The sequence below is a fragment of the Nicotiana attenuata genome, unplaced genomic scaffold (assembly GCF_001879085.1).
Source record: "Nicotiana attenuata strain UT unplaced genomic scaffold, NIATTr2, whole genome shotgun sequence".
NCBI classification, from domain to species: domain Eukaryota; kingdom Viridiplantae; phylum Streptophyta; class Magnoliopsida; order Solanales; family Solanaceae; genus Nicotiana; species Nicotiana attenuata.
In genome coordinates this window covers 291,081-363,169 of record NW_017670760.1, presented here as the reverse complement: position 1 = coordinate 363,169, position 72,089 = coordinate 291,081, and the positions used below count along the sequence as shown (strand labels likewise).

At 41.2% G+C, this 72,089-nt stretch overlaps 1 protein-coding gene and 1 long non-coding RNA gene across 2 annotated transcripts; one reads left to right on the top strand and one right to left on the bottom strand.

The window, feature by feature from the left end:
- The first annotated feature begins 16,602 nt into the window (after nt 1-16,602).
- LOC109243073 lies at nt 16,603-17,780 on the top strand. Its single transcript, XM_019409967.1, has 3 exons — nt 16,603-16,902; nt 17,587-17,673; nt 17,715-17,780. Exons 1-3 carry the CDS (start codon nt 16,603-16,605, stop codon nt 17,778-17,780), a joined length of 453 nt encoding a protein of 150 aa, XP_019265512.1.
- A 13,059-nt stretch (nt 17,781-30,839) lies between these two features.
- Nucleotides 30,840-35,363, bottom strand: LOC109243075. The gene is made up of 8 exons (XR_002070488.1): nt 35,338-35,363; nt 34,740-35,108; nt 34,428-34,669; nt 34,134-34,346; nt 33,480-33,572; nt 33,302-33,400; nt 32,074-32,390; nt 30,840-31,175 (listed from the first exon to the last, which is right to left on the bottom strand). It is a non-coding gene; the product is annotated as an uncharacterized LOC109243075 (long non-coding RNA).
- Nucleotides 35,364-72,089: the final 36,726 nt, after the last annotated feature.

Genomic DNA, 72,089 nt, shown 5'->3' with positions numbered 1-72,089 from the left:
ACAACCCTGATCTTTGACCTCCACAAATTCCTATCAAGGGTCATGTCCTCGGAGATTTGAAGCCTCGCCATGTCCTGCCTGATCACCTCTCCCCAATACTTCTTAGGCCACCCTCTACCTCTCCTCATGCCCTCCACAAGCAGCCGCTCACACCTCCTTATCGGAGTATTCGACTTCTCCTCTGTACATTCCCGAACCATCCGAGCCTCGCTTCCCGCATCTTGTCATCAATGGGCGCCAAAAAATAAAATATGAGATGAGTTATTGTATTGTACTAAAATATTCAATAATAAAGATAATTGAATCACATAAACAGATATTGTTAACTAATAAATCATAATAAAAATAATCATAATCTCGTATTAAGTCATGCTAAAATAAGTATGGGTAATAAGCACTCCATTAATTACTTGACTAAATAGTAAAGAAACAAAATTAAATAAATTATGTATTTCTACTGTCTGAACCATTGGAAAATGAAAAAATAGATATTCAACACCCTTATCATTCCAAGTGTTGAATTGAATTTCTTTAGTTAATATTAATATTGATTTGATTTTGATTTAAGCTTTATTTGAGTTACTAACATCTATGGGCGGTATAACATGTTGGACCATTCAAAAATTCTAAGTCCAAACTTGAAATAATATTTTAAAAGATAAAAACTATTATTTAAAAGGTTAAGAATTATTTATAAATTATATTATAATAAATAATTTTATGTAATTTTAAAAATCATATACATATAATATCAGATTGATTTGGTTTTGATTTGACATTTTTTAGTTAAATCAAACCAAACCAATTATGATCAGTTTTTTTAAATACCAAACTAAATAAAGTTGGACCGCTAATTGGTGTTTTTTTCCTTCCAGTTTGACTTGAATTATTGATTAGGTTTATCGATTTTTTGGTACATCCTTAGGGTCAAGCATATAATGACTTTCTTTCAAACGAACAATCTAATTTATGATAAATTTATTTAGTAAGTCGATCAACATTTAAACGAATTCTCAAATGGAAATTCAAGATTAAAATCCTAGGAATCCATCACTGTACACAGGTAAAGTCGAGGATGGAGTTACCCTCAATTTTTCGTTGTGAAACGAGGAACGACATTACTTGTTACTGGCTCGAGTGAGACCGAAGATACCCACTGATCAGGACCAAGAACGGATGAATAATATAACGGGTCTCGAGCACGACCGAACTCTGAGGGAATCAAGCTCAAGTGAGATGAAGAATCGAGGGTAAAGGAAAGACAGTTAAAGGAGACAAACATGGAGCTGAAATATTTGCCATCAGCTGGGTGTTGCGGCGCGAATCACGCTCGGTATTGGCTGTGGATCTTATTTTCGTGGGAGAGAAGGAAGGAATGAAAGGATTTTTACCTAATTTAAATTTGTACATAGGGCTAAATCTCATCTACTATATAAAGAGGATGACCCCTTCATTTTTTAGATTGTTTTCACGCATAACAAGGCAATTGTAATGACTCGACCGGTCATTTTGAGTATTACAGTCCCGTTTCCCCAGGTATTGCTTATTCTGTGTTCAGTTACAATTATGTGACTTGTGGGGAAGGTTTCGGAATGAATTAGAACACTTAGTTCCAATTCTTAAAACTTAAGTTGAAAAGGTTGACCGAATATTAATTTATGTGTAAACGACCCCGCAGAATGGTTGCAGAGTGAGGAAGGACTGGGGCAGGTTTGGATGCTATTTTGCTGGCGATTCTGCGACCGCAGAACAGTACTACGGTTCAGTATGCGACCGTAGAATAGGTCTACGGGCCGCATAGTGACCGGACACCAGGGCAGAAGATGTCTAGTTCCGAGGAGCCATTTTGCGGCCATTTCGTGGGCCGTAGAAGCATTATGTGGTCGCATATGCGACCGTAGAGTGTGTTTTGGTGTTTCATTTTTTTGATTTTATAACCCGGCCCAACTTCGATATATAGCCCTTGAAGCTCATTTTGGAACAAAAATCTGACATTTTTAGAGAGAAGGGAGAGTGTTCTAGAGAGAGGAAGAAGCTCAAGTACTTTGTTCATCAAGATCTTGTTCAAGCTTTGAAATCCAACAAGGAAATATCACAAGATCTTCACTCAAGAGGTAAGGTTCTAACCCTAGTCTTCAATTTCGAGTTTGGGTAAAGATGGGTGATTTGGAGTATGATTCTTGGGTGTGAGAGTATTATTTATACATGCTTGTACCAATAAGGTTTGTGCGAAGATTGTTGAGTTCAAATGGGTAAAGATTGGTAAATTTGGTAAATTTTGTATGGTTGGACTCGCGGTTGAATGAGCGTTCATATTTTTCGTAACTTTTGTCGGGTTCGGAGACGTGGGCCCCACGGGAGAGTTTTGAGTGCAATTTCGAATTTTGTTGGAAAATTAGTATTTTCATATGAAATTAATTCCCATAATTTGTATTGACTGAATCAAATTAATTATGACTAGATTCAAGGAGTTCGGAGGCCGATTCGCAAGGCAAAGGCATAGCAGAATAAAGAATTACACGGCTTAAGGTAAGTAACAGTTCTAAATTTGGTCCTGAGGGTATAAAACCCTGGATTTTGTAATATGACATTGGTTTTGAGGTGACACACATGCTAGGCGACAGGCGCGTTGGCGTGCACCGAAGGAATTGTGACTTCGTCGATTCCATGGAAACTATATGAATAACTTGTTGTTAGCTATATGTTCTCCATGTGTTATAAAAATCTGACTGTAAATCATGTTAGAAATCATTTTTAGGTTATGTGTTTGTACTATTGGGACCCACATAGGTCGTGTTACATGTTGAATTACCTGATAATTGCCATTTGTACTCATTCTCAATTATACTCGCATATCATATCTCAGTCTCTATTGTTCATTATTGATGTATCATGTCATTGCTGTTTGGGCTACCTATCTTGATATCTGAGAGCCCGAGAGACTGGAGAGGTTGATGATTGAGTGAGTTCGAGGGCCTGATTGTGAGGATATTTATGGGATCGGGCTGCATGCCGTAATATGTTTTCAATGATTTATGCCATGATTGTCTTGTTATAGTGCTTGGGATGAAGGAGCCCCTCCGGAGTGTGTACACACCCCTAGTGAGCACAGGTATCTACTGAGTGCGAGTGCTGAGTGCTGAGTGCTGAGTGATTTAGAGGAATGAGTGATTGTGAGATTGGAGTGAATCGGAGGACTGAGGGACTGTTGCTCTGAGAGAACGCATTGATTTAATTATTGCTGCACTTCAGCTGTCATATATCACTGTTTTGGAAACTTCTGAAAGATGTTATCTTCTGTTTCAATCGAACTTGATATGAAATTGTTGTTTGAGTTTTACATGTTGAACTTGAAAGCATGCCTACCTTCTTATGTTGGAAATTACTGGAATTGAACTGTAACTGTGTAGCTCGTCACTATATCTTTATTTAGTATTGTTAATTGCTGAGTTGGTTATACTCATACTACACCCTGCGCCTCGTGTGCAGACCCAAGTACTTCCGAACACGGTGGTTACTAGTTTTTTGGGGCTTTACCTATCGGAGACTATCGAGGTAGCTGCATGGCGTCTGCAGACCTTGACTCTCTTTCCTGTCAATTATTTTATTGTTCTGTATTTCCAGACAGTGTTCTATTAGTGAGACTATGTTGTCATTTAGATGATCAGTACTCAGTGACACTGGTTTTGGGAGTGTTTTATATCGATATTAATGAGATTTTTGTATTGACTTTAAATATTATATTTTCAAACTTAAAAGAAATAGTTGTTTATTGAGGTTGTCGGCTTGCCTAGTATCGATATAGGCGCCATCACGACGGATGAGATTTTGGGTCGTGACAGCAATAAAATTTACTTTGGCTTTCAACAATAGTTTAAGTGCTCTTTAGTTATTCTTTCGTTTAATCGAATTCGAGTTCTGTCTCGAGGAATCAATCGAGACCAACCGTTGGCATTTAAGCTAAACACACAGCTTAATTACTACGTCACTTTGGTTTGATCGTTTTATCTAATTTCAATTCAACTATTTACTGTTCCTTGGTCATTTGTGTTAAATTAAACCATATATCCTTTAAACCGTATACAAATTTAATCGGACAACGAGATGCTCAGGAAATTCGTGTCAAGGTTCCAAATGGAACAAATGGACCTGCCACCGGTTGCAGACGATTAGGCCGTTCAGGCATTTACTCAGGGGCTCAACGCCCAAAGTTCGGTTATGTCTCAACAACTGAATAAAATCTTGTAGAATATCCAGTGATTACCTGGACTGATGTCCACAACAGGTATCAGTCAAAAATCAGGATAGAGGACGACTAATTAGGAACCCCCTCAGGCTCGATTTATCCTACTAAAGTGAATGAAAAGTCTAAAACAGTGGTGGACCAGGGGTCGAGGCCGCCCCGAGACCGATACCAGCTTTACATCTCAGATTGTCACGACCCAAGTTCGCCCTCCGTGAACTGTCGTGACGGCACCTAGTCTCTACGACTAGGTAAGACTAACCATTACGGAAAAAGAAACAAAATGCGGAAAAACTAATAAAAACTGAAAATAAACAAATATAGAAGCGTTTAAGATGCCGCTTGGCATATACCAATACAAGATCCCAAAAATCAAACAACTTCCCAAAACCCGGAATATCATGAATCACAAGCTATGGACAGTACATAGTGTTCTAACTCCGGAATGTCTAAATCGAAAGAAATACAGAAGGGTTATAACTACAAGAGAGAATGGAGAGGGACTCCTCGGTCTGCGGATGCGGCAGATATACCTCGAAGCATCTGAAGAATCGCCTTGCCTCAAGGATAGTAGGGCTGAGTCGAAGAACCTGCATCTGCATACGTAAAACATGTGCAGGAAAGAGCATGAGTACACCACAACAGTACCCAGTAAGTGCCAAGCCTAACCTCGATCGAGTAGTGACGAGGAAGGTCAGGGCCCTACCGGTCATATACATATATAAAAGAAAACGAAATAGTATGAACTAACACAGTATAATAATAAGAATAACAACAATTACAACAGAGAAAAACATCACAGAACGAATACAACTCAACACAGAGATAGCAACCGGGGATCTACTAGGATATCGTGTTGTAGCCCACAAATGTAAATACCCAGTGGATCTCCCGGGTGTCGTCCTGTAATCTAACTCATAGTACGCAGGGATCTACCGAAATCCCGATCCATAGTCTCAAATGTAAATACTCAGTACTAGGGGAATCTAGCGGGTGCAGTCGCGTAGTTCCATATAACTGTGCAGGGGGATCTACCAGAATATAAATCCGTAGTCCCAAATAAACAGGCAAAGGGGATCTACCGGGAAATCGCCCGTAGTCCTAAAGTAAACACACAGCAACACCACGAATAATATCCAATTCAATCCAATTTCATACCAAAGTAAATAGGTAATTCTAACCTAGCATGCTGCACAGAATTCAGATAAAGCAGTTTGAGCAAGTAAAACAATCGATCATTTAGAAATGCTTTCCTAGCTAACAGTAGGTTTAACTTACAAGTAGTGTAAAAAGGGAAGAAATACACAATTATAGTTACTTAAAGAAAAATTGGATTTCAAACAATTAGCACATGTACGCACTCGTCACCTCACGTACAAGGCATTTCATATAACAACAATACCAATCCTAAGGGGAGTTCCCCCACACAAGGTTAGGCAAGCCACTTACCTCGAACTAGCTCAATCAACTTGATATCAGTTCTTGACATGAGTACCCGACTTCAAATGGCCCAAATCTATTCAAAGTAATTGCATAATGTAAATATAACTTCAAGCAACTATTAAACTAATTAATTCGAAGCTAATACGCGAAATTAGGAAAATCACCCAAAAAGTCCCCTAGGCCCATGTCTCGGAATCAGGTAAAATTTACAAATTCAGAATCCTCACTCTCCCAATTTCATACATACCAAAAACACGAGAATCGGACCACAAACAACCCCTCAAATCGCCAATTCCATGTCTCCAATTTCAAACACTAAACCCCCAAATTTCACCCTTATTTCCCCTATATTCCTTGCCCAAATGAGTAGAAAATACAATAATAACACGTTTGGGTTCCAAAAATCATACCTCCTCGAAGCTCTCTTGAATCCTCTCTCAAAAACCTCCCAAAAGCTCAAAAATTCTGATGAAAATGGTGAAGAAAATGGGCGAAATCGCGACTGAACCTTTATATAGGTTCTGGCCCAAGATTTCCGCACCTGCGGACATTTCCTTGCACCTGCGGACCCGGACCTGTGGTCCCAGGTGCGCATCTGTGGGATTTCATTGATTGCCCCGGGCCGCACCTGTGCTTCTTCCACCGCACCTGCGGTCTCGCAGGTGTGCTCAAACTACCGCACCTGCGGAATCTGGCTTCCAAGCACATAGCCGCATCTGCGGCTCCTCAATCGTTTCTGCGATCACGCACCTGTGGTCCCCTAACCGCAGGTGCGGTTATGACCGAACTTCAGCAACCTTCAGATTTCTCCTTAGTCCAATTCTACTTCCGTTAAGCACCCGAAACTCACCTGAGGCCCCCGAGACCTCAACCAAATATGCCAACCAATCCTAAAACATCATACAAACTTATTCCAACCCTCGAATCACATCAAACAACGCCAAAACCAAAAATCACTCTCCAATCCAAGCCTAAGGATTCCCAAAACGTCCAATTTCCGAATTCGATCAAAAAGTCTATCAAACCTCGTCCGAATTACCTGAAATTTTGCACACACGTTCCAAATGACACAACGGACCTACTCCAACTTCCGGAATTCCATTCCGACCCTGATATCAAAATCTCACTATCGAACCGGAACTTCAAAAAATTCGACTTTCGGCATTTCAAGCCTTATTAAGCTACGAACCTCGAAAACACAATCCGAACACGCCCCTAAGCCCGAAATCACGCAACGAAGCTAATGGAACCAACAGAGTTCCATTCCGTGGCTGACTTCACACTGCTCCGACTACAGTCCAAATTCTAAAGCTTAACCTTTCATTTAGGGACTAAGTGTCCCAAAACACTCCGAAACTCAAAACAAATCCTCCCGGCAACGTACAATAACAGAAAATAAGCACGAGGGAAGCAGTTATTAGGGGATCAACGCGTTAATTCTAAAAACGACCGGCCGGGTCATTACATCCTCCCCCTCTTAAAACATTCGTTAGTCCTCGAACGAGCATAGATACATACTTGAAGTAGTGAAAATATGAGGGTAACGGCTACGCATATCCTGCTCGGTCTCCCAAGTCGCCTCCTCGACTGGTTGACCCCGCCACTGAACCTTCACTGATGCAATGTTCTTTGACATCAGCTTCCGAACCTGCCTGTCCAATATCGCCACTGGGCTCCTCAATGTAAGATAGATCCTTGTCCAGCTGGACTGAACTGAAATCCAACACATGCGACGGATCACCGTGATACCCCTGGAGCATCGAAACATGAAGTACCGGGTGAACTCCTGCCAAGCTGGGAGGTAAGGCAAGCTCATAAGCAACCTCCCCAACACGTCGCAATATCTCAATAGGAACAATAAACCTCGGACTAAATTTCCCTTTCTTCCCAAATCTCATAACGCCCTTCATAGGCGAAACCCGAAGCAAGACCCGCTCTCTAACCATGTAGGAAACATCACCAACCTTCCGGTCCGCATAAGTCTTCTGTCTGGACTGGGTTGTACGGAGTCTATCATGAATCACCTTAACCTTCTCCAAAGCATCATGTACCAAGTCTGTGCCCAGTAATCTAGCCTCGCCCCACTCGAACCAACCCACCAGGGACCTACACCGCCTACCATACAAGGCCTCATCCGGTGCCATCTGAAAGCTGGACTGATAGCTGTTGTTGTAAGCAAACTCAGCCAGTGGCAACAACTGATCCCAATAACCTCCAAACTCCATCACACACGCACGGAGCATATCCTTAAGAATCTGAATAGTGCACTCGAAATGTCCGTCCGTCTGGAGGTGAAATGTTGTGCTCAACTCCACCCGCGTGCCCAAATCATGGTGTACGGCCCTCTAGAACCGTGATATGAACTGAGTACCTCTATCTGAAATGATAAAAACTGGAATACCATGCAGACATCCAATCTCCCGGATATAAATCTCCACCAACCGTTCCGAAGGATAGGTGGTACACATAGGAATGAAATGCGCGGACATGGTCAGCCGATCTACAATCAGCCAAATGGCATCGAACTTCCTCAAAGTCCGTGGGAGCCTAACTACGAAGTCCATGGTGATCCGCTCCCACTTCCACTCCGGAATCTCTATCTGCTGATGGATGGAATACCGCAAACTATGGGCCTCATCTAGAATCAAGTCCCGAAGCCCATCAACATTGGGTACACAAACCCAACTCTGCATCCTCAATACCCCATCATCACCAATGGTCACATTTCTGGCATCACCATGAAGGACCTTGTCCTTGAGGACACGTAAATGAGGGTCATCAAACTGATGCTCCAGGATACGATCAAACAAGGCAGACCGAGAAACCACACAAGCAAGGACCCGACTAGGCTCCGAAAGATCCAATCTCACAAATTGGCTGGCTAAGGCCTAAACATCAATCGCTATGGGCCTCTACGCTGCTGGTGGATAAGCCAAACTTCCCAAGCTCTCCGCCCTGCGACTCAAAACATCGGTCACCATATTGGCCTTGCCCGGGTGATACAAGATAGTGATATCATAGTCCTTCAGCAACTCTAACCACCTCCTCTGGCACAAATTAAGGTCCTTCTGCTTGAACAGATGTTGCAAACTCCGGTGATCAGTATAAATCTCACAAGGCACACCGTACAAATAATGACGCCAGATCTTCAAGGCATGAACAATAGCAGCTAACTCGAGATCATGGACAGGATAATTCTTCTCATGTACCTTCAACTGTCTGGACGTGTAGGCAATCACCCTACCGTCCTGCATTAATACAGCTCCAAGGCCAATCCTCGAGGCATCAAAATAGACAGTGTAAGACCCCGAACCTGTAGGCAATATCAAAACTGGGGCTGTAGTCAAAGCTGTCTTGAGCCTCTGAAAGCTCTCCTCACACTCTTCCGTCCACTGGAACGGAGCACCCTTCTAGGCTAGTCTGGTCATAGGTGCTGCAATGGATGAAAATCCCTTAACAAATCGAAGGCAATAACCTGCCAAGCCAAGAAAACTACGGATCTCTGTAGCTGAGGATGGTCTGGGCCAACTTTGCATTGCTTCCACTTTCTTCAGATACACCTTTATCCCCTCACTCGACACCACGTGACCCAAGAATGTCACGGAATCCAACCAAAACTCACATTTCGAGAACTTTCATATAACTTCTTTTCTCTCAAAGTCTAGAGCACTGTCCTGGGGTGCTGCTCATGATCTTCCTGACTCCGGTAGTATACCAGAATGTCATCAATGAAGACGATGATGAATGAGTCAAGATATGGCCGGAACACACTGTGCATCAAATGCATGAAGGCTGATGGGGCATTGGTCAGCCTAAATGACATAACAAGGAACTCGTAATGACCATACTGAGTCCTGAAGGCGGTCCTTAGGATATCTGGCTCCCGAATCTTCAACTGGTGATAGCCTGAACGCAACTCAATCTTTGAAAACAGACGAGCACCGTGTAACTGATCAAACAGGTCATCAATACAAGGCAGAGGATAACGGTTCTTTACTGTAACCTTGTTCAACTGGCGATAATCAATTCACATACGCATAGAACCATCCTTTTTCTTCACAAACAAGACAGGAGCACCCCAAGGTGATACACTGAGCCGAATGAAACCCTTATCAAGCAATTCTTGTAACTACTCCTTCAACTCAGGAGGAGCCATATGGTACGGAGGAATAGAAATAGGCTGAGTGCCCGGCAACATATCAATGCCAAAATCAATATCTCTATCAGGAGGCATGCCCGGAAGATCAGTTGGAAACACATCAGAGAAATCCCGTACTATTGGGACTGAATCAACTCTAGGGGTATCGATACCGACATCTCTCACATAAGCTAGATACGCGTCACACCCCTTCTCAACCATTCGCTAAGCCTTAAGGAAAGAAATAACTCTACTAGGAGTGTGATCTAAAGTACCCATCCACTCAACTCGCGGTACACCTACCATAGCCAGCGTTATAGTTTTGGCGTGACAATCAAGAATCTCATAATGGGGCATCAACCAGACCATGCCCAAGATAACATCAAAATCTACCATGCCGAGCAACAATAAATCAGCTTTGGTCTCAAAACCACTAAGAGCAATCAAACACGACCAATAAACGCCGTCCACAACAAGAGAATCTCAAACCCGCTGGATCCTGATATACCCATGGTACGAGGATACGGTAGCACTCCTCTAGAAATCCCAGAGCATTATCTGATGGTAGTCCACTGAATATAGGAGGCTGATACTTCTTGAACCTCTCAAGCCTCTTCTGCTCCTCCTCTGAAGCTACTGTCCTCTCCTCGGGCTGAGCTGGGGCTACAGGCTGTGCCGGTATAATCTCTGGGACCTGCTCAACATGCACTGGCTGCTCAGGAGTGCGGGCGGCGGGAGTCTGTGCTCCTCGCCCGGCCTGGGATGTGGCCGCAGCAAGGGGAAGCAACCCTACCTGAGCTAGAGTAGTGTACATACTCATGAACTGTGCAAGAGTCTCCTGGAGTGCTGGAGTAGTAGTAGCAGTAGGCGTATTAGGCGCCTGGGCTCCAACTGGAACTGCTGTGGCTCCTCGGTAGCAGCTCGCGCGGGTGCTCTGGCTGCACCGCTGGTGCGTTCTCGGCCTCTATCTCGGCCCTGACCTCTGACGGCTTTCGCAGGGTGCGCGGGTGTCTAGTCACCTCCAGTAGCATGTGTCCTCACCATCTGTGAGAGAATAGAAGGCAAAATTTTAGAATTTCCATATCAAAAATCTCGCATGACAAGGAATTCAAGTGAAATGGAATTTTCTTAACAGTTACATAGCCTCTCGTGGGTAAGTACAAACGTCTTCGTACCGATCCGTGAGACTCTACTAAACTAGCTTGTGATTCATGACTCCTGTGAACCTAGAGCTCTGATACCAACTTGTCACGACCCAAGTCCGCCCTCCGTTAACTATCGTCACGGCACCTAGTCTCTACGACTAAGTAAGCCTAACAATTGCCGAAAAAGAAAAAAAATGTTGAAAAATTAATAAAAACTGAAAATAAACAAATATAGAAGCGTGTAAGATGCCGCTTGGCATATACCAATACAAGATCCCAAAAACTGAACAACTTCCCAAAACCCGAAATCTCATGAATCATAAGCTATGGATACTACATAGTGTTCTAACTCCGGAATGTCTAAATCAAAAGAAATACAGAAGGGCTATAACTACAAGAAAGAATGGAGAGGGACTCCTCGATCTGCGGACGCGGCAGATATACCTCGAAGTCTTTGAAGAATCACCTCGCCTCAATGATAGTAGGGCTGAGTTGAATAACCTGGATCTGCACACGAAAAACATGTGCATGAAAGGGCATGAGTACACCATAGCGGTACCTAGTAAGTGCCAAGCCTAATCTCGGTCGAGTAGTGACGAGGAAGGTCAGGGCCCTACCGGTCATATACATATATATAAAAAAACGAAACAGTATGAAGTAACACAGTATAATAATAAGAATAACAACAATTACAATAGAAAAAAACATCACAGAACGAATACAGCTCAACACAGAGATAGCAACCGGGGATCTACCAGGATATCGTCCTGTAGCCTCCAAATGTATATATCCAGTGGATCTCTAGGGTGTCGTCCCGTAGTCCAATTTATAGTGGGCGGGGATCTACCAAAATCCCAATCTGTAGTCCCAAATGTAAATACTCAGTACTGGGGGAATCTACCGGGTGTAGTCTTGTAGTTCCATATAACTGCGCAGGGGGATCTGTCAGAATATCAACCCCTAGTCCCAAATGAACAGGCAAGGGGGATCTACCGGGAAATCGTGCGTAGTCCCAAAGTAAACACACAACAACAACACGAATAAAATCCAATTCAATCCAATGTCATACCAAAGTAAACAGGTAATTCTAACCTAGCATGCTGCACAGAATTGAGATGAAGCAGTTTGAGCAAGTAAAACAATCGAGTCATTTAGACATGCTTTCCTAGCTAACAGTAGGTTTAACTTTCAAGTAGTGTAAACAGGGAAGAAATACACAATTATAGTTATTTAATGAAAAACCGAATTTCCTACAATTAGCACATGTACGCACTCTTCACCTCACGTAGGATTTTCATTCCTCCCGCCAAAGCTAGAAAAGAAAGGAGCTCTCTCTTTTTTCCAGCCTTCTTTTTATTTTAAAGGCATATAGTGCGTTCTCGCTTTCAGGGGGAATTCAAGTCAAAATCTAGTACAAAGAGGAAGCGAAAGGCTAGCTACCAGGTACGGACGACGAATTCTTACGTGGTCCAAGGAAATCAAAGGTCCGCTCCCACGAATTAAATCTATATTAAATCTCTTAATATCAGAATAGCCGTGCAAGGCATTTCATATAACAACAATACCAATCCTAAAGGGAGTTCCCCCACACAAGGTTAGGCAAGCCACTTTCCTCGAAGCAGCTCAATCAACTCGATATCATATTCTTGCCACGAGTACTCGACTCCAAATGGCCCAAATCTATTCAAAGTAATTGCATAATGTAAATTTGACTTCAAGCAACTAATTCAACTAATTAATTCGAAGCTAATACGCGAAATTAGGAAAATCGCCCAAAAGGTCCCCCGGGCCCACGTCTCGGAATCGGGTAACTTTTACAAATTCAGATTCCTCGCATTCTCACGAGTTCATACATACCAAAAACATGAGAATCAGACTACAAACAACCCCTCAAATCCCCAATTCCATGTCTCAAATTTCAAACCCTAAACCCCCAAATTTAACCCTTATTTCCTATATATTCCTTGCCCAAATCAGTAGAAAATACAATAATAACGAGTTTGAGTTCCAAAAATCTTACCTCCTCGAAGCTCTCTTGAATCCTCTCTCAAAAACCTCCCAAAAGCTCAAAAATCTGGATGAAAATGGTGAAGAAAATGGGCAAAATCGCGACTGAACCTTTATATAGGTTCTGTCCCAGGATTTCTGCACCTGCGGACATTTCCTTGCACCTGCGGACCCGCACATGCGGTCGTAGGTGCACATCTGCGGGATTTCATTAATTTCCCTGGGCCGCACCTGCGCTTCTTCTACCGCACATGCGGTCTCACAGGTGAGCTCAAACTACCGCACCTGCGGAATCTGGCTTCCAAGCACATAGCCACATCTGTGGCTCCTTAAGCTTCTGTGATCACGTACCTGCGGTCCCCTAACCGCAGGTGTGGTTATGAGAGAACTTTAGCAACCTTCAGATTTCTCCAAAGTCAAATTCTACTTCCGTTAAGCATCCGAAACTCATCCGAGGCCCCCGGGACCTCAACCAAACATGCCAACCAATCCTAATACATCATACAAACTTATTCCAACCATCTAATCACATCAAACAACGCTAAAACCACAAATCACTCTCCAGTCCAAGCCTAAGGATTTCCAGAACTTCCAATTTGCGCTTTTGATCAAAAAGTCTATCAAACCTCGTCCAAATTACCTGAAATTTCGCACACTCACCCCAAATGACACAACGGACCTACTCCAACTTCCGGAATTCCATTCCGACCCCGATATCAAAATCTCACTATCGAACCGGAAACTTCAAAAATTCGACTTTCGGCATTTCAAGCCTAATTAAGCTACGTACCTCCAAAACACAATCCGAATACATTCCTAAGCCCGAAATCACCCAATGGAGCTAACGGAACCAACGGAATTCCATTCCGAGGCTGTCTTCACTCTGCTCCGACTACGGTCCAAATTCTAAAGCTTGAACTCTTATTTAGGGACTAAGAGCCCCAAAACACTCCGAAACTCAAAACGAATCTTCCCGGCAACTTACAATAGCAAAAAATAAGCACGGGGGAAGCATTTATTAGGGGATCGTGGCATTAATTGTAAAAATGACCGGCCAAGTCATTACACAGATAGAAGGGGAAATGTATGCAGTCACAATTCAAACAGGAATGACAGAAGAAATGATCAGGGTCCAAGAAATCGAGGGTTGGTGAATAGAAACGAGCTCGATATATTGGCCAGAGTCTGGGATGCCCCGAGGCTATTGAAGTATAGCTTCAACGTAGATGAAACAAATATAGTGTCAGCCATCATCGCATCAAGGAGACCAAATGACTGAGGCCGCTTCAGTCTGATCCGGCATAAAGGGATCACAATTTGATATGAAAATATCACTGTACTCACGGCCATAGAACCGAGGATTTTTGACAATTAAGGGAAGAATTGGCTCGTTTGTTTAATAATGGGAACTTTTGGGAAATCCTAAGCAAGCGGGCCAAAAGTCATTTCAATTACAGGGATGCCAACAATCTGATCGAGCAGGAATAAGCCCAACATGTGATTAATATGATATCGGAGGGGTAGATGTTCCTAAATGGCCGATGATAAAATGCACCAAAGTCTCCATCACAAGAGAAAAACAAACTCGAGATTATGTTCCGGAAGGATCGACAAACGGATGAAGATATGAAAAGCTCGAAGGTAACTTATGAAAATTTAAAGTCAGAAAGTAAAAAAGTGAAAGTGAGAAAACAGACCTTTTATAGGGAAAAAGTAATGATAGCGAGACGTTTCGAATTTGGTAACTACCGAGGGTGTTCAATCGACAACTGAGCATGTCCAAAGTCAAAGTGACGTGACTGATGGGACATTTTAGTTCGTCAGCTTGTGCATGATTTATGAGAGAAGGAACCAGGGTCAATTAGTCACTTATCATTGCTCCTACAATTTAGTCTCCGAGAAGTGAGGACACTATATGTATAATGGTAATATCGAGGATAAAGTTACCCTAATTTTATATTGTGAAACGAGGAACGGCGTTACTTGTTACTAGCTCGAGTGAGATTGAAGACAAACATAGATCGGAACCAAGAATGTATGAATAATATAATAGGTATCGAGCATGGCGAAACTCAGCGGGAATCAAGCTCTAGTGAGATGAAGATTCGAGGGTAAAGGAAAGGCGGTTAAAGGAGACAAACGGGGAGCCGAAATATCTGCCACCGGGTATTGCTGCGTGGATCACATTCGATATTTGCCGCGGATCTTATTTTCGTGGGAGAGAAGGAAGGATTTTTTTAACCTTATTTAGACTTGTACTAGGGTTAAATCTCCTTTACTATATAGAGAGGAGGACCCCTTCATTTTTTGTGGACTATTTTTCATGCATAACAAGGCAATAAAATTTACTTTGGCTCTCAACAATAGTTTTAAGTGCTCTGTAGTTGTTCACTCGTTTATTCGGATCCGAGTTCTGTCTCGAGGCTCGGATGAAAGAGGCTCAGATTAGACGAAGATGGCAGGACATATTTCCAAAAACTCCTGAACGTAGAGGGTGATAGGGACCTTGTGCTGGGCGACTTGGAGCACTCCGAGATGTGCCAAGATTTTGGGTATTGTAGGCGCATAAGAGTAGAGGAGGTCGAGGGGGATATGCGTAAGATGCACAGGGGCCAGAGCTACTGGGCCAGATCAAATACTTGTGGAATTTTGGAAGAATGCGGGTAGGGAAGGTTTGGAGTGGTTCACCAGGCTATTCAACGTCATTTTTAGGATGAAGAAGATGCCAGATGAATGGAGGTGGAGTACAATGATTTCTCTGTATAAAAACAAGGGCGATATCCAAAATTGCAATAATTATAAGGGGATTAAGATTCTAAGCCATACTATGAAAGATTGGGAGAGGGTGGTTGAAGTGAGGGTGAGGACCAGTCCATTTCTGAGAAATAGTTCGATTTCATGCAGGGGAGTTCGACTATGGAAGCCATTCACATTGTGAGGAGATTGGTGGAGCGGTATAGGGTGATGAAGAAGGACTTGCACATGGTGTTCATTGATGTAGAGAAATCATATGACAAAGTCCCAAGAAAAGTGCTCTGGCGATGCTTGGAGGCTTAAGGGGTCCCAGTAGCATACATTAGGGTGATTAATGACATGTATGATGAAGCTAAGACTCGGGTTAGGGCAGCGGGAGGAGACTCAAAACACTTTCTGGTTATGATGGGGTTGCACCAGGGATCAACTCTTAGTCCATTCCTATTTTCCTTGGCGATGGACGCATTGATGAGACACATTCAAGGTGAGGTGCCATGGTGTATGTTATTTGCTGATGACATAATTTTAATTGACAAGACGCGGGGTGGTGTTAACGAGAGGCTGGAGGTTTGAAGGCAGACCCTAGAGTCTAAGGGTTTCAAGTTGAGCAGGACTAAGACAGAATACATGGAGTGCAAGTTCAGCAACCCTACCCAGGAAAAGGATATATGTGGAGGTGATGCTTGATACGCAAGAGTCATCCTCAAGAGAGGTAGTTTCAAGTATCTTGGATCTATAATACAAGTTGACGGGGAGATTGATGAAGATGTCACGCATCGTATCAGTGGAGGCTCGCTTCCAGTGTCTTGTGTGATAAGAATGTGCCGCTGAGACTTAAAGGTAAGTTCTATAAGGTTGTAGTTAGACCGACTATGTTGAATGGAGCAGAGTTTTGGCCGGTCAAGAACTCTCATACCCATAAGCTAAAAACAGCTGAGATGAGGATGTTGAGGTGGATGTATGGGCATACCCGGTTGGATAAGATTAGGAATGAAGTTATTCGGGAAAAGTTGGGAGTTGCCCTAGTGGATGATAAGATTCGGGAGGCGAGGTTGAGATGGTTCGGGCATGTTAAGAGGAGAAGTATAGAAGCCCTAGTTAGAAGGTGCGAGCGGTTAGCTTCGATGGGTAGCAGGAGGGGTAGAGGTAGACTTAAGAAGTCTTGGGGAGAGGTAATTAGACGGGACATGGCTCAGCTGGAGCTGGCTGAGGACATGGCCCTAGACAAGAGGGTGTGGAGGTCAAAGATTAGGGTAGAAGGTTCGTAGATAGACAAGCGTTTCTCTTTGTATTACTTAATTCACTAGCATTAGTGTTAGTATGATATCTTTTATCCATAGATGGCTATTACTACCTAGAGTTTGACTGCATTCTTGGATTCAATCTTATTTTACCTTGCTATTATTCCTACTTGTTGCAATTACCTTTTCTTTTTCAATCGTTCTCTAGCCGAGGGTCTCGGAAACAGCCTCTCTGCCCTTCCACAGGTAGGGGTAAGGCTACGACATATTACCCTCCCCAAACCCCACTTATGGGAAACTACTGGGTTTGTTGTTGTTGTTGAGTTCTGTCTCGAGGGCTCAATCGATACCAACCGTTGGCATTTAAGATAAATACAAGGCTTAATTACTACGTCACTTTGGTTTGTTCGTTTTATCTCATTTCAATTCAACTATTTACTGTTTCTTGATCATTTGTGTTAAATTAAACCAAATATTCTTTAAATCACGTACAAATTTAATTGTTATCCATTTTAAGGGATAAACAATCACAAGATTGATATACCACTTGGATTGGTATGGTCAAACATGTAACCTACTCTTATTCACTAAAAAAAACTGGGGTAACTGCGGCAGTCAGATGTGCTTATAGCGGCGGTTATGAACCGCCGTAATTGTCATGAATGGGGCCCACATACCCGCCATAATCGCTTCCGCCAAAAGGTGTAATATGGCAGTTTTCATCTAACTGCCGCAATATGCAGATAAAAGCGCCGCAATATGCATATTTAAGTACGACTGTTTACTTTGCTTATTGTGGCGGTTTGTAACCACCGTAATTGCGGTCTTTTTCAAATTATAGCCATTTTATACTGCTATAATTGTAATATTTTTAATTTTAACTTTCAATTCCACATTTAGATCCTTTATCCTTCCTACTGCACAAAATCCATCATAATATATTATCAAGCACCCATCGTAATAATTAACATAAATTATAGTAGAGAATTAGATAAGCAAAATATTCATCATATTAAAACATACCCAAAATCCACATCATCCAAGATTCAAGTTTAAGGTGCAGAGAGTTAAGAGAGTTACTCAATAGTTACAACACAAAAAAATATAGTTCATCCTAACAATGATTACTAATTGTTGTTTTCTCCCTTTTCATAGTTACTGTCACAATCCGGATTTTCCACCCCCGGGAGTCATGATGGCGCCTACTGGTGAATGCTAGTCAAGCCGAGTATTGTGGATTCATTTCCCTTTTTACCTATCCTTTTTAATAGTTCAATATAATAGGTAATCAAACATCGGAAATATTAAAATAACCAGAAATGTGGAAGACAAAAACTTAATAGTTTAACCAAACATTGATACATGAATCCGAAATACAACTCTACCCAGAATCTGGTGTCACAAAGTCACGGACTATCTACGAATACTACAAACAGAGGTCTGAAAGATATATACAACGTTGTCTCTGAAATACATAAAAGAAACAGAATGAAAAGGTAGAAGGAGACGCCAAGGCCTGCGGATGCCTGAAGGACTACCTCGAGTCGCTAATGGACTAAAGGCAGCAACCTCACTGCGGTCCGAAAGCTGCAGCACCGGGATCTGCACACAGTGCAAAGTGTAGTATCAGCACAACCGACCCCATGTGTTGGTAAGTGCCTAGCCTAACCTCGGCGAAGTAGTGACGAGGCAAGGACCAGGCTACCAAATACACCTGTGCAGTTAAATCATATACAGCAGAAAAATAAAGGCAGATATTTACAGTTAAGGATGGGAGGGGGAAAGCATGCTGCCGGGAATATCAGATAACAACAGAATACCAATAGAGAAATGTAAGGAAACCACAATTCAATTGCAAACAAGAATAAGGAAAATCCGAAAAACCGTTGCGGCGTGCAACCCGATCCTATTTCATATCAAATCGTTGCGGCATGCAACCCGATCCCATTTCACATAATACTGTTGCGGCGTGCAACCCGATCCCATTTCACATAATACCATTGTGGTGTGCAACCCGATCCCATTTCACATAATACCGTTGCGGCGTGCAACCCGATCCCGTTTCACATAATACCGTTGCGGCGTTCAACCCAATCCTATTTCACATAATACTATTACGGCGTGCAACCCGATCCCATTTCATATAATACCGTTGCAGCGTGCAACCCGATCCCATTTCATATAATACCGTTACGGCGTGCGACCCGGTCTCATTTCAATTCAACATCAATCATAAAAGAATCCCAACAATGGAACAAGAGCATAACAAAAACATCCCGACAAGGGAGACAATATCATAAATAATAACATCCCGGCAAGGGAGACAATATCATAAATAATAACATCCCGGCAAGGGAAATCAACAATGATAATCATCATATTAGGCATGAATAAATCACAACGGAGTTACAACAATTCCAATACGAGACTCACGGGCATGCTTGACACTGACGTATAGATACTCGTCACCATGCCTATACGCCGTACTCCACAATTAACACATAGCAAGTAAGACACAACTCCTGAACCCTCAAGCTAAGGTTAGACCAAACACTTACCTCGATGCCACGAATCCAATTCAAGCCTTAACTACCGCTTTACCTCTTGTTTCCACCACAAATTTGCTTGTATCAAGCCACAATTTACTTAACGGTATCAACAAATGCTAAATGAATCAATTCTAATGCATGAAAATAAGTTTTCCAATGATTTCCCCAGAAAGTCAAAAATCGACTCCGGGCCCACATGGTCAAAACACGAGGTTCGAACCAAAACCCGATTACCCATTCACCCACGAACTCAAATATATAATTTGTTTTTAAATCGGACCTCAAATCGAGGTCGAAATCCCCAAAATTCGAAAATCCTAAGTTCTACCAAAAACACCCAATTTCCCCCATGAAAACCCTTGGTTTTAAGTAGAAATCATGTAAAAAGATGGTTTACATTGAAAGAAATGACTTAGAAATGACTTACTAATGATTTGGAAGAGTAGTTGCCTTTGAAAAATCGCCTAAAGATGTTTTAGGTTTGAGAGAGTTTGAAAAATGAGCAATTTTTGGCTAAGTTATGATTTACCAGGTTGCAGATGTCGCAATTGCGACCAGGGTTCGCAATTGCGAACCCTTATGGAACCTGCTGACTTCGCAAATACAAAGAATTTGTCGCATTTGCAACCATGGGGAAGTACTGTCACCTTCGCATTTGCGAGGGACATGTCGCATTTGCGACATCGCAATTGCGAGGAAAGGTCGCTTTTGCGACCAAGGCCTGCCCAGCCCAGTCTTCGCAAATGTGAATGGGTGTTCGCAAATACGAGCTCGCAATTGCGAGCCAGGCCTACAGACCTGCAACACACAACAGTTTTTCCTAAGTTCAAAACACTGAAGCCTATCCAAAACTCACCCGAGCCCTCGGGGCTCCAAACCAAACATGCACGCAAGTCCAAAAACATCATACGGACTTGCTCGTGTGGTCGAATCTTCAAAATAACATCAATAACTATGAATTTAGCATCAAAATCAAAGAAAAATCTCATGAACTCTTAAGTTCCATTTTTAACAACCGATCATCCGATTCACGTCATATCAAGTCCGTTTCTTACCAAAATTTTACAGGCTCAACTTAAACATCATATAAGACCTGTATCGGGCTCCGGAACAAAACTACGGGCCCAATACCATCATATTCAAACTCATTTAGATTTCTGAAAACTCTTATAATTTCAGTTAAACAATTTTCTTCAAAAATTCATTTCTCGGGCTTGGGATCTCGGAATTCAATTCAGGGCATAAGCCCAAGTCCCATATTTTCCTACGGACCCTCCGGGACCGTCAAATCACGGGTCCGGGTCCGTTTACCCAAAATATTGACCGATGTCAACTTAAATTCATTTTAAAAGAAAAATTTATCATTTTCCATAGATTTTCACATAATGACTTTCCGGATACACGCCCGGACTACGCACGCCAATCGAGATGAGACAAAAAGGAGGTTTTAAGGCCTCAGAACACAAAATTTACTTTTAAAGCAAGTGATGACCTTTTGGGTAAAGGTCATCACATTCTCCACCTCTAAAACAACCTTTCGTCCTCGAACAGATATAAGAAGGAAGTACCTGAGTCGGAGAAAAGATGGGGATAACGGCTCCACATATCGGACTCGGACTCCCAGGTCGATGCCTCGACAGGCTGACCTCTCCACTGAACACGAACAGAAGGGAAACTATTCGATCTCAACTGACGAAACTGCCGGTCTAGAATAGCTACCGGCTCCTCCTCATTGGACAAATCCTTGTCCAACTGGACAGTGTTGAAGTCCAACACGTGGATGGATCGCTGTGATACTTCCGAAGAATGGACACATGAAACACTAGATGCACGACTGATAAACTCGGCGGCAACGCAAGTCTGTAAGCCACCTCTCCCACTCGATCAAGAATTTCAAATGGGCCAATGAATCTAGGGCTAAGCTTGCCCTTCTTTCCAAATCTCATCACGCCTTTCATAGGCGACACCCGAAGCAACACTCGCTCACCAACCATGAATGCCACATCATGAACCATACGGTTGGCATAACTCTTTTGCCTGGAATAAGCTGTACGAAGCCTATCCTAAATGATCACGACCTTGTCCAAGGCATCCTGTACTAGATCCGTACCCAACAACCGAGCCTCTCTCGGCTGAAACCACCCAACCGGTGACCGACACCGCCTACCATATAAAGCCTCATAAGGAGCCATCTGGATGCTCGACTGGTAACTGTTGTTGTAGGCAAACTCCGCTAAAGGCAAAAACTGATCCCACGAGCCTCCAAAGTCAATAACACAAGCTCGGACCATATCCTCCAAAATTTGAATAGTACGCTCGGACTGCCCGTCCGGCTGAGGATGAAATGTTGTGCTTAACTCGACCCGTGTTCCCAACTCATGCTGAACTGCCCTCCAGAAATACGAGGTAAACTGCGTACCTCGATCAGAAATGATAGACACAGGCACACCATGAAGACGAATAATCTCCCATATATAGATCTCTTCTAACCTGTCAGAAGAATATGAGACTGCCACAGGAATGAAATGTGCTGACTTGGTTAGCCTATCAACAATAACCCATGCTGCATCGAACTTCCTCTAAGTGTGTGGAAGTCTAACAACGAAGTCCATAGTGATACGCTCCCACTTCCACTCGGGAAGCTCAATCCTCTGAAACAAACCACTAGGTCTCTGATGCTCGTACTTTACCTGCTGACAATTCATACACCGAGCCACATATGCAACAATATCCTTCTTCATCCTCCTCCACCAATGATGCTGCCGCAAATCCTGATACATCTTAGCGGCGCCCGGATGAATAGAGTACCAGGAACTGTGGGCCTCATTTAGAATCAACTCTCGAAGTCCATCCATGTTAGGCATACAAATACGACCCTGCATCCTCAAAACTCCATCATCCCCATCTGTGACCTGCTTGGCACCACCGTGCAGCACTATGTCCTTTAGGACACACAAATGAGGATCATCATACTGCCGATCTCGAATACGCTCCAATAATGAAGAATGAGCGACTGTGCAAGATAACACACGGCTGGGCTCAGAGACATCTAACCTCATGAACTGATTGGCCAAAGCCTTAACATCCAAAGCAAGCGGTCTCTCACCGAGCGAAATATACGCAAGACTGCCCATACTGGCTAACTTCCTACTCAAAGCATCGGCCACTACATTGGCCTTCCCCGAATGGTATAAGATTGTGATATCATAGTCTTTCAATAGCTCCAACCACCTTCTCTGCCTCAAATTTAGCTCCTTCTACTTGAACAAGTATTGCAAACTCTTGTGATCCGTGAACACCTCACATGACACGCCGTATAAATAGTGCCTCCAAATCTTCAGCGCGTGAACAATGGCTGCTAACTCCAAATCATGAACTGGATAGTTCTTCTCATGAATCTTCAACTACCGCGAAGCATAAGCAATGACCTTGCTATCCTGCATCAACACCGCACCAAGTCCAATACGAGATGCGTCACAATAAACTGTATATGGCCCTGAACTTATGGGCAAAACCAACATCGGCGCTGTAGTCAAAGCTATCTTGAACTTCTGAAAGCTCGCCTCACACTCGTCCGACCACTTGAACTAGGCACCTTTCTGGGTCAACTTGGTCATCGGGGCTGCAATAGATGAAAACCCCTCTACAAACCGACGGTAATAACCCAAGAAACTCCAGATCTCCATAGCTGATGCGGGCCTAGGCCAGTCCTTGACTACCTCTATCTTCTTCGGATCTACTTGAATACCCTCTGCTGATACAACATGACCCAACAAAGCAACTGATCCCAACCTAAACTCGCACTTTGAAAACTTAGCATACAACTGATTATCTCTCAATGTCTGAAGAACAACTCTCAGATGCTGCTCATGCTCCTCCCGGCTGCGGGAATAGATGAAAATGTCATCAATGAAGACTATCACGAACGAATCCAAGTAAGGCCTGAACACTCGGTTCCTCAAATCCATAAAAGCTGCTAGGGCATTTGTCAACCCAAATGAATCACCAAGAACTCATAATGCTCGTACCGAGTGCGGAAAGCTATATTAGGGACATCGGATGCCCTAATCCTCAACTGATGGTAGCCAGATCTCAAGTCAATCTTCGAAAATACCTTGGCACCCTGAAGCTGACCAAACAAATCATCAATCCTCGACAATGGATACTTATTCTTGATTGTAACCTTGTTCAACTGCCCGTAATCTATACACATTCTCATAGATCCTTCCTTTTTCTTAACAAACAACACCGGCGCAACCCAAGGCGAGACACTAGATCTAATAAAGCCTTTATCAAGCAAGTCTTGCAACTATTCCTTCAATTTTTTCAACTCAGGCGGGGCCATACAGTATGGCGGAATAGAAATAGGCTGAATGCCCGGAGCCAAATCAATACAGAAGTCAATATCCCTGTCGGGTGGTATGCCCGGTAGGTCTGAAGGAAATACCTCAGGAAACTCACGAACAACATGAACAGAATTCATAGAAGGAACCTCAGCACTAGAATCGCGAACATACACCAAAACCCCTTCTCGACCATACGCCGAGTCTTCATATATGAGATAACACTACGGGTAGAATGACCAGGAGTCCCTCTCCACTCTAAATGAGGGAACCCCGGCAAGGCTAAGGTCACAGTCTTGGTATGTGATACTCTCAAATTACACTTTAATTAAATAGTGTAAGGCGTTCGGTGTCAAACATAATAACCCAACAAGGTTGGGGTCAAATCCCACAGGGAATTGGTGTGAAAGAGTTACTTGATTAGCATGTCACTTGACTTAAGTCGTAATTCTATCCGGTTAATTATAACAAGAGTATGGTGTGATTATGATTTGAAGAAATAACTAATTCTGATATTGAGAATGTAATTAATTTGATTAAAGAAACCAATGTTGTGTCCCCTTCAATGAAGTGTAATTCTATCGGTGTTAATATGATATATTTCTAATGGAAGGTTCTTTTGATATGCAAATGATTTCTAAATGACTACCCAATATTTTCCAATAAGTGGGTAGTATTTCCTCTTTATGATTTTTCCAAATATAAAAGAGTTGCAATTAAGAACAATCAATATATGCCAAATAAAACCCACTTATTCCTAAGCGATTCTATTAAACAAGTTTTAAAGCCTTGAGTCTTTGATATTTACTTCTACCAAATTCTAACCCACCTTCCCAAGCAAAGTAAGAATTTAGTGGCACTTGTTGATGTTTGCAACCACCAACAATAAATGAAGAATGAGAAGTAAATAAACATCAACCAACCATTATACATATATTCAATGTTAAACACCCATTAACATAACACCCATTTAGGGTCCACAACCTTAGTAGTTAAAGTTAGCTACAGATACTAAAATACAAAAGGATGAGAATATTTAATGCCATAAAACTTACAAAGTGCAAGATTCTTCCTTCAAAAGCTTCCAAAAGAGAGGAATAATAATGCCTTGGATTGTAGCCCAAAAATCAGACAAGATGCCCCCACAAAACCCCAATAAATCTATTTATAGTGGGTCAAAACTCAGGACAAAATCGGACAAAAATACCCTTTCAAGTTCATTATGCGACCGCATATCTATCGCATAACAGACATGCGGTCCGCATTCTTCACATAGCCATCGCATCTTCAAACCCTAGTTCCCAGGCCTTCATTGTATTCACGTTTTGCGATCCGCATTATAGATATGCGGTCACATTTCGCGTCGTATTTTCTACCTTCAGCAACTTTCCTAACAAGTTTGCGGTCCATTATGCGGCCCGCAAACCCGTTATGTGATCGCAAATTGGACCACATTTCTTGAACTGGACTTTGGCCATCAGACTATTGTGGTTTATGATTTCCTTGTGCATTATGTGGCCCGCATGTTTGATTTGCGGTCCGCATTTACACAGTTGCCATGCATTTTTCTCTTTTCTTGTCTTTTTGTGGCTTTTTCATTTCATTTCCATGCTCATAAGTCCTTAAACCATGTACACTGCAAAAACACTAAAATTACATAAGTATAAAAGATAATTGCATTTAAAACAAGCTAAAATCTAAGCAATTTGTATTAAATGTGCCGAAATTCTTCGGTACATCAGCATAACAGTCCAAGATAGCATGGTAAGGTGATAACCAGCCCATCCCCAATATGATATCAAAATCAACCATGTCCAACAGTAACGAGTCTACTCGGGTCTCAAGACCCCCAATCACAACTACACAAGAACGATGAACACGATCTACCACAATAGAATCACCTACCGGTGTAGACACATATACATGAGCACTCAAAGAATCACTAGGCATGATCAAATATGGTGCAAAATAAGATGACACATAGGAGTATGTAGACCCTGGATCAAATAGTACTGAAGCATCCTTACTACAAACCAGAACAGTACCTGTGATAACTGCATCGGAAGCCTCAGCCTCAGGCCTGGCTAGAAGAGCATAACATCGGGGCTGGGCCCCACCACTCTGAACTACATCTCTGGGACGGCCTCCTGCTGGCTGGCCTCGACCTCTAGCGGCCTGAGCTCCACATCTAATACCTCTACCTCCACCTCTAGCACCCCTACCTCCACCTCTAGCTGGCTGAGCAGGCGGTGGAACACTCGGTACCTGAACCATGGCACGGAAACCTGGTGCTGAGAACTGCTCGGTGCTCGAGGGCAAAATCTAGCAATATGCCCCGTGTCGCAACAAGTAAAACAAGCCCTCGGCTGCTAGGACTGACGACCCTGAAAACTCTGAAGCGGAGATGCATTGATAGGAGCTGGCGATGCACTATTAAACTGCTGATCAGAATACTGCATGTGAGAACCACGGCGACCTAGGGCACTATGAGAAGCCTGTAGTGCTGAATGAAACGGCCTGGAAGGATGGCCTCTACAAAAAGAATCCCTGCCTCCAGACGAGGCACTACTGAACCTACCAGAATGGTGAGGTCTCTTGTCAGACCCCTGACAAACCCCCTGTGATAGAACCATCTCAACTCTCCTGGCCACATTGGTCGCATCCTGAAAGGAAATCTCGCTCCCCGTCTCCTTAGCCATTTGAAGTCGAATAGGCTAAACGAGTACCTCAATGAACGTCCTCACTCCCTCTCTCTCTCAGTGGGAAGTATAAGAAGAGCATGACGGGCCAAATCAATAAACCCGGTCTCGTGTTGAGTAACAGTCATAGAACCCTGCTAGAGACGCTCAAACTACCTCCGATAGTTCTCCCTAAGAGTGATAGGAAGAAACTTCTCCAGAAATAGTTGAGAAAACTGATCCCAAGTCAAAGCTGGTGACCTAGCTGGTCTAGCCAAACAATAATCTCTCCACCAAGTCTTGACGGATCAAGATAAATGAAAAGCAGCGAAATCGACCCCATTGGTCTCCACTATCCCCATGATCCTGAGAACCTCATGACAGTTGTCTAAATAATCCTGGGAGTCCTCAAAAGATGCACCGCTCTAAGTGGTAGTGAAGAGCTTGGTGAACCTGTCTAATCTCCACAAGGCATCAGCAGACATAGCTGGCCCCTCTCCGGTCTGTGCAACAATACCAGGCTGAAGTACCCCAACTGGCTGAGCTGCTGGATTCTGAAACTGGGGAGCCATCTGCTCCGGAGTGCGAGTAGCATGAGTCTGGGCTCCTCCTCCAGCCTGAGAGACGGCTAGTGCCACAAGAAGTAAGCCTGCCTGGGCGACACTCTCCATCGCATTTTCTACCTTCAGCAACTTTCCTAACAAGTTTGCGGTCCATTATGTGGCTCGCAAACCCGTTATGTGATCGCAGATTGGACCGCATTTCTTGCACTGGACTTTCGCCATCAGACTGTTGTGGTTTGCTATTCCTTGTGCATTATGCGGCCCGGATGTTGGATTTGCGGTCCACATTTCCACATTTGCGATGCATTTTGCTCTTTTCTTGTCTTTTTGTGGCCTTTTCATTTCATTTCCATGCTCTTAAGTCCTTAAACCTTATGCACTGCAAAAACACTAAAATTACATAAGTATAAAAGATAATTGCATTTAAAACAAGCTAAAATCTAAGCAATTTGTATTAAATGTGCCGAAATTCTCCGGCACATCAACACCCCCAACTTAAACTCTTGCTTGTCCTCAAGCAACTAAAACGACACTATCCTATTCTAGATTCAATATAAAAGATATGAAACAATAGTGACCGTGAACAGTGTAAGTTGTCAGTACTGCAAGCATGCATTTTCGATTGTTTACCCTTCCTGAACCATCAATATTTACAAAGAAACTAATCAACTTGTGAAAATTTGAGCCTCGACCAATTTGACAAAATGTTACCCTTAGCTGAGTGCACTTGCATTTGACTCAAAACTCAACTTCTGTCCAACCTCACAATTCATGTGCCCTCACTAGAAAGAAAGTCCCAAACTCACAATATTTACAATGACAACAAAAAGGGACGAATTCAAAAATACACTCACCATCTGCGAGAGAACTAAGTAGAAGTTCAATTAGCATTGAGAAATCAAGTCGCACGACATGAATGAATAGATGTGAAGTTTTTAGTAACTCTGTAGCCTCTGGGGGGATAAATACAGACGTCTCCGTATCGATCCATCAGACTCTACTAAGCTTGTCCGTGAATTGTGAGACCTAAGTAACCTAGAGCAGTGATACCAACTTGTCACGACCCGGATTTTCCATCCTCGGGAGTCATGATGGTGGCTACTGGTGAAAGCTAGGCAAGCCGAGTGTTGTAGATTCATTTTCCTTTTTACTTAGCCTTTTTAACAGTTCAATATAATAGGTGATCAAACAGCAAAAATATTAAAATAACTAGAAATGCGGAAGACAAAAACTTAATAGTTTAACCAAACATTGATACATGAATCCGAAATACAACTCTACCTAGAATCTGGTGTCACAAAGTCACGGACTATCTACGAATACTACAAACAGAGGTCTGAAAGATTTATACAACGTTGTCTCTGAAATACATAAAAGAAATAGAATGAAAAGGTAGAAGGAGACGCCAAGGCCTGCGGACGCCTGCAGGACTACCTCGGGTCGCCTGATGTACTGAAGGCAGCAACCTCACTGCGGTCCAAAAGCTGCGGCACCGAGTGTAGTATCAGCACAACTAACCCCATGTGCTGGTAAGTGTGTAGCCTAACCTCGGCAAAGTAGTGACGAGGCTAGGACCTGACTACCAAATAAACATGTGCAGTTAAATCATATACAGTTGAAAAATAAAGGCAGGTATTTACAGTTAAGGATGGGAGGGGGAAAGCATGTTGCGGGGAGTATCAGATAACAACAGAATACCAATAGAGAAATGTAAGGAAACCACAATTCAATTGCCAACAAGAATAAGGAAAATCAGAAAAACCGTTGCCGCGTGCAAACCGATCCCATTTCATATCAAACCATTGCAGCGTGCAACCCGATCCTATTTCACATAATACCGTTGCGGCGTGCAACCCGATCCCATTTCACATAATACCGTTGCGGCGTGCAACCCGATCCCATTTCACATAATATCGTTGCGCCGTGCAACCCGATCCCATTTCACATAATACCGTTGCGCCGTGCAACCCAGTCCCATTTCACATAATACCGTTGCGGCGTGCAACCCGATCCCATTTCAAATAATACCGTTACGGCGTGCAAACCGATCCTATTTCACATAATACCGATGCGGCGTGCAACCCAATCCAATTGCACATAATACCATTGCGGTGTGTAACCCGATCCTATTTTATATAATACCGTTGCGGCGTGCAACCCGATCCCATTTCATATAATACCGTTGTGGCATGCAATTCGATGCCATTTCAATTCAACATCAATCATAAAAGAATCCCGGCAAGGGAACAAGAGCATAACAACAACATCTCGACAAGGGAGACAATGTCATAAATAATAACATCCCGGCAAGGGAAATCAACAATGATAATCATCATATTAGGCATGAATAAATCATAACGGTGTCACAACAATTACAATACGAGACTCACGGGCATGCTTGACACCAACGTATAGATACTCGTCATCATGCCTATACGTCGTACTCCACAATTAACACATAGCAAGTAAGACACAATTCCTAATCCCTCAAGCTAAGGTTAGACCAAATACTTACCTCGAAGCCACGAACCCAATTCAAGCCTCAACTACCACTTTACCTCTTATTTCCACCACTAATTCGCTCGTATCTAGCCACAATTTACTTAACGGTATCAATAAATGCTAAATGAATTAATTCTAATGCATGAAAATAAGTTTTCCAATGATTTCCCCAAAAAGTCAAAAATCGACCCCAGACCCACATGGTAAAAACCCGAGGTTCGAACCAAAACCCGATTACCCATTCACCCACAAACTCAAATATATAATTTATTTTGAAATCGGACCTCAAATCGAGGTCCAAGTCCCCAATATTCGAAAATCCTAAGTTCTACCCAAAACACCCAATTTCCCCCATGAAAACCCTTGATTTTAAGTTGAAATCATGTAAAAGATGGATTAGATTGAAAGAAATGAGTTAGAAATGACTTACTAATGATTTGGAAGAGTAGTTGCCTTTGAAAAATAGCACAAAGATGTTTTAGGTTTGAGAGAGTTTGAAAAATAAGAAATTTTCGGCTAAGTTATGATTTATCAGGTTGAAGATGTCGCAATTGCGACCAGGGTTCGCAATTGCTAACCCTTAAGGAACCTGCTGACTTCACAAATGCGAAGAATTTGTCGCATTTGCGACCATGGGGAAGTATTGTCACCTTCGCATTTGCGAGGGACATGTCGCATTTGCGACATCACAATTGCGAGGAAATGTCACATTTGCGACCAAGGCCTGCCCAACCCATTCTTCGCAAATGCAAATGGGTGTTCGCAAATGCGAGCTCGTAATTGCGAGCCCGGCTTCACAATTGCGAAGCCTGCAGACCTGCAACACACAACAGTTTTTCCTAAGTTCAAAACACTCCGAGACCTATCCAAAACTCACCCCGAGCCCTCGGGGCTCCAAACCAAACATGCACTCCAAAAATATCATACGGACTTGCTCGTGTGATCAAATCATCAAAATAACATCAATAACTATGAATATAGCATCAAAATCAAAGAAAAATCTCATGAACTCTTAAGTTCCATTTTTAACAACCGATGGTCCGATTCACGTCATATCAAGTCCGTTTCTTACCAAATTTTACAGGCTCAACTTAAACATCATATAAGACCTGTATCGTGCTCGGGAACAAAATTACAGGCCCGATACCATCAAATTCAATCTCATTTAGATTTCTAAAAACTCTTATAATTTCAGTTAAACAATTTTCTTCAAAAATTCATTTCTCGGGCTTGGGACCTCGGAATTCAATTCTGGGCATACGCCCAAGTCCCATATTTTCCTACGGACCCTCCGGGACTGTCAAATCATGGGTCTGGGTCCATTTACCCCAAATGTTGACCGAAGTCTACTAATTCATTTTAAAAGCATAATTTATTATTTTTCACAGATTTTCACATAATGACTTTTCGGATACACGTCCGGACTGCGCACGCGAATCGAGGTGAGATAAAAGGAAGGTTTTAAGGCCTCAGGACAGAGAATTTACATTCAAAACAAGTGATGACCTTTTGGGTCATCACAGTTACTTCCGTCAAAGGATCTTCTAGGCCATCTCCTAGATTGGGTGCCTGCATAAACATAACATTATATACCAAGTTAACATATATTGATATCTAAATAAGCAGCACATATAAGCAGGAACGAAAAACACAGCATGGAACTTATTCAAAATTGTCAGAACTATTCAGTCAGTATATAATGGAACAAATGCCTAAGAAAAAGGAAAAAACAAAATACATTGGACAAGTCTTTGCGATAAGGAAATCTGTAGTACTCTTTTTTCCATTAAAAAAATAAAATAAAAATAGTGAATGTAATAAGGAGCGAAACTTGGACAAGAAACGACTGAACTAGATCAAATACATTTAAATACTCCAAGAATCACATATGCAACAAGATTATTGTGCATTTATGAACAAGAAGAGTATGAAAGTGAGCAAACTCCTCAGAGCACTCACTGAAGAAGGATAGGGCTCTTCTTCTATAAATTCATATTCCACGCCCTTAATCTTCAGAGCCCACTCAAATCTGCGACTAAAAGGACTGAGTGAAACACCAAGCAACTTCACTTCTTCCATCTCAATAATTAAGTTGTCTGGATTATTACTTTACTATGTTTAAGGAAAGGAAATTTATGTGGGAACCACAAGTGTCTTAACAACCAAGAAAATGCAATGTTTCTTGATCAACAATTCAGTTGTTGCATCTTTTTTTATGCTTCCAAGTTGACTGGCAAAAGAATTGTGACAGTTTTTATTTTTTAATTTTTTGACTAGTTAAATATATGCATACTACAAAGTTTTTCAATGTGGTAAACATGTTTCTGAGGGACTCAAGTCAATCCATAGTGTAACACTATGGTCAAATAATCCATAGTGTAACAAGGAAAACCCCAATAATAAGATCAGTGCATCAAAAATATATGTTTAGGACAGCATATGTCAACAAAATAAAGAGAAGACTTACCTGTGAAGGAGTCGGAAATAAGTGAGCAAACTCCTTGGGGATATTTCCTATTTTCATTTGAAATAAGCTTGTTGTGATCTCATATTTGCCATCGCTTGCACCCATTGTGGAGGTGGAGCACTAGTGCTAGTTGCACCCATATAAGAACAACCACCTAGTCTTGATGTGTGCTTGAATACTACAGTTGGAATTGCCGCCATGCCCAAGCCTCGAACACGGCCAGAGTGCTTGGGATCGAAAACTACACCAAGCGCGTCATTTGGTGAAATTTATGCCAGAGTTTCTGGTCTTTGTCTTCGAATTTCTTCAATTCTTTCCTACGCGAGAGACAGAATATAATTACAAAATCCTACTATAATAGATTATGTACTACAATGAGTTAAAGAATTTTCAACTAAATAAAGATAAAAAGAAGTTATTAGCCTTATATTAAAAACCAGAAAGAAGAAATAGCTAAAGATGCCCAAATATACATTCAGATTTCTTGAAAAAGTTATTAAGAAACAGATGTGTAGCCCAAAACACATCTGTTCTGCTAAGAAACAAAATATACATTCAGAAATGTAACCAGAATCAAAGAAGATAGTGAAAAAGCAAAGGGAAAGTTATTAAGTTTATGATATCTTCGTTTCCTACCTCAATTGGTATCCATCAAAAGCAGCAATAAGCTGCAGCTTGGAGAAGTTGAATGTCCTATTTTCAATTTCATTCTCCCTTTTCATATTGGTTTAAAAAGAAACATCTAATACGATAATGAACAACCAAATAAGCAAAAAACTCAGCATACAATCAGAACTGAAGGGGACAATATAGATCAGAGTTTCATATTGCAGTGTTTCATGTATTATACAGTACATTTGAATTCTGTTGTTGTAATCAGTGACAGAAACACTCCATGTCATTTATGTTGGCATCAAAGCTTGAAAACTAACAATAAGAGATCAATACTGTCTAGAGGAGGGGACAATACTCTAGACAGATAGCAGTAAAGGATAGAACTAAAGTTCTTCCAGAGAATCAGACAGAATATCTGACTTTAAGCTAGAACAAACAAATTACTGATGGAGGCAAATCCACATAAGAGATCAATCTTTTCAAGGGCAAACTATCACTGGTATTCAAAACATAACTCGGGTACTTCATCTTCATCACCGGCAAGAATATTGTGGCATTTTCCCACTAACAGGAAAGTAAAAGAAGAAAGCAAAAAATAGTGATCGACACTTACCCCAATCTCCCTAGCTTGATCATTCACATAACTCCCATCTTTCCTCTTATGAGTCTCAGGCCACACTTTTCCGCGATCAACTTCTTTTCCCTGTTTCTTCTGAAAGTTTTAAAAAGTAAAATTAAACTAAATAACTCTTGTCACATTAAAGCGATAGTAAGACGTCGTATTAAACTACCATCAAAGCCCTTCTTCTAGCCAAACTCGTAGCACCACTAGTATGGGGAACTGTTTGTTGTCCTCGAATCCGTTGATTTCTCAATCAAAGCGCCTACGAGTCAAAGTAGGAAATCTTTTGTTACATATAAAAAGCGATAAGGGGCCCATTGGTCCAACTGAGAAATTAATGATAACTTAAGGCAGGAAAGAAAATCCACATTCATGCCAATTTTTATCTAGTCAAAAAATAGTTATGCCCGGTATAATAAGTTGCTTAGGTTCCAACAGAGCAATAACATATTGAACATAGATAAAGATCCCATTAATAATCGCCCCAATATTACTGTGCTCTTGCAACAGGCTCTAGTTCTTCAATAGTTTGGTTTTCGGCTGACTACTACAATAGTAGAACTCTATACCAGGTGACTGCTATAGTAGTTGAACATAGATATTGATTCCAGCTGACTGCTACCGGACGTTAATTTCATATTTTAATTTCCAATCAATTCCAAGAGTATCTTACTGCGGGCCCAATTGCATTAAGCAAAACGAAAAAAGGAAAAAAAAGAAGTCACATCAGTGGCCAAGATGAAGCAGCGAAACAAAAAAGGGAAAAGTAAATAGAAGCAGCAGCAGCAGAGACAAGTAGTGAAACAAGAAGAAGAAGAAGAACCTTTGTTTCCTCTTCTGAATGATAGTTAACATACAATGCCCAGTGGTCCATGGGAATGCCTTCTGGAGCATTCTTGATGATATTTTCTTTGCTCAATAATGGATCCTGAGCCTCATGCCATAGTTTAAGCCTGAATTCCTTCCACTTTTTAGTAAGCGAATTGTTAATCCAACCTTTTACCTTTTGCGGATCACTTGTAAAGAAAAACCGAGACTTCACAAAAATAATATATGTTAGTTTACTGCTAATAGAACTATAACATACAAACTAAGCAAAAGAATTAAAAGGCATTACCATTACGAAATCATTAAAAGCACGGTTCACAAAAGGTTTAGGCATGGATGCCCAACTCTCGAAGCAAATAGGAAACTATCGAGGATTTGTAGCAAGCTGCCCCAAAAATACTGCAAGAAGGCCGGTTGATTTTCCAATAGGTTGATCAAACTCATCAAATTCTACAATTATACACGATCCATTCTCCAAGATATGGACATCCTGAACCTTCAACCTAATAGATTTTATCACTTGACGTTCATCTGCAACAAAATAAAGAACATATAAAAATATTAATCGAGGAAAACAAAATCATTTTTAATTTATATGTACCTATAACATCGACAACCCAATCACGAGGCTCTGAGTCATCTATAACTTGTCTACGTGTAGTTGGTTGTTAAGAGACTCTATTAGTTGATGAAGATGGAATGACATTCTGTGACGAGACTCTATTAGTTGATGAAGCTGGAATGCCATTATGTGACGAGACAATATTTGTTGATGAAGATGGAATGACATTGTGTGATGAGACTCTATTAGTTGATGAAGCTGGAATGCCATTCTGTGACGAGACTCTATTAGTTGATAGAGTTGGAATGCCATTTTGTGATGAGACTCTATTAGTTGATGAAGATGGAATGATGGTGTCACGACCCCAAAATCGACCCGATCGTGATGGCGCCGATCGTGAAACTAGGCCTGCCAATTAATTTCCAAAACAATCCACATTTTATTTAAAAGCTTAAGTAAAACCATTTTTCAACTGAAATCTGATAAAGATATAAAGTTTAAATCAAACAAAGCGGAAAAATACAAGCCCGATCTCGGGTGTCACTAAGTCATGAGCAAGACAGTCTGGAAATACAACAAAGTACTAATAGGAAGATAGAGAAGGAGAAAAGCGGGACTGCGGTCGCCAGGCAGCTACCTCGCTATCTCCGTGAAGTCTGCGACTGGAATAGTCAACAGCCGCTACCGTGCCCTGTGATACCTGGATCTGCACACAAGGTCCAGGGGGTAACGTGAGTACACCAACTCAGTAACTAACAAGTCCAAACTATGGACTGACATGTAGTGACGAACCAAATCTCAATAGGTAATACAATTTAACTGTACAGAAAAGTAGACATACTTTCGGTTCAAGTAGAAACTCAACAGTAAATAAATACAGTCTGAACAATACAAAATATAAAGCTCAGGAATCTCTATGTACCAAAGCACAGATAGCATGACCAATGTTCCGTGTACCTCCTCCCACAAGTGCTCAACCACTCGGTACTGTATATGGCCATCCGGCCTAGGGAAGATCTATCCCGGAATATATACACATCACTGACCGCAGTCACCCGGTACCGTGGAAGTCCATTCCAGCCCCATGGAGAAGATCCATCTCCAAGTATAAATACTTCGGACAAGATCCATGTCCAGGGAAGATCCATCCCTCAATATCATCAATTGCGCTCACTAGGGGTGTAAAGACTCCGGAGGGGCTCCTCTTAGCCCAAGCGCTATAACAAGCCAACGAAGGCATAATCAATATCTTGCTGTGGCGTGAAGCCCGATCCCATACTATCACTCAATATCAGGCTCTCGGACTCACTCAGCCATCACTCTCCAATCTCATACACACGAGATCAAAATGTCATGATAGTAGCCCGAACAATGATATGATGTATCAAATAACAATAATCGAGACTGAGGCATGATATAATATGCATGAACAGGACTGAGTACAGAATATCAATGAAGCAAATGATATGAACGCAAGAAACGACCTCTCGAGTCTCAACAGTATTGGCGTGAAGCCTTAACATGATAATTAGCGTGATTTACAGCTCATTAACTTAATCACATAATTACAACACAGATATCAGCAAGAAAGAGTCACTAAGTGGTGCCATGGAATGATCCAGACCGCGATTCTCACGGTGCACGCCCACACGCCCGTCAATTGGCATTTGCGTCACCTCAATAGTAATCATAGAACACATAGTTCGGGTTTTTGAACCCTCAGAACCAAGTTTGGAAGCGTTACTTACCTCAAATCAAGCCAAACTCTAGCCCGCGATGCCTTTTCCTCTCGATTCGGCCTCCAAATGCCACAAATCTAACCAAAAATCAGTACATATCATTAATACACGCTAAAGGAACAAAGCCCAAGCGAAAATAATCAAATCAACTCAAAAATCCCGAAATTGGCCAAACCCGACCCCCGGTCCCACATCTCGAAATTCGATAAAAAATCACATCATAAGAATCTTTATCTTCCCACGAGTCCATACATACCAAGAACGTCAAAATTGGACCTCAAATGGCCCCTCAAGTCCCCAATGAAAACTCTCCAAAACTCAAGCCCTAGCCTTCAATTTTTAACCCTTAAATCCCACTAATTTCATGTCTAATTAGTTAGAAATCACCATAAAATCGAGTATTGGGTTCAAAAACCTTACCTCCAAGAGTTACCCCTTGAATCCCTCTTCAATCTCTCTCAAAAAGCTTCAAACCCGAACACAAATGGTGGAAAAATGACCAAGTTTCGCGAAGGCCTCTATTTATATGTTCTGCCCAGGGGTTCCGCATCTGCGGTCCTATACTGCACCTGCGACCCCCGCACCTGCGACAAGAAGTCTGCATCTGCGGAATTTCACTTAAAGTCCCCATCCGCACCTGCGATCAAGCCACCGTATCTGCGGGCTCGCAGGGGCGACTAATCTTCCACAGCTGCGATGCATCCCCAACCAATTGGCCTTCGCTCCTGCGATCAGAATGTCGCTTCTGTGGCTCGCACCTGCGGTCCCCAATCCGCAGGTGCGGTAATGATAGAAACACAGCAGCTTCAGCTGCAACTCTATTTTCTAAACTCTCCAATAACCCGCCGAAATCATCCCGAGGCCCGTAGTACCTCATCCAAATATACAAACAAGTCACATATCACTATTCAAACTTATTCCAACCTTCGTAACACTCAAAACAACATCGAAACACCAAATCACCCTCGGATTCAAGCCTAAGGATTCTAAAACATCCGAATTCCGCAACCGGTCCAAAAACCTATCAAACCTCATCCGAATGACCTGAATTTTGCACACTCGACAAAAATGACACAAAAGACCTACTCCAATTCCCGTGATTCCATTCTGACCCCGATATCAAAATTTTCACTACCAACCGGAAAACGCCAAAACTCCAATTTTGCCAATTCAAGCCTAAATCTACCACGAACTTCCAAAATACATTCCGATTACACTCCTAAGTCCTATATCACCTCACTAAGATATCTGAACCATAAAAACCAAGTTCCGAGATCATTTACTTACAAGTCAACTTCTGGTTGACTTTTCCAACTAAAGCTTCCCAAAAAAAGAGACTAAGTGTCTCATTTCTCTCCAAAACCACTCCGAACCCGAACCAACCTACCTGATACCACATGATACAAATGAACAACACATAAAGAAGCAGAAATGGGGAAACAGATCAGTAACTCATGAAACGACCGGCCGGGTCGTTACATCCTCCCCCTCTTAAACAAACGTTCGTCCTCGAACGAGTCAAGAAACATACCTGAAGCCTCAAATAGGTGAGGATATCTACACCGCATCTCCCGCTCGATATCCTAGGTAGCCTCCTCCACGGGCCGACCTGTCCACTGCACTTTCACTGAAGCTATATCCTTTGATCTCAACTTTCGAACCTGTCGCTCCAAAATAGCCAATGGCTCCATATCATAAGTCAAATTACCGTCTAACTTAACCGTGCTGAAATCCAAAACATGAGATGGATCGCCAATATACTTCCGGAGCATAGAAACATGAAATACCGGATGCACACTCGACAAGCTAGGTGGCAAAGCCAGCTCATAAGCCATCTCCCCATTCTTCCGAAGCACCTCAAAAGGCCCAATGAACCGGGGACTCAATTTACCCTTCTTCCCAAATCTCATAACACCCTTCATGGGTGAAACCTTCAATAGAACCTTCTCCCCAACCATGTAAGACACATCAGGAACCTTCCTATCAGCACAAATCTTTTGTCTTGACTGCATCGTACGAAGCCGCTCCTGAATCACTTTCACCTTGTTCAAAGCATCATGTATAAAGTCTGTACCCAAAAGCCTAGCCTCGCCCAGTTCAAACCAACCAACTGGAGATCTAACACCGTCTCCCATACAAAGCCACATATGGAGCCATCCGAATACTCGACTGATAATTGTTGTTACGTGAAAACTCCGCGAGCGCTAGGAACTGATCCCATGAACCCCCAAAATCAATGACACTAGCACGCAACATATCCTCCAATATCTGAATAGTGCGGTCGGACTGCCCGTCCGTCTGAGGGTGAAAAGTTGTGCTCAACCCAACCTGAGTACCCAACTCTCGCTGCACGACTCTCCAAAACTGCAATGTAAACTGAGTACCTATATCTGAAATAAAGGAAACTGGGACACCATGCAAGCGAACAATCTCTCGGATATAAATCTCTGCTAACCTCTCTGAAGAATATGTAGTACACACAGGAATGAAGTGCGCGGACTTGGTCAGCCGATCCACAATCACCCAAATAGCATCGAACTTCTTCAAAGTCTGTGGGAGCCCAACTATAAAATCCATGGTGATCCGCTCCCACTTCCACTCTCGAATATCTATCTGCTGAAGCAAGCCACCCAGTCTCTGATGCTCATATTTCACCTGCTGACAATTGAGACACCGAGCTACAAATCCCACAATATCCTTCTTCATTCTTCTCCACCAATAATGCTGCGAATGCTGCCTCAAATCCTGATACTTCTTCGCGGCACCCGGATGGGTAGAATACCGCGAGCTACGGGCCTCCTCCAGAATCAATTCCCGAAGCCCATCTACATTGGGCACATATATCTGGCCCTGCATCCTCAATACCCCATCATCACCAATAGTCACATCTCTGGCATCGTCGTGCTTAACTCTGTCCTTAAGGACAAGCAAATGAGGATCATTATACTGGCGCTCTCTGATGCGATCAAACAAGGAAGATCGAGAAACCACACAAGCTAAGACCCGACTGGGCTCCAAAATATCCAACCTCACAAACTGATTGGGCAAGGCCTGAACATCAACTGCAAGAGGTCTCTCCCCAACAGGAATATATGCCAAACTGCCCATACTCACTGCCTTCCTACTCAAGGCATCGGTCACTACATTGGCCTTCCCCGGATGGTACAAGATGGTGATATCATAGTCCTTTAGTAGCTCCAACCATCTCCGCTGCCTCAAATTGAGATCCTTCTGCGAACAAGTGCTAGAGGCTACGATGATCAGTAAACACCTCACAAGACACACCATACAAATAATGCCTCCAAATATGCAATGCGTGAACAATGGCAGCCAACTCCAAATCATGAACATGATAATTCTTCTCATGGGGCTTCAACTAACGAGAAGCATAAGCAATCACTCTACCCTCCTGCATCAACACACGCCCAATACCAACTCTCGAAGCATCACAATACAATGTATATGAACCTGAAGCTGATGGCAAAACTAACACTAGAGTTGTGGTCAAGGCAGTCTTGAGCTTCTGAAAGCTCGCCTCACACTCATCCGACCACATGAAAGGAGCACCCTTTTGAGTCAATTTTGTGAAGGGTGATGCTATAGATGAAAATCCCAGAACGAACTGATGGTAATAGCCCGCCAAACCAAGGAAGCTGCGAATCTCTGTGGCTGAGGACGATCTGGGACAACTCTGAACCGCCTCTATCTTCTTCGGATCAACCTGAATACCCTCACTAGACACCACGTGCTCTAAGAAAGCCACTGAACTCAGCCAAAACTCACACTTAAAGAACTTTGCATAAAGTTTCTCCTCCCTCAATCTCTGCAACATAACTCTCAAATGCTCCGCGTGCTCCTCCTGACTACGCGAGTATACCAGAATATCATTAATGAATACAATAATGAACAAGTCGAGATAAGGCCGAAACACGTTGTTCAACGGATGCATAAACGCTGCAGGGGCATTGGTCAGCCCAAAAGACATCACAAGGAACTCATAATGACCATATCGGGTCCTGAAAGCCGTCTTATGAATATCCAAGTCCCTGATCTTCAACTGGTGATACCCCGAACGAAGATCAATCTTGGAGAACACTCTCTCTCCCTGAAGCTGGTCAAATAAATCATCAATACGAGGCAAAGGATACTTGTTCTTGATTGTGACATTGTTCAACTGCATGTAATCAATACACATCCTCATCGTGCCACTTCTTCACAAATAGAACAGGCGCACCCCATGGCGACACACTAGGCTGAATAAACCCCTTATAGAGGATTTCCTGAAGTTTTTCCTTCAACTCCTTCAACTCCGCCGGTGCCATACGATACAGTGGAATAGAATGGGCTGAGTGCCTGGCACCAAATCAATACCAAAATTAACATCCCTGTCCGGGGGCATGCCCGACAGGTTTGCAGGAAACACATCCTGAAAGTCCCTCACTACCGGGACTTAACCAATGGTAGGAGTCTCTGCACTGACATCCTTCATGAAGGCTAAGTAAGAAAGTCAACCCTTCCCAACCATCTGCTGGGCCTTCAAGAATTAAATTACCTTACTGGGAACATAATCAGACGAACCTCGCCACTCAATTCGTGAAACACCCGGCATAGCCAACGTTACTGTCTTAGCATGACAGTCCAAAATAGCGCGGCACAGAGATAGCCAATCCATGCCTAATATCACATCAAAATCCACCATACAAAGCAACAAAAAGTCCACCCGGGTATCCAGACCCCCAATAGTCACCACACAAGACCGATACATGCGGTCCACAACAACAGTATCGCCCACCAGAGTAGATACATGAACAGATGAAACAAGAAACTCACGGGGCGTACCCAAATAACGAGCAAAATATGATGACACATATGAAAAAGTGGAACCAAGATCAAATAATACATATGCATCTATTTGGCAGACTGAGACTATACCTGTAATCACACCATCTGAAGCAATAGCATCTGGTCTGGCTGGGAGGGCATAGAAACGGGCCTGACCACCACCTGATCGACCTCTCCCTCTAGGGCGACCCCTAGCTGACTGACCTCCACCCGAGCTTACTGAGCGGGTGGGGAAGTAACTGGTGTTGAAGTCGAAGGCTGACTCCTCTACTGAGATGAACCTCCCATAAGAAGGGGACAAAACCTCTTAATATGACCCAAATCCCCACACTCGAAGCAACCTCTTCCGACAAATGGCGGTGGGGACTGAAGGGAGCCCCGAGCACCGGGATACGCACTAGAAGAACCAGGCATAGATGAGACCTAAACTGATGGTGCCTGAGTCAAACTCTGAGCTGGAAGGGCACTGAGAGATGGGTGGCCCTGATGTGAGCTGTGAGAACCATGGCCCGATGATCCACCACGGTGACCCGAACGAGCTGGCTGAGCTTGTCTGAATGGATGGCCTTTGCCGTGCTGAAACTGACCTCCCGAAGGAACACCACCAGAACTACCAGATCCCGAGGCCTCTTGGCCTCCCTCTCATCCCGCTCCTGGCAGAGAACTGACTCTATCTCTCTGGCAATGTCAACCACCTCCTGGAAAGAAGTGCAAGATACTCTCACTCTATTCAGAAAAATCCGTAGCTGATAAGTGAGGCCGTCAACGAACCTCCTGATCCTCTCCCTATCAGTGTGAACTAGCCAGATAGCATGACGGGCTAACTCGGAGAATCTCATCTCATACTACGTCACGGTCATATCTCCCTGACGCAGATGCTCGAACTGCCTGCGCAACTCCTTTCTCCAGGAATGCAGTACATACTTCTCTAGGAAGAGAATGGAGAACTGATGCCAGTTAAGGGGCGCTGCACCAACAGTCTTACGCCTCTCATAAGCCTCCCACCAAGTGAAGGCAGCTCTAGAAAACTGAAATGTAGTAAATAAGACCCCACAAGTCTCCAGAATACCCGTTGTACGTAACATCCTTTGACACTTGTCCAAGAAACCCTGGGCATCCTCACCCTCTACACCACTGAAAGTCGGAGGCGCAAGTGTACCAAACCTCTCTAATCGACGATGTCATCATCAGGCATAACTGGTACCACAAAGTCTTGAGCAGGTGCAACCGGCTGGGCTGGTGCCTGGTGGTGCCTCCGGTGTCTGCAGCCCCTGAACAACCTACTCGGGTGTACGGGCGGCAGGAGTCTGAGTGCCTCCCCGGCATAAGAAGTAGCTGCTGCAGTAAATACTGCGACCACCTGAGCAAGGCTAGTGCACACAGTCACGATCTGAGCCACGGTCTCCTGAAGACCCGGAATAATAATAGGCACAGTCGGTGCCTGAGCTGGTCCTGCTGGAGCATCCGCAACTAGGACATGATCATGAACTAGGGCGGCTGATGGATCACCATAGAATCGAGTACTAAGTTCAAAAACCTTACCGCCAAGTGTTACCCCTTGAATCCCTCCTCAATCCCTCTCAAAAAGCATCAAACCCGAACACAAATGGTGGAAAAATGACCAAAGTTCGAGAAGGCCTCTATTTATATGTTCTGCCCAGGGGTTCCGCATTTGCGGTCCAATACCGCACCTGCGACCACTGCACCTGCGACAAGAAGTCTGCATCTGCGGAATTTCACTTAAAGTCCCCATCCGCACCTGCGATCAAGCCACCGCATCTGCGGGCTCGCAGGTGCGACTAACCTTCCGCAGTTGCGATTCATCCCCAGCCAACTGGCCTTTGCTCCTGCGATCAAAATGTCGTTTCTGCGGCTCGCACCTACAGTCCCCAATCCACAGGTACGGTTATGACAGAAACACGGCAGCTTCAGCTGCAACTCTATTTTCCAAACTCTCCAATAACCCGGCGAAATCATCTAGAGGCCCCCAGGACCTCATCCAAATCTACGAAAAAAGTCATCACTATTCAAACTTATTCCAACCTTCGGAACACTCAAAACAACATCAAAACACAAAATCACCCTCAGATTCAAGCCTATGGATTCTAAAACTTCTGAATTCCGCAACCGATCCAAAAACCTATCAAACCTCATCCGAATGACCTGAAATTTTGCACACACATAAAAAACGACACAACGGACCTACTTCAATTCTCAGAATTCCATTCCGACCCCGATATCAAAATTTCCACAACCAACCGGAAAATACCAAAACTCCAATTTCGCCAATTCAAGCCTAAATCTACCACGGACCTCCAAAATACATTCCGTTCAAGCTCCGAAGTCCCAAATCACCTCACTAAGCTATCCGAACCATAAAAAACAAGTTCCGAGATCATTTACTTACAAGTCAACTTTTGGTTGACTTTTCCAACTAAAGCTTCCCAAAAAAAGAGACTAAGTGTCTCATTCCTCTCCAAAACCACTCCGAACCCAAACCAACCAACCAGATACCACATGATACAAATGAACAACACATAAAGAAGCAGAAATAGGAAAACAGAGCGGTAACTCATGAAACGACCGACCGGTCGTTACAAATAGGCTGTGTATGACGTAAAGAGTCTCGATGAGAAGATGAATATGAATCTTGAGCTTGAGACTGAGCATGTGATAACTGCTCTTGAGCAAGTGAAGAGCTCCCTTTGATTGATTTGAATAGATTTTTCACCCGATTTTGCTTCGGCATCTCTACATATATACATGGTTGAACAAAGTGACAACCAAATCCATATGCAAACATAGCAAATCAGTAATATGCAAATTCAAATACAACAGAGAATTTCAACAGAGAACATCTAAGCAGAAACAATAGTAGCAGTGCAAGACCATATCCAATTCCCAAATTTTGAAGGCACACATTGAATTACAATAGATTCACATAGTGGAATTACAGGATAAAATATTGGGAACTGTGAAGTTGTGCAATTAGGAACTAACAGGACATGTGCTTAATCATTATTTTACTGGAATCAAAGCAATCAAAGCATTATAAGAATGCAAGATACATGGGGTTTAATGGAAACAAATCTACAGTGAAGCACAACCAGTCAGAGGCATTCATGCACCAAAAACTGAAGATAAACTAGGAGATCTTTCTGACTTCTACATACAAAGTATCTATATAACAACCTAGCAACTTAATGCTGCTGAGATTGAAGTTACCTTGCTCGGAAATTATCAATTTTATCATTTTATACTACGTATCTCGGATATAACATCTTAAAAAATTAGAGGTTACAAGACCATATCCAATTCCCAAATTTTGAAGGCACACATTGACATATTGCAGAAGTATGTATACATGGAATAAATATGACCCCCCCCCCCCCCATAACATGTGTATCAGTTGTTGTATCATCAATATATTGAAGATTGAAGTGAAAACCATTACAAACAGAGATAAAAGCTACCTTTCTAAGAGTAGAAGTAGAAACTCCTTGTCTTGGTTCCCTCAAGTATCCAAGTAATGTTTCTGCCTGCCAAGAACAACCATGCCCCATTAAGATTGTACAACGAAAGAATGATAATGGAATATTATAAACTGAAAAGTTGTGTTACCAAAATATCAAATAGATGCAACAATAATAACAAGTGCTTATAGCTGAACAACAGATACACCTCTATCAATTCATAATAGCGGAACAAGTCAACAATTTATAATGCCAAAGCAAAAAAACAAGGAATTTTCAATATTATTGATCAACTATAAGCATAGATACAATTTGATTTCTTAGACTAAAAAAGATTTAATTTTCAATATCGCATTCACCTATTACTTCAACAATTTCATCCTCCCGACTCAAAATCAGATCATTCACATCATCAAAGAATTGATCTATGTCTTGCACTGGAAACGACTCATTCTTAGGAACTTCATTCTCTCTTTCTCCCGTTTCATACAAGTCTCTTGGTTTCAAGTGAAAAACAATACTCCATCCTTTATTCACCTCATCATCCACATAATATACTATTTGAGCTTGTGAAGCTTCAATATATGGATCATGCTCTTCACGATCACCAATGTGAATCAATTGTGAAAAATTAACAGAAGGAAATCCCCATGCATCCTTTCTAAACCCTCTATCCCTAGTTGTGGCAGCCCATTTACACTTGAATAATGTAACCCTAAATCGATAGTAGTTAAGCTGAATAATGTCTTCTAATTTTCCATAATATGGCAAATTTGCTTGCCTCAGGTTTCCATCAGCACCACTAGCAATACAAGATGTGGACGAAGTAAAAAAAAACCCCACTGTTTTGCGTTTCAACCCATGCTATCGAGTTGTTGTTTGAAATTTGAACCCATTGATATTAAATGATGTAAAACTTCTAGCATATGATGCTGGACCATCTGCTAATAACTTTAGTTCATCAGACACAGTATTTGAAATGTCTGGATTAACAATCTGAAACAAGAATGTAAAATGTGTTAGTCACAAATTTAAAGTTATAAAATTCTAATACATTTGTAACAAACCTTTTGAGGAAACCAATCAATAAAGTCTTTACTAACTATCTTCTTCTATCTCCGTGTTTGAAGGCTTTCGACCCTTCCACCGCCTCTGCACATAACATAAGTTTTCATGTATTTAATGCATGTTTTATTTCGATTTGCCTTCAATAATCACGTAATGAATGGCATGTCTTGTGGACAATTTAGTAACACATATCGTTGTGCTTGACGTTTTGCGATAGGTGACAACTCAAATATTACGGCTCATAGTCCTTTACCAACTGGTGGGAAAATACTAGATGAATTCGCCGAGCCTCTATCCTCCGGAAAATCGTCAACACGACGTGGCCTATTAAATCTTGTCTCAATCCCTTCAATATACTGGGAACAAAAAGTAAGAGCCTCTTCAGCTAGATATCCTTTAGTTATAGAACCTTCTGGTTGTGACATGTTTCGCACATAAGATTTGAAGTGTCCCAAATACCTAAACAAAAGATCAAAAATTAGTTTATGGATACAAATAAAAATCTATTCTTAATGAACAAGCTCTAATCAAGCAATAAGAAATATTATTTACCTCTCGATAGGATACATCCACCGACACTGTTGAGGTCCCCCAAGCTTTGCTTCACTAGCTAGATGTCAAGTTAAATGAACCATGATTGTAAGGAATGTAGGAGGGAATAACATTTCTAGGTGATTCATGGTGATAAAATACCGACACTGGAGCCTGTAAAGGTCTAAGGGACTTAAGCTTTTGGCACGGAGTTGACGGAAGAACGAACTCAACTCTATTAATACTGCAGTCACCTTGTCTGGTAAAACATTAAGTATGGCAATTGGTAACAAGTGCTGCATGAGAATGTGAAAATCATGACTCTTCATTGACTTGAGCTTTTGTTGTTTCAAGTCGACACATCTTGAAATGTTGCTAGCATATCCATCAGGCATTTTGACATTCTTTAAAGTCCGCAAAAATATGTCTTTCTTAAATCCACTTTTCTTTGAATTTAAAAGAGTGAACAAGGCTGGACGATAGCTTCCATTCTCATCTGCCCAAAGTTCTTTCCTTATACCCATTTCTCTAAGATCATTCCGAGCTTTAAGATTCTCTCTTGACTTTTCAGTATCATTGAGAAAAGTATATATCACATTCTCATACACATTCTTCTCAATGTGCATAAGGTCTAGATTATGACGAAACAAGTTAGATTCCCAATAAGGAAGATAAAAAAGTATGCTTTTCTTTCTCCACTGTTTCGGTCTATCTTCAGCAATAGTTTTTCCTCGAGTTCTTTCACCTTTAGCATTCGACTCAGGTACTTTCCCAAAACTAGCATTGATTCCCTCCATTTGTTTCAATATGTCTTACCCTGATAATGCTATTGGTGGCTCCCATTGCTCGATTTTCCCATTAAAACGGACACGCTGCAATCTAAACCGATGGCCGCTTTCAAGAAAATGACGATGACCCATGAAACACCATTTTCTACTATGCTTCAACCGGCAAGAGTCTGTATCAAAGTTACATGTGGGACAAGCAAACTGAGTATATGTGTTCCATTAAGATAAGGTGCCAAGCCCAGGAAAATCACTAATTGTCCACATCAAGGCTGCTGGCATTTTAAAAATTTCATTATTTGAAGAGTCTAATCTCTGCACTCCATCGTACCACAAGTCTCTCAACTCTTGGATAAGAGGTTGTAAGTACACGTCAATGTCGTAGCCGGGCATTTGTTTTCCTGGAATGATCATTGAAAGAATGAATGAAGTTTGTTTCATGCACTCCCAAGGAGGACGATTGTATAGAATAAGAACCACATGCCAAATACTATAGTTTGTTGCTGTTGCTCCAAAAGGATTGAAACCGTCACTAGCTAGGCCTAGTCGTACATTCCGAGGATCTACAGCAAATTCAAGATGAAGAAAGACAAATGCTTTCCATGCCTGAGAATCCCTTGGATGCCTCATCAATCCATCTTGGTTACCCGCAGAAGAATGCCATCTCATAGACTCAGCAGTTTTAGAGCACATGAACAATCTCTGTATCCTTGGCTTTAGTGGAAAGTAGCGCAGAATCTTTGCGGGCTGCTACTTTTTATTGTCCTTCCACCTAGATGTCTTGCACTTTTTGCATTCTTGTAAGCCTTCATCTTCCCCAAAATATAACATACAATCATTTGGGCAAGCATGGATCTTGGTATAACTAAGACCAAGTTTGTTGATGATTTTTTTGGCTCATAAAAAGAAACAGGAATCTTGGTATCTTCAAAGGAATCTTTTAACAATTCTAATATCATACTCGTCGCTTTGTCAGTCATTCGGCACAAACACTTGATATGATAAAATTTGACTAGAAAGGACAATTTGGAATACTTCGCGCACCCTTCATATAATGGTTGATTGTCATCTTCTACCGGCTCATAGAATTGTGCATATTCTTCATTATGCCCTTTAATAAATGTTTCTTCACTATTCATAGGCTCACAAGACACACCATGCTCATTGACATTGTTCCCTATGAACCCAAATGCATCGTTAATCATGGTTACCACTGGATCTTGGGGCTGTAGAGTTTCTTCTATGACATGTGTGCTCTGAAACGTTTGTGGCATAGTTGCATTTGATTCTTCACCATGCAAATACCAAACTTCATAATTTTTTGGAGAAGGCTTACAAGTCAGGTGTTCTTCAACTACATTTCTTCTTTGCCACTTATTAAAACTATATTTCGGACACGGACACTTAATTACACGCACATCAATAGACCCATACTCAAAAGCAAAATCCAGAAATTTTCTAAGCCCATACGCATATTCAAGCGTATTTCGTGGTTTGCTAATCCAAGATTTATCAATTGGCATGGTTAGAAAAGAAGATATAAGATAACATCACAATATCAAAATGAAAAAGCTAGTTCATAGCCACTATATGAAAATTAAAAGAATAGTAATCACTTAATCACACTTTTTAACTTCTGAAGAATATGTAAACAGAAACCAAAGCGAAAAATAAATAAAGAAAAGAAAACTATCACAACCAGAACTTTCTATTATTCACAAATCCGATCCAATTGTCATTACCAACAACTACTCTACTATCTACCTCAATCCCAAAACTAGTTGGAATCCTCAAAATTTACTGTGCTCCATTGACCCATTTACAAATCCGACTCAATTGTCGACTGACTGGAAAAAAATGCTGATTAATAGAACTTTCTATCCTTAATAAATCTGACCCGATTGTCAAATTACAAGAGAAATGGAAATTGCCAATAAAAGGAACTTCGTATTTTCATAAATCTGATCCAATTCTCAGCATCAACAACTAATACTATGCCTTTATCCCATATTACCAACTAATATGAATCATCAATATCTATTCACTCCATTTGGATAAAATTGCATATAAATCGAAATATGGGCATATATAACTTCAATTTTTAGATTACAAATTCAGTAAACTAGTGACAAATGAGAGTTGTGTGCGGACTTTATTGCCAATTTGAGGATTGAAGTGTCTGTATATATATAGTCTAGTTCTCCAACTTCCATTTCAAACACAAGTCAATTTCATTTTCAGTACACTTCAAAGCTTCAATTTACCTTTAAAAAAAGAAAACTGCTCAAAAGAAAGGATAAAGTTAACTATACCTATCAAATATAATTTTGTCGACGTCGATCCCAATAGCTTTACCAGCTGTTTTAGATTCCTCTGCTACCTATCAAGGCCATAAATGATATTTAGGTTAATATTAGCATAACAAAAACTAAAAATGTCAAAATTTAAACAAACACAAACTTAATTGCACAGAAAAGTAATAAAACTTGACATAAAAATAAAAGAAAAAAGAAATAAAACTATTAGCAGAAATTGACAGCTAAACCAGTGAAATCGACGTCCGAATCAATAAAATTGACTGCCAAATGGTGAAATTGATGGCTTAAGCAGTGAATCGATAGTTAAAATCAGTGATTTAAACTGATCTTCGTCCAATACACACACATGCACACCTAAAATCAACGAAATCAATGGCTAAATCAGCAAAATCGAAACCTAAATCAGTGAAATTCACGGCTAAAATCAGTGACTTAAACTGATATCCATCCAATACACACACATGCATGCCTTAAATCAGTAAAATCAACGGCATTTTGGAAGAAATTACACGAACAACTTGAAGCGAGTATTTATCAGAAAAGGGTGATTTACCTTAAACGAGTTGAAATCTGATTTTCTACATAAAAGCTAAAGGATTTAGGGAGAATCGTTAAAGGATATGACCATCTTACATTATTGCAATCTCAATAATGAATACTGATTTGGGGGAATCATTTAGGGCTTTAGAGAGAAAGAGAGAGAAGGTGTATAGAGAGAGAAGGTGTACCGTCTGTTTAGGGCTTTAAGAGTTTTAATGATATTTAGTTATCATTAAATAAAAATGTTTAGGGCTTTAGGAGTTTTTAAGTTATTTAATATTAAACATTAGTGGCGGTTGTAACCGCCGTAATTGTAAAAAATAACGTTGTTCGAACATACGCACTAATGGCGTTTGGAATGCCGCCGTAATATGATATATATTGCGGTGGTTTTGATGAACCGCCGTTATTAACCGCCGCAATAATTCCGATTTTGTATAGTGGTTGATAAATGATATCGATCTAACATTAACAGAGAAAACGGAAAAGGGCTAAAATTATCTCTGGACTATTGAAATTGGCACAAAAATGTCCTTCGTCTACCTAAGCCAAAAATACTTTTACCATTAATTTTGTGGCTCTTTCTACCCTTAAAACAAGTAGCTCATTTTAAATAAAAAGCGATAAATATTTATTACGTAGCTTCACATGATTGGTCTAAATTAAATTATTTAGTATTTTTAACTAATCCCACTCATATGTAAAGATCAACATTTTGTGACTCATACAAGATTTTATTTTGAAACCCTACCCTATCTCTTCAGTAAAAATATTCTTCCCCAGCTTCTTCTTTCTCTTCCAATTAGGGTTCTGTCAATTCTTCTATCTCTCATATATGAAAATTAGTGTGTTAAATCTCTTCCATCCGCTTTTACCTTCAAATTAGCTCATTTTCTCTCTGTTGTTTGTGTTATAATGTCGGAATCTTCTATTTCATCTAGTGATCCGGCTGAATCTCGAAAATGTTATTTAACTTCAACTTGAATCTTTCAACTACAAACGAATATTATTAGGGTCTGTCTTAAGGCATTGGCTCTCTAAAAAAAGGATTTCCTATCGTTGCATGGGTTCCTTTTTGTATAAAACATATTGACTACAAATTGAACTAAAGAAAGAATGTTGACTGTTCGACAACGTGAAGACTGCAATCTCGACTTAGAATAATCAAACGCCCATCACGTTATAAACATAAGTATATATGCATAAGTACGTGCAGTAGATACATAGTGTCTAGTGGTTCATTGTTGAATAATAAAATGGATTTACCTAGGAAGTCTAGGAGAAAATGCAATGAATTATTTCAAGACCGACTCGAATTGCTTTTTTTCTTTTATTGAATTGTTCCCACCAGAACAAAATTCACTTGATTGATACATGTACATACACCTAGCAATTCAACATAAAATTCAAGATATTTCATCGAATCGAATCACCTATAATGGGAGTAAATTACACCGGGGCAATAGGAAGTGGGTTAAAATGAAATGGGATCGTCAAAGTCTTTAGGTTAATTAGTGATATTAGTTGGGGCGCAGGTCATTTTTTGGGGTGGATTAATGCTAACCACGGTAAACAGACATGTGTAATTAAAAATACTAAACTAATTTGATTTAGACCAATCAGGAAAAGTCACGTGATAAACGTTTAGTACTTTTTTTTTTGAAGTAGCTGTTAGTTTTAAGGGTAGAAAAGAGCCACAAAATTAATTGTAAAAGTATTTCTCGCTCAACAGGTGGACGAGGAATATTTTGTACCAATTTCAATAGTTTAAAGATAGTTTTGGCCTAAATGCACCCTAATGTCATCCCAAAGTTATTTACATACTTAAACTTGAGACTCCTTTAATATTACCTCCTATTCATATTCGATGTAAAACTAAAGTGCAATGAGTGATATCGCGACAGAGAAACACTAAAACTAAAATAAAAATAAAGTGAAAACCGACATTTCATGTTTAAAGAAAGTTAAATTAAATTTGAAATGCAAGTGAAAGACATGTTGATTACCTTTTTTGTGATTTTGTATTAAATTAAATTGCACGTCAAAGCTACTTGTGTTCCCGTTCTAGTTGTCAGAATGTGTGTGGAGTGTGGAGGCGGATATATATGGGTTTAACCAGATCCAATATTTTATATATACAGAACAACATTAACAATAATATATACAATATAATCCCATATAATCAAATTTAGAGAAGGTAGTGTGTACGCAGACCTTACCTCTATCCTTGTGGGGATAGAAAAATTATTTACAATAGATCTCCGGCTCAAAGAAAGCATAAACATAACAATAATAAAAAAGAAATACAATAAGAATTATTAATATATATATATATATGTATGTGTGTGTGTGTGTGTGAAGGAGCACGTTAATCTAAACACATTAGAAAGCCCGTAAATCGTAAAGCGAGAACTTACTTGTTCTTTGTGAAGCGGAAGCGAAAACGGATTGAACCGCGGCTGGAATTACTGGCCGGCAGTGGTTGTCACGGTGTGTTGGAGCAACCCCCAATTTCACAGTCTAAACCCTTATTTGGATTGAGAGAGAAAGAGCGTGGAAAAATACTGCTTAGAGTCTTATATTAGTGTACACACTAAGTGTACTTATATAGGGAATATTAGGGTTAACTAATAACCCTATTGAGCCTTAGAGCACCCCTTATGGGTGGACCCAATATTTCCTACATCTCCCACTCACACATAATGAGAGTGCTCATCTAGCCTGAGAAACATATTCTCAACTTATCTCCTCAATCATTCATACATGGAAGTAGACCGTGCGACCAGCATACTGTGAAAGCTAAGTGCTATACATCTGTTAGGAGTATATAGCCTCTCGTCGAGTGCAAACCTGCAAGTAGATCATAAAGTATGCAGTACTCTAGATCATGTAAATCACATTTGATATAGTCTCAAAATCTCATATATCAATATTTCTTGTATTCACAATCATAACTCATAAGTCATAATTGGTGCACCAGTGAATACAAATAAATAAGATTCCATCAAGGATCTTCCTCTTCTCACGATTTCCTTAACATTAGTATGACTGCTTTTCTAGTTATGCTCCACTAGACCGAATATGTGTTCATGGTCTTTTGGAAACACACTAAGATAGCTAACATCACACTAAGTCTCAAGTATCTGATCGGAGTCTCTAAGGGTATAAAATCTTGAGCTATCATAAAAGCTCTGGGTCTCACACAACAATAAGTTGAGAATGGACTTATGTTAACCCAATTGGTCGACATTGGCACACATGGTATGAAACATGTGCTACAACATTTTCTCTCTTTTCCGAAGGAGCGTATGTCTTTATCTCATAAAGAATGTTGTACAGATGATATTTAGACACCATAAGTATCTAAATTTGAGTTCATTGATCTACAATATCATTTTAACTCGCATCTGGCTCACAAAGTAGACTAGGTGAACGTTTTTCACCCTAATGACTTATGTCATTGTTTAAGCAATATTCTGATTTTGAGCGAATAGCTCTCAAATTATCCTTATGATAATTTTGCTTAAAATCATATCTCATCTCCTCATATCACTAAGATAAAGAGGCGGTTTCCTGTGTGAGAAGGTCAACCTCATGTCTACTCGACATACTTGAAAAAAATGAACAGAGAATGTACATAACATTCAACAATAAAAATATGTATGTATGTAAATCAACTTTATTGATAATCAAAGAACATCAATTTGAGAACACGGGAAAATAAATATCAAAATAAAGTATCTCAGAGTCTACGCAAGCCTTGAGACCTAGTGTGTCTCACAAATGCATCTCTAGACAAAGGCTTGGTCAATGGATCTGTTAACATATCTTTTGTAGACACATACTTCACATTCACTACCTTGCGTCTAACCATGTCTCTCGCATAGTTATACTTGATATCTATATGTTTGGTTTTACAATGAAACTTTGGGTCCTTGGTGGAGGATATTACAGCCTTACTGTCACAGTAGACTAATACTGGTTCAGTATTTTCAGCAATATCCAATAAGTGCTCCAAGAACTTTTTCAACCAAACAGCTTCTTGTGTTGCTGATGCGAGAGCCACGTATTCGGCTTCCATCGTAGATAGTGATACACATGATTGTTTCTTACTACTCCATGATATGGCCCCATCACTGAGTATGAATACATATCCTGAGGTAGACTTCCTCTCATCTAGATCTCCTCCATGGTCAGCATCACTGTATCCAACTAATCGCAGATCCTTGCCGCCTTGATAACAAAGGGCATAATCAGCAGTTCACTTCAGATATCTCATGATCCTCTTTACTGCTTGCCAATGTGTAAACCTGGGTCAGTATGATATCTACTTACCAAGCCAACTGCTTGACGGATATCAGGTCTAGTGCATACCATAACATACATTAGACTTCCGACTGTGCTCCTATAAGGAACTCGGATCACTATTTCTGTCTCTTCAGGAGTCTTAGGACACATCTGACTTCCCAAGGTATGGCCTTTACTGATAGGAGTTTCAAATGGGCTACTATTTTGCATATTAAATCGTTCAAGAACTTTTCTAATGTAATTCTCTTGTGAGAGATACAATAGTTTCTTTTGACGATCTCTTGAAATCTTAACTCCAAGAATATATGCAACTTCACCCATATCTTTCATCTCAAATTGGGATGATAACCATGTCTTTATCTCGGTTATAAACTCCTTATCATTTCCAGCTATAAGTATGTCATCTACATACAATGTTAAAATCACGAGCTTGTTTCTTGATCTCTTAGTATAAATGCAATGGTCTTCATCCATCATGGTAAAACCATTGGATACAAGAACATTTTGAAAGCGTATATACCACTGCCTTGAAGATTGTTTGAGGCCATAAATAGACTTCAAAAGTCTACAAACCTTTTGTTCGTGTCCCTTTTCAATGAAACACTCAAGTTTTTCCATATAGATTTGTTCATCTAGTTCATCGTTGAGAAAGGCGGTCTTTACATCCATCTGATGTAATTCAAGATCCAGGCTTGCAACAATAGCTAGAACCAGGCGAACCGAGGTAAATCGTACAGCAGGCGAGAAAGTCTCTTCGTAGTCTATTCCTTTCTGTTGTGTATACCCTTTCGCCACCAGTCGAGCCTTATATCACTCAACTGTGCCATTAGCCTTGAGCTTAATTTTGAGAATCCATTTGCTCCTAATTGCTTTGCATCCTTCAGGGAGGTCAACTAGTTCCCAAACTTTGTTGACTCTCATAGACTTTAATTCATCTTCCATTGCTTTTGTCCATTTATCCTTAGAAGGGCATGAGAGAGCCTCGTTTACATTTTTAGGCTCGTTTTCTTCTTGTAGGAGCATCATAAATAGTTCTCCGCCTTCAACATCAAATCTTCCGCGGTGAATCTTTTTACGAGAACCACGTCTTACTTGTGATTCATCATTGTTCCCATTTGGATCAATGTTGCTCCCACTCGGATCAAGATCATTCATCTTGCTCCCACTTGGAACAAGATCTGTGACCATCTCGCTCCCACTTCGAACAAGATCCATTTGGTCACTCCCATCAAAAGTAGAAGGATTACTTTCATTTGCATCTGATGATGAAGGTGGTCTTTGATGAGAAACTAATTCATCATCTGCTGAAATTCTCGCACTCGAATGAAGTGATCCTTGTACTTCTTGATCCATTATCTCAAATAAGGTTAGGTCTTGACCTACCTCTCCCTTCTTAGGTAACTCATCCTCTAAGAATGTGACATCCCGTGATTCAAACTCAGTTACACTCCCACTGTCTTGTTGGCCTATAAACACATAACCCTTTGAGGTTTCAGAGTATCTTATAAAGATACTTTTCTTTCCCCTCGGGTCCAATTTGCCATATTTGTGAGAGGAATCATGTGTATAGGCAGCACAACCCCAAGGTCTTAATACACTTAGGTCGGTTTTTCTTCCAGTCTATAACTCATATGGAGTGGTAGTAAGTGATTTTGTAGGCACTCAATTAAGTACACAGGTGGTAGCAAGCAATTCATCACCCTATTAACTAATTGGGAGGTTAGCTTGTGCCATCATTGACCTAACCATTTCTAGGAGCCTTCTATTTCTTCTCTGAGCAACACCATTTTGTTGTGGAGTATTTGGGATAGTCAACTGATGAACTATTCCCTTTTCATCACATAAATTATTAAACTGAGTTGATAAATATTCACGACCACGATCAGTTCGAAGAGCTTTTATCTTCTTGTCTAATTGATTTTCCACTAAGCTCATATAGCTTTTGAAGCAACTTATTGCTTATGATTTGTGGGAAATCAAATAGACCTAAATAAAACGGGTAAAGTCATGAATAAATGTGATGAAATAACTTGTTCCGTGCCTAGACCTAACATTCAAAGGCCCACAGATGTCCGAATGGACTAATTGCAAAGGATATTCGGCTCTAGTCGCCTGACCAAAAGGTTTTCTTGCAGATTTTTCAGCTAGACAATTTTCACAAGTGGATAATTTCACATGTTCAATGCTGGAAAGCAAACCTTGTTTTGCTAACCTTTGCATTCTTTGTTGGCCAATATGACCAAGTCTAGCATGCCATATGTTTACATCACTATCATATTTATGTGAAGAAACAAACATAGAAAAACTAGCATATTATTAAATGAATCATAATCCAAATCCATAATAATTAAACCTCCGGTCACATGACCAAAACCAAATAAAGTTGAACCAAAAGTCAACTTGGCTGAATTGCCATGACAAAACAAGTCAAATCCTAACTTAAGCAAAACTGAAACTGAAATAACATTCCGGCGAATTGTTGGCGCAAAGAGAACATCGCGTATGTCACGACCCGGATTTCCCACCCTCGGGAGTCGTGATGGCGCCTACTAGTGAAAGCTAGGCAAGCCAACCATTTGAATTATTTAACTTTTTTCCCATTTTAGTCCTTTAACAATTAAGAACCAACATTATATAAACAACGGAATTTAATAAGCGGAAGAACAAAATATTACCATTTAAATATTACCAATACAATTCCTTAAACATAGACTACCCAGAACTGGTGTCACAATTTCACAGACTGTCTAGGAATACTACAAATAAGGGTCCGAAAGATAAATATGACACTGTCTCTAAAATACATAAAAGAAACAGAATGAAAGGATAGAAGGAGACGCCAAGGCCTCCGGACGCCTGCAGGACTACCTCGGGTCTCCGAATGGACTGAAGGCAGCAACCCAAAGCTAAGGTCCGTATGCTCCAGTACCGGGATCTGCACAAAAGAGTGCAGAGTGTAGTATCAACACAATCGACCCCATGTACTGGTAAGTGCCTAGCCTAACCTCAGCAAAGTAGTGACGAGGCTAGGACCAGACTACCAATTAAACCTGTGCAGTTAAATCATGTACAGCAGAAAATAAAGGCAAAACTTTACAATTAAAGATAGGAAGGGGGAATCATACTATGGGGAACAACAAGTAGAAACAGAATCCAACAGTTAAATGTAAAGCACACCATAACTCAATTATCAGCAGAATTCAGGAAATCAAAGACAAGTGCACGGCATCACCCTTCGTGCTTTTACTCTCGTCCTCACCATAAAATCAATATAATCGGAACGGCATCACCCTTCGTGCTTTTACCTCACATAATCATGGCACGGAAAGATCCTTCGTGCATTATCGCTCATATAGAGGCACGGAATTGTACATCGTGCGGCACGGCATCACCCTACGTGCATTAACACTCTCTCACAAATATCATGCACGACATCACCCTTCGTGCTTTAACACTCTTCCTTACCCAAACAACAATCACAAAGCAACAAGGGCAAGGGAATCAATAAAATCACAATAAAATTCCAGGAAGGGCACAATAGTACAACAATCATATCCCGGCAAGGGAAACAATATCAAAAAATAATAACATCCCGGAAAGGGAGATAACATTAAAAGGATCAGCGTCCCGGCAAGGGAGACAATATCATAATCCTCTTCTCTTTTTCACATTTACTTCACAACTCAATTCATAACTTGATCCAATGCTCTATAATGCTCAATTGCCAATAATACTTCCACAAATCATTTTACAACTTGAGCCAACACTATTCAATGTTCAATTACCAATATTACTTCGACAAGCCTTGTTCAACTATAGAAATCATCACATAAGGCATGAACAATACAAAACAGAGTCACATTAATCATATTATAAGACTCACGGGCATGCTTGATGCCAACGTATAGATACTCGTCACCATGCCTATACGTCGTACTCAACAACTAACACATAGAAAATAGGACACAACTCCTAATCCCTCAAGCTAATGTTAGACCAAACACTTACCTCGATGACACAAACACAATTCAAGCCTCAACTACTCCTTTACCTCTTGATTCCACCACCAATTCGCTTGTATCTATCCACAAGTTACTTAACTATATCAATAAATGCTAAGTGAATCAATTCTAATGCATGAAAATTGGTTTTCTAATGTTTTTCCCAAAATGTCACCCGGGCCTACATCGTCAAAACCCGAGGTTCTACCAAAACCCAATTACCCATTCACCCACGAACTCAAATAATATAATTTGTTTTGAAATCGGACCTCAATCGAGGTCCAAGTCCCCAAAATTTGGAAAAACCTAAGTTCTACCCAAAACACCCAATTTCCCTCATGAAAACCTTTGATTTTGAGTTGAAATCATGTAAAAAGATGGATTAGATTGAAAGAAATGAGTTAGAAATGACTTACAAATAATTTGGAAGAGTAGTTGTCTTTGAAAAATCGCCCAAAGGTGTTTTAGTTTTGACAGGGTTTGAAAAATGAGAAATTTTCGGCTAAGTTATGATTTAGCAGATGTCGCAATTGCGAACCCCTTCAGGACCTGCTATCATCGCATTTGCGATCAGATGTTCGCAATTGCGAACTCGCATTTGCGATGGGAATGTCACATTTGTGACAGCTAGGGATTTTTGGGCTATTCGCATTTGCAAAGAAGTGCTCGCAGTTGCGAGCAAGGTTGGCCAGGGCATACTTCGCAATTGCAAAGTGCCCCTCGCAATTCGCAAGCCTAATAGGGTCGCAGTTGCGACACCTGACCTCAGAATTGCGAGATCAGAGCCTGCAACACATACCAGCTGAAAATCTGAAACTTCTTAAGTGCAATTTCACTCCGTGGCCTATCCAAAATTCACCCGAGCCCTCGGGGCTCCAAATCAAACATGCACACTAACCTAAAAACATCACACGGATTTGCTTGCGCAATCAAATCATCAAAATAACATCAACAACTATGAATTAAACCCCAAATTCATGAAATCATTCAAGAACACCAAAATTGCTAATTTCTCAACTTTAAGTCCGTTTTATACCAAACCAATTCCGATCTTTACCAAAATTTACAGATTCAACCTAATTATTATTTCACACTTGTACCGGGCTCCGGAACCAAAATACGAGCCTGATACCATCAATTTCAAACATCTTTCATTTCCACAAACTCTTATATATTCTTGAAAACAATTTTCTCTAAAAATTCATTTCTCGGGCTTGGGACCTCGGAATTCGATTCCGGGCATACGCCCAAGTCCAATATTTTCCTACGGACCCTCCGAGACTGTCAAATCATGGGTCCGGGTCCGCTTACCCCAAATGTTGACCGAAGTCAACCTAAATTCATTTTAAAAGCAAAATTCATCATTTTTCACAGATTTTCACATAATGGCTTTTCGGATACACGCTCGGACTGCGCACGTAAATCGAGGTAAGACAAAAAGGAGGTTTTAAGGCCTCGGAACACAGAATTTATTTCTAAAACAAGTGATGACCTTTTGGGTCATCACTGTGTAGTATTAGGTCTCGACCACCACGCAGGACTAACTTACATGTACCGATCCCTTCACCAGCAACTTTATTGTTGTTGCCTACATATATCCACTTTGCTCCACGTGGAACTCGCCGAAATTCAACAAAGGCACTGTGTTCCCAGGCTATGTGGTCCGTTGCTCTTGAGTCTACAATCCACAAAGGATTAGATTCAGTTAGAAAAACAGAACTAGAAACACAAAGTTCACTAATTTGAGCATATTTAAATACCTTTCTTGGAGGCTCAGAGAAATCTCTAGCATAGTGACCCTTCTTGTCACACTTATAGCATTTCACTTTATCGACTTTCACAAGTTTGGGACATCTATTCTTGCCTTTTTCAGTCTTTGCTCTTTTAGCAGGCTGAACTTGAGGTGGCCCTCTCTTCTTTCCCCAGTTCCTTTTCTTTGAATCAGTCTTGGTTTTGGAGGTTGTTGCCGTGTGCAACTCAGCTATTGGCTTTGCAGCCTCAAGTCGTTCCTCCTCTAACTCAAGGTGTCTCCGGACATCTTCCAGAGTTGTGATTCGCTCATTATGGGTCAAATGCAATTTCATATGATCCCAAGAACTAGGTAAAGAGCGTATGACAGCTTGGATTTGTTGTTCATCAGTCAACACATGACCAGCATATTTCAACTCCCTGATCATATTTTTCATTTGCCTCAGATGTGTTTTCATTGAATGTTCTCGGTGTTTCTTATATGAGTCAAATTTGATCGTTAAGGATATCAAACTTGCAGTGGAATAGGTACCAAACCTTTTCCTCAAAGCATTCCAAAGATCCATAGCTCTTTGGTGATCCTTAAACTCCCTTAGAATGTCATCATCTAAGGTGCTCAACAACGTAATGTGAGCAATGGAGTTCTTTTTCTTCCAACTATCATAGGCTTCACGCTCACGCCTATGCTGAGCAGTGTTGCCTTCCTCAAGCTCATTCATGACATTAATGATGGCCTCCAGAGCCTCTTGCTCCTCTAGCACATACTGGACTTTCAAGATCCAGGTTTCAAAATTGTCACCATTGAGGTGTCCCTCTCTTCTTTCCCACCCCCGGGAGTCGTGATGGCGCCTACTAGTGAAAGCTAGGCAAGCCGATTATTCCGATTATTTTACTTTTACCATTTTAATCCTTTAACAGTTGTGAATTAACATTATATAAACAGCGGAAATAATAAAGCGGAAGAATGACATGCAACAATTTAATAATAATACCGATACCAATCCTTAAACATAAGCTACCCGGATCTGGTGTCACAATATCACAGACTGTCTAGGAGTACTACAAATAGGGTCCAAAAGATAAATACAAGCTGTTTCTGAAATACATAGAAGAGACAGTATGGAAAGATAGAAGGAGACGCCAAGGCCTGCGGACGCCTGCAGGACTACCTCGGGTCGCCTGATGGACTGAAGGCAGCAACCTCACTGCCGTCCAAAAGCTGCAGCATCGGGATCTGCACACAGTGCAGGGTGTAGTATCAGCACAACCGAACACATGTGCTGCTAAGTTCCTAGCCTAACCTCGGCGAAGTAGTGACGAGGCTAGGACCAGACTACCAAATAAACCTGTGTAATTAAATCATATACAGCGGAAAATAAAGGCAGGTATTTACAGTTAAAGCAGGTAACAACAGAAAACCGATAGATAAATGTAAGGAACACCATAATTCAATTATCAGCAAGAATCAGGAAAATCAAGGACAAGTGCACGGCATCACCCTTCGTGCTTTTACCTCTCATAATCATGGCACGGAATTATCCTTCGTGCGTTATCACTCATATCATGGCACGGAATTATACATCGTGCGAAACGGCATCACCCTTCGTGCTTTTACCTCACAATATTGGCACGACATCACCCTTCGTGCATTAACACTCTCAAAATCTTGCACGGCATCACCCTTCGTGCTTTACACTCTTCCTCACCCAAGCAACAATCACAAAGCAATTCGGGCAAGGGAATCAATAATATCACAATAAAATCCTGGCAAGGGAACAATAGCTTAACAACAATATCCAGGCAAGGGAAACAATATCATGAGCAATAACATCCCGGCAAGGGAGACAATATCATAAAACTCCTCTCTTTTCCACATTTACTTCACAACTCAATTCTCAACTTGAGCCAACGCTCTACAATATTCAATTACCAATAATACTACCACAAGCCTTGTTCAACAATAGAAATCATCATATAAAGCATGGACAATACGAAACGGAGTCACATTAATCATAGTATAAGACTCACGGGCATGCTTGACACTGACGTATAGATACTCGTCACCATGCCTATACGTCGTACTCAACAATTAACACATAGCAAATAAGACTCAACTCCTAATCCCTCAAGCTAAGGTTAGGCCAAACACTTACCTCGATGCCACGAGCACAATTCAAGCCTCAACTACCGCTTTACCTCTTGTTTCCACTACTAATTCGCTTGTATCTAGCCACAAGTTACTTAACAATATCAATAAATGCTAAATGAATCAATTCTAATGCATGAAAATAGGTTTTCCAATTATTTCCCCCAAAATTCAAAAATCGACCCCAGGCCCACATGGTCAAAACCCGAGGTTCGTACCAAAACCCGATTACCCATTCACCCACGAACCCAAATATATAATTTGTTTTGAAATCGGACCTTAAATCGAGGTCCAAATCCCCAAAATTCAAAAATCCTACGTTCTACCCAAAATACCCAATTTCCCCCATGAAAACCCTTGATTTTGAGTTGAAATCATGTAAAAAGATGTTACAGATTAAAGAAAATGAGTTAGAAATGACTTACAATCAATTTGGAGAAGAACTTTTCTTTAGGAAATCGCCCAAGAAAGCTTAGGGTTTGAGAGAGTTTGAAAAATGAAGAATTTTCGGCTAAGTTATAATTTACACGGGCGCAGTTATCGCATTTGCGATGATATGTTCGCGAATGCGAACTTGCAATTGCGGCCAAGGCTTCGCAATTGTGAAGTGAGACCTGCCCTGTTAACCTCGCAAACGCGAACAACCGTTCGCAAATGCGAACACTATTGGAGTCGCAAATGCGACTGGAGCTTTGCAATTGCGAAGGTCACCCCCTGCCCAGTGATCGCAAATGCGATGGTTAGTTGCATATGCGAGCTTGCAATTGCGAGCCAGGCTTCGTAATTGCGATGCTTGCAGACCTGCAACACACAGCAGTTTTTCCTAAGTCCAATTTCACTCTGTGGCTTATCCAAAATTCATCCGAGCCCTCGGGCTCCAAATAAAACATGCACGCAAGTCCAAAAACATCATACGTTGCTCGTGCGATCAAATCATCAAAATAACATCAACAACTATGAATTAACCCTCAAATTCATGAAATCACTCAAGAACATAAACATTTTCCATTTTCTCAAATAAAGGTAAGATTTATACCAAACGAACTCCGATCTTTAGGAAATTTTACAAATTCAACTTAATTATTATTTCAAACTTTTAATGGGCTCCGGAACCAAGATACGGGCCCGATAACATCAAGAATTACATCAATTCACTTCTAAAAGCTTTTATATTTTCCAGAAAATAATTTTCTTTAAAAATTCATTTCTCGGGCTTGGGACCACGGAATTTGATACCGGGCATACGCCCAAGTCCCAAATTTTACTATGGACCCTAAGAGACCATCGGGTCATGGGTCCGGGTCCGTTTACCAAGAATGTTGACCAAAGTCAACATTACTCAATATTAAAAGCCAATTTCCTTATTTTACTTAGTTTTCACATAAAAGCTTTCCGAAAACGCTCCCGGATTACGCACACATATCGAGGTGAGACAAAAAGAGGTTTCTAAGGCCTCTAAAACAACTGTTCGTCCTCGGACAGACATAAGAAAAGCACCTGAGTTAGAGAAAAGATGGGGATAACGGCTCCGCATATTGGACTCGGACTCCAGGTCGCTGCCTCAACAGGATGACATCTCCACTGAACACGAACAGAAGGGAAACTCTTCGATCTCAACTGACGAACCTATCGGTCTAGAATAGCTACCGGCTCCTCCTCATAGGACATGTCTTTGTCCAACTAGACAGTGTTGAAGCCTAACACGTGGGATGGATCGCCGTGATACTTCCGAAGCATGGACACATAAAATATTAGATGCACTGCTGATAAACTCGGCGGCAACAAGTCTGTAAGCCACCTCTTCCACTCAATCAAGAATCTCAAACGGGCCAATGAATCTAGGGCTAAGCTTGCCCTTCTTTCCAAATCTCATCACGCCCTTCATAGGCGACACCCGAAGCAACACCCGCTTGCCGACCATGAATGCCACATCATGAACCTTACGGTCGGCATAACTCTTTTGCCTGGACTGAGCTGTACGAAGCCTATCCTGCATAATCCTGACCTTGTTCAAGGAATCCTGTACTAGATCCGTACCCAACAACCGAGCCTCTCCCGTCTCGAACCATCCAACCGGCGACCGACACCACCTACCATATAAAGCCTCATAAGGAGCCATCTGGATGCTCGACTGGTAGCTGTTGTTGTAGGCAAACTCCGCTAAAGGCAAGAACTGATCCCACGAGCCTCCAAAGTCAATGACACAAGCTCAGAGCATATCCTCCAAAATTTGAATAGTACGCTCGGACTGCCCGTCCGTCTGAGGATGAAATGTTGTGCTCAACTCGACCCGTGTGCCCAACTCACGCTGAACTGCCTTCTAGAAATGTGAGGTAAAATACGTACCTCGGTCCAAAATGATAGACACGAGCACACCATGAAGACAAACAATCTCCCGGATATAGATCTCGGCTAACCTCTCAGAAGAATAGGAAACTACCACAGGAAGGAAATGTGCTGACTTGGTCAGCCTATCAACAATAACCCACACTGCATCAAACTTCCTCTGAGTCTGTGGGAGTCAAACAACAAAGTCCATAGTGATACACTCTCACTTCCAATCAGGAATCTCAATCTCCTGGAAGAAACCACCAGGTCTCTGATGCTCGTACTTTACCTGCTGACAATTCAAACACCGAGCCATATATGCAACAATATCCTTCTTCATCCTCCTCCACCAATAATGCTGCCGCAAATCCTGATACATCTTAGTGGCGCTCGGATGAATAGAGTACCAGGAACTATGGGCCTCCTCTAAAATCAACTCTCGAAGCCCATCTACATTAGACACACAAACTCGACCCTGCAGCCTCAAAACTCCATCATCTCCAACTGTAACCTGCTTGGCACCCCGTCCGTACCGTGTCTCTAAGGACGTAAAAATGAGGATCATCATACTACCAATCTCGGATTCACTCAAATAATGAAGAATGAGCGACTATGCAAGCTAACACACGGCTGGGCTCAGAAACATCCAACCTCACGAACTGATTGGCCAAAGCCTGAACATCCAAAGCAAGCGATCTCTCACCGACCCAAATATACGCAAGACTGCCCATACTGGCTGTCTTTCTACTTAAAGCATTGGCCACCACATTGGCCTTTCCCGGATGATATAAGATGGTGATATCATAGTCTTTCAATAACTCCAACCACCTTCTCTGCCTCAAATTTAGCTCCTTCTGCTTGAACAAATACTGTAGACTCTTGTGATCTGTGAACACCTCACATGACATGACATACAGATAATGCCTCCAAATCTTTAGCGCGTTAACAATAGCTGCTAACTCCTAATCGTGAACTGGATAATTCTTCTCATAAATCTTCAACTATCGCGAAGCATAAGTAATGACCTTGCCATCCCGCATCAACACCGCACCAAGTCCAATACGAGATGCATCACAATAAACTATATATGGCCCTAAACCTGTGGGCAAAACCAACACTGGCGCCGTAGCCAAAGCTGTCTTGAGCTTCTAAAAGCTGGCTCACACTCGTCCGACCACCTGAACTAGGCACCCTTCTAGGTCAACTTGGTCATCGGGGCTGCAATAGATGAAAACCCCTCCACAAACCCACAGTAATAACATGCCAAACCCAAGAAACTCCGGATCTCTGTAGGTGATGCGGGTATAAGCCAGTCCTCGATTGCCTCTATCTTCTTTGGATCTACCTGAATACCCTCTGCAGATATGACGTGACCCAAGAAAGCAACTGATCCCAACCAAAACTCGCACTTCGAAAACTTAGCATACAACCGACTATCTCTCAAAGTCTGAAGAACAACTCTCAGATGCTGCTCATGCTCCTCCCGGCTGCGGGAATAAATCCAAATATCATCAATGAAGTCTATTACGAACGAATCCAAGTAAGGCTTGAACACTCGGTTCATCAAATCCATGAAAGCTGCTGGGGCATTTGTCAACCCGAATGACATCACCAAGAACTCATAATGCCCGTACCGAGTGCGGAAAGTTGTCTTAGGGACATCGGATACCCTAATCCTCAATTAATGGCATCCAGATCTCAAGTCAATCTTCGAAAATACCTTGGCACCCTGAAGCTGATCAAACAAATCATCAATCCCCGGCAATGGATACTTATTCTTCATTGTAACCTTGTTCAACTACTGGTAATCTATTCACATCCTCATCGATCCGTCCTTCTTCTTAATAAACAACACTGATGTTTTAGATGTCAATACCACATAAGAGGGGGGGGGGGTGATTTGTGTGGCACCTAATTTTTGCACTAGAAGAACCTGGTTCTTCTAGGTCTTCTAACTTCTACTGTTTGCGGAATTAAAATACAGAAATAAAGAACACAGAGATTTTTACGTGGAAAACACCTGGCTCAAAAGGTGAAAAAACCACGACCTACTACTCAGTAGGATTTTCCCAAACTTCCACTAAACTTCAATGAGCCAAAAACGACATTTACAAAACTCTTTGTAAACCTAAGGATTAACTCTAATCCCAGTGTAGCACACAACCTCAACTGTTGCGACACTTTCAAGTTAACTTTAACTTGAATACTCAATGCACCTAATACAATTGCTTCTAAGAAAGCTGGAAAGGTACAATGTTAAAACACCTACTACAATTGAAATAGAAATAAAGAAAGACACAATGGAATTGGTTCTTCACANCTTAGTTCTTGTAGCTTCAGATTTGCACACTTGTATCACACACAAATTGCTTGCAACAATCGCCTAGCTCTTTTGCTCTCAATTTGGTTTAACTTCAGCTTATGTGCAATCACCTGTAAAAGAGAACAATCGTTATATTTATAGAGTTAGTAATCAGAGTTTGATAAGAACTCGAATTGTGGATCCTTTGACAATTCGAGTCCAAGAACAACTCTAACTCCTAATCCATATTCTTGATCCGGATGTAATTCTCTTTTCATAAGGAGACTTCAACTCCTTATCCTATATGCAATCTTTTCGATCAGTTCAGAAGATATTCACCAAGATATTGCTGCTTGATCTCAAGGACTTATCTTCTTCACGTGCATCTCATGTGTATGGGCCATAACAACTGTGTCTCCTTAGATGAACCTGGTCCTTTACTGAGTTCGTTTGTCATTCTTCAAAACTTCAACTGATCTTGGGCCAACAAATTCCCCCTTTTTGATGATGACAAACTCTGTGCTTTTACTGATTATAGAACCTGTGGAACTCAGCTAAAATATCATCACTTACTTATCATTAAGGGCCAGATTTAATTAGGTCATAAACATCACTGTTCAGAAAATAGACACAATTTCTTTTAAAGCACAATATCTTCCCCCTTTTGGCATCATCGAAAAGTTGCATAAGTATGTGAATCCCAGAATATTAATCATTACTCATGGCCACTGGGGCAACTGCAAGTGAAAGCATGCTTTAGATAATCAAAAATCAACTTGACAAAAATAACTATTAAGAGCAGAATCATCACAAAACAAGAGAAATGCAAATTGTCATTGATAAGGCATTGCTTCTACAGTACAGTCCACAAAAAGAAAGAACAAAAACTACCAACCATGAGCAAAAACAAGAAAAATCCCTAATCTGGGTCACTGGGGGTAACTCAAATGGTTCGGAACTAGGACAAAGATGGCTAAGGCTTAGAAGAACTGGAGGGTTGGGATTGGAGTAGGTTGAGCATTGTTTGTTGCATCCCTTCACTCTTTTCCTTTTCTTTTGCAAGTTCTGCCTTCAGCCCATTCCTTTCTTCTTCCAATTCAGCTACTCGAGCCTGAAGCCTAGCAATCTCAGCATCTTTGGTCCCACATTCTTGCATCAAAGCTCTAACTTTGCTATTCACTGGAGTTTTCACGGATGAACCAGGTTCAACAGGGGCAACAGCAGATAATCACAGGCCTGGAGAGTCTTGATTCCAAAGTGCTCCTTACTGGAGGCATTTTCCCACTTCTTCAAAGGGACGTTCAGCCTGTCCAGTACAGTTGTCAAAATGAATCCATAAGGAGTGGCATGAGCCTTTGAACCATTTATGACTCTGTCCAGCAATTTGACTATGAAAGCAGGCCAATTGATTTGTTTACCCTTCACAAGGCACTCCATGAGAACCAGGTCCATATAATTTGCAGTGTGCCTCATCTCTTGTCTAGGCAACAGACATTTGTTCACAAACTCGAAGAGCACTTTATGCTCTGGCTTCATTTCACTCTTTTGAACAAATCGTGCTTCAGGCACCTCTTCAGCATCCTTTGTGTCACAGAAGTTCCTGGTAATTTGGAGTGCTGTGGGCAGATCATCTAACAAGGCCACCTTTGCCTAGTGTAATCATCATAGCCCTCACTTGGGATGTCTAGAATCCTGCCCAGCTCTGGTGCATCAAACTCCACCTTCACACCTTTCACTATACTGGTTACTCGCCCATTTTCCACAGAGCCATTCGCCATAAATTCAATCAACTCTCTTCTGGCTAGTCTNTACCCTTCCTAGATCTTCTTTTAAGATTTTGATGAATTCATCTTTCTTATATAATTCATCCTTCATTTTTCCTAAATTTTCTTCTAGAGTAAGATATGTGTGATCAGCTATCTTCTTTCCTGTTCCTAATTTCAGTTTCAGATTTTCAGATCTAAGTTCTAGGACACTGTTGTCAAGTTCAAGAACCTGGTTCTTCAACTCAGCATTTTTGTTATCACTCTCATTTGCCCTAGACTCTAGACTTTTACATTTAGCTTTTAAAATCACACATTACCTAGACAGAACTTCCTTTTCATTATTAATTATCTCAGACTCATCAATGAAGTCTGTTAAGAGTTCAGCTAGCCTTTCTTTAGACAAGAATTTGATCTTGTCTTTGAGATGAAGAATACTTACCTCTTGTTCATCCTCTGATTCTCCAATGGCCATTAGAGCTTGATCCTCCTCAGCTTCATCTTCAGAGTCCTCATCTGATGTTTCTCCCCAAGCAGCAACCATAGCCTTAGTTGAACCTTTGTTTCTTTTTGGTTGAACCTGTTCCTTCTTCCTGTTTCTTCTTTCAGCTCTTTCTTTCTTCCACTCAATCTCCCATTGAGGACAGTTTTTGATCATGTGATCACTCTTACCACACTTTTAGCAGCCTTCACTGATTTGTTTCTCCGGAGCTCTTGTTTTGTTGAAGTTTGTATTCTTGAATCACCCTTTCCTCTCATCAGATACTTCTTGAAATCCCTAATGATCATGGCTACTTCATCATCTTCCAAATCTGCACCTTCAGTGATTCTGAGAGCTAAACTTCTCTCCTTTTTGGGGGTATCCATCTTCATTGTTTGTCTCCTCATTTCATAGGCAGTTAAGTTCCTAATTAGTTCATCCAGCCTAAGGGTAGCAATGTTCTTGGATTCCTGAATGGCAGTGATCTTGCTTTCCCAAGTGACTGGCAGAACTCTTGTTAGAATCTTTTCAACCTTGTCTTCTTCAAGGATGGTCCTTCCAAGAGATTTAAGCTCATTAGTCAGAGTAGTGAATCTAGTATACATCTCGTGGATAGTTTCTCCTTCCTTCATAGTGAAATTCTCATATTGAGAATACAAAAGAGTTCCTCTTGACCTTTTCACTTGAGGTATTCCTTCATGAGCCACTTGTAGAGTGTCCCATATTTCCTTAGCAGTTGTACAACTTTGAATCCTGCTGTACTCATCTGGTCCTAGACCACACACTAGCCACTTCTTGGCTTTAGCATTTTTCTCCCATTTCTTCAGATCCTCAGCAGTACAATCAGCACTTGTTTTTGGCACATCAATTCCTTCTGCATTCTTCTTAGTGGTAGCTAGGGGACCATCAGTAATTATATCCCAAAGTTCATAGTCTTCCCCTATGATATGATCTCTCATTCTGTTCTTCCACCAAGAGTACTACAAACCATTGAAAAGTGGAGGCCTGGCAGTGGATTTCCCTTCCCAGTTCCCAGGTGGTGCACTCATTTTTGATCTTCTCCTAAGGTGTTAGCCTCTTCAAGGATAACCTGCTCTGATACCAATTGATTTTTTCGACGTCAATACCACACAAGAGATTTTTGCACTAGAAAAACCTGGTTCTTCTAGTTGTTCTAACTTCTACTGTTTGCGGAATTAAAATACAGAAATAAAGAACACAGAGATTTTTATGTGGAAAACACCTGGCTCAAAAGGTGAAAAAACCACGACCTACTACTCAGTAGGATTTTCCCAAACTTCCACTAAACTTCAATGAGCCAAAAACAGCATTTACAAAACTCTTTGCAAACCTAAGGATTAACTCTAATCCCAGTGTAGCACACAGTCTCAACTGTTGCGACACTTTCAAGTTAACTCTAACTTGAATACTCAATGCACCTAATACAATTGCTTCTAAGAAAGCTGGAAAGGTACAATGTTAAAACACCTACTACAATTGAAATAGAAATAAAGAAAGACACAATGGAATTGGTTCTTCACACTTAGTTCTTGTAGCTTCAGATTTGCACACTTGTATCACACACAAATTGCTTGCAACAATCGCCTAGCTCTTTTGCTCTCAATTTGGTTTAACTTCAGCTTATGTGCAATCACCTGTAAAAGAGAACAATCGTTATATTTATAGAGTTAGTAATCAGAGTTTGATAAGAACTCGAATTGTGGATCCTTTGACAATTCGAGTCCAAGAACAACTCTAACTCCTAATCCATATTCTTGATCCGGATGTAATTCTCTTTTCATAAGGAGACTTCAACTCCTTATCCTATATGCAATCTTTTCGATCAGTTCAGAAGATATTCATCAAGATATTGCTGCTTGATCTCAAGGACTTATCTTCTTCACGTGCATCTCATGTGTATGGGCCATAACAACTGTGTCTCCTTAGATGAACCTGGTCCTTTACTGAGTTCGTTTGTCATTCTTCAAAACTTCAACTGATCTTGGGCCAACAAATTCCCCCTTTTTGATGATGACAAACTCTGTGCTTTTACTGATTATAGAACCTGTGGAACTCAGCTAAAATATCATCACTTACTTATCATTAAGGGCCAGATTTAATTAGGTCATAAACATCACTGTTCAGAAAATAGACACAATTTCTTTTAAAGCACAATATCTTCCCCCTTTTGGCATCATCGAAAAGTTGCATAAATATGTGAATCCCAGAATATTAATCATTACTCATGGCCACTGGGGCAACTGCAAGTGAAAGCATGCTTTATATAATCAAAAATCAACTTGACAAAAATAACTATTAAGAGCAGAATCATCACAAAACAAGAGAAATGCAAATTGTCATTGATAAGGCATTGCTTCTGCAGTACAGTCCACAAAAAGAAAGAACAAAAACTACCAACCATGAGCAAAAACAAGAAAAATCCCTAATCTGGGTCACTGGGGGTAACTGAAATGGTTCGGAACTAGGACAAAGATGGCTAAGGCTTAGAAGAACTGGAGGGTTGGGATTGGAGTAGGTTGAGCATTGTTTGTAGCATCCCTTCACTCTTTTCCTTTTCTTTTGCAAGTTCTGCCTTCAGCCCATTCCTTTCTTCTTCCAATTCAGCTACTCGAGCTTGAAGCCTAGCAATCTCAGCATCTTTGGTCCCACATTCTTGCATCAAAGCTCTAACTTTGCTATTCATTGGAGTTTTTACGAATGAACCAGGTTCAACAGGGGCAACNGGATAGATTAAATTCCTTCTTGCCCATTCAGGCAATTTATTCTTTTCTTTAACAAAAGACTTGTTCCTTTGACTGGCCTTCTCTTTTTCATTGCATTCATATTTGTAATGGCCAGTCTTGCCACAGTGTGTGCAGATTTTATTTTCAAGAAGAGTGAGGTACTTGCTTTTTGGATCCCATTTAGGAGCTTGAGTTCCATAGCCAAGTCCTCTTTTGTTACTGCTACGATGGTCTTGCAACCAAGAGAGAGCATCAGATGCTTTGTTCCACT

What these genes read in the sequence shown, in the direction of transcription:
- LOC109243073 (XM_019409967.1), top strand. Translation starts at nt 16,603, where the DNA reads ATGTTGAATGGAGCAGAGTTTTGGCCGGTCAAGAACTCTCATACCCAT. An exon ending in TTAAGAAGTCTTGGGGAGAG is followed by an intron (nt 16,903 to 17,586) that starts GTAATTAGACGG and finishes TAACTGCGGCAG; the next exon opens with TCAGATGTGCTTATAGCGGC. An exon ending in ATAATCGCTTCCGCCAAAAG is followed by an intron (nt 17,674 to 17,714) that starts GTGTAATATGGC and finishes CGCAATATGCAG; the next exon opens with ATAAAAGCGCCGCAATATGC.